Source organism: Hippocampus zosterae, chromosome 8 (genome assembly GCF_025434085.1).
Source record: "Hippocampus zosterae strain Florida chromosome 8, ASM2543408v3, whole genome shotgun sequence".
Classification (NCBI taxonomy): Eukaryota; Metazoa; Chordata; class Actinopteri; order Syngnathiformes; family Syngnathidae; genus Hippocampus; species Hippocampus zosterae.
This window is the reverse complement of record NC_067458.1, coordinates 3,338,433-3,410,521: the sequence shown is the minus strand read 5'-3', so window position 1 is coordinate 3,410,521 and position 72,089 is coordinate 3,338,433. Positions and strand designations below refer to the sequence as shown.

At 44.7% G+C, this 72,089-nt stretch overlaps 1 protein-coding gene across 2 annotated transcripts; it reads right to left on the bottom strand.

Annotated features, from left to right (window-relative positions):
• Nucleotides 1-32,850: 32,850 nt before the first annotated feature.
• pde4dip (phosphodiesterase 4D interacting protein) lies at nucleotides 32,851-65,198 on the bottom strand. 2 transcript variants are annotated; one of them, XM_052073476.1, is made up of 9 exons: nucleotides 65,008-65,198; nucleotides 51,450-51,565; nucleotides 51,107-51,273; nucleotides 50,641-50,941; nucleotides 47,873-47,989; nucleotides 42,939-43,404; nucleotides 39,474-39,709; nucleotides 35,810-35,855; nucleotides 32,851-33,133 (listed from the first exon to the last, which is right to left on the bottom strand). In XM_052073476.1, exons 5-9 carry the CDS (start codon nucleotides 47,934-47,936, stop codon nucleotides 32,866-32,868), a joined length of 1,080 nt encoding a protein of 359 aa, XP_051929436.1. In that variant the 5' UTR covers nucleotides 47,937-47,989; nucleotides 50,641-50,941; nucleotides 51,107-51,273; nucleotides 51,450-51,565; nucleotides 65,008-65,198; the 3' UTR covers nucleotides 32,851-32,865. The 2 variants fall into 2 exon arrangements, with proteins under 2 accessions (XP_051929436.1, XP_051929437.1); XM_052073477.1 differs by having other exon boundaries at nucleotides 51,450-51,562.
• Nucleotides 65,199-72,089: the final 6,891 nt, after the last annotated feature.

The window sequence follows — 72,089 nt, the reverse complement described above, 5'->3', positions numbered from 1 at the left end:
AATAGAGTGTGGAAAAAAGGTGAAGGAATGTCAGGTGTGATGTGCGATAGAAGAGTTTCAGCTAAAAAGAAAGGAAAGGTGTATAAAACTGTGGTGAGACCAGCGTGCTGTTTGGAGTGGAGAGAGTGCCACTGAAGAAAAGACAGGGGGCAGAGCTGGAGGTTGCAGAGATGAAGATGTTGAGGTTCTCTTTGAGAGTGACCAGGTTGGGTAGGATCAGGAATGAGTACATGAGAGGGACGACTCATGTCAGAGGTTTTGGAGAGAAAGTCAGAGAGGCCAGACTGTGATGGTTGGGACCTGTCCAGAGTAGAGAGAGTGAATATATTGGAATATTTATGCTGAGTCTTGAACTGCCAGGCAGGAGGTCATGAGGAAGACCAAAGAGGAGATTTATGGATGTAGTGAAAGAGGACATGAAGCTCGCTGGTGTGAGGGAAGAGTATGCACAAAATAGCATTAATTGGAGGCAACTGATTCGCTCTGGTGACCCCTGAAGGGAAAAGCCGAATGGAAAAGACCGTATTTTCCGCACGAGAAAGCACTTCCGACTACAAGGTGCACTTCATTGAAAGGCCTATTTTAAAACAGTTTTCTTATGAAGGGAATTCTAGGAGTGTTTTTTTTTTCTCACGTGCCCAGTGACATTCATTAGTTTTCTCTTGACAAATGTAGTTCCATATGTCAAAAGAATAGTAGGCATAGTTTATAGATCAATGACCATTCCAGTGTTGGGGAAGTTTGGAAAGGGGTTGTAAGAAGTAAGAAGGGTTGGAGAATCTGTTTGTTCACAGGGGCAGAGAACGAAGGCGGTGAGCCATGGAAGGCCCGCGGATCAGGAATAAGATGATGACGACCTGAATGATGCATTCGATAAGGAAAACCTTCCCGACAGATGACGTTCATCCGGTCTTCTTGTTTTGGGACACAATTGTTTTTGTGGGGATCAGCAGTGGCTTTTGCCTTGGAACTCTGACTTGGATGCTACATTTGCCCAGTCCCTTACTTTAGTGCTCAGTCATAAACACTCAGTGGCGTTCTGTCAGGGCCAGCAAGGCCTTCTCAGCTGGCCTAAACATTCTCAGAAAAGTAAATTTATTAAATTTACTCTTCTGAGAATTACATTATTTTACGTTATTTTATTTCCATAAATATGTCAACAAAATTATTCTCTGTATTCTTTACATCATATTATTTCCACTTAGTCGAGTGGCTTTCAATGTTATTTTAAATAACATTGAAAGCCACTCGATAAATAACTTATTTATTATGGTTATAGTTTTTAACCAATCATATTTCAGATAGCTTGTATTGTCAGGTAAATTAAACTTGCTCGGGGCCTTCAGATGAAACAGAGCAGGCCCCTGTGCGCTGTAAGTGAACAGGCACAGTCAGCTTGCAATAGCCAATCAGATCACGAGTCTGCGTACGAGACTGGACGTGCGCTGGTTGGATTAGCGCCTGCTAGAGGGAGCTATCACTGCATTTTAACCCAAAATGGCCGTAGAAGACGTTGATCTGGTTGCAGAACTACTTTCCACACAATTTTCAAGACAGACCTTCCACGAAAAGCTGGATATTGTGCAAAGAGGTCACCCAACTCCTGCGCTAACTAGCCTGTCCCAGCAAGGAAAAGTGTTTGTCCGTCATTTTCAGACGAGTAATTATGAATGGTACCCGTGGCTCACAGCCTGTGAAACGCTGCAAATTGTACTGATGGGAAGCCTATTGCTTGCAACTGACCGATTTGGTGTTTGGAGCCACACTGGATTTACCAATTTAAGTTGTTTTACCAAGGCAGCAAGGAAACATCAGAGCACGGCTGGGCACTTACATGCTACGGTGTGTTTAAAAACGTTTGGGGACACTCGTGTAGATCTGCAGCTCAGTGAACAGGCACTACATTGGTGAGTAATGAATTTTATTTTACATTTCTTCTTGTTATTGTATTTCGTTTGTATTAATGGTAACGAAATAAAATGACAAAGATACAAAAATGTATCAAATTAATCAGCTCACCTGCAATTTATAATGGCGCATTGTAGTCAGCTTCGTGCCCTAAAATTCGTTCCATCTCAGCTGCTCAACATTTTCAGTTATTTGCTGTTGTGTGGCCTCTTCTCAAAATGCAAATGATGTGTTAACTTTATTTTCAAAGAATAGTTTGTTTTGTTATTGTGTAGTTGGCGGCCTCGCGATGATTCTGCGCGAGGATTGGAAATTTGCACCTGTAAATGTGCCTGCTTTTTTATCTTTTGAAGCGACTGTTATACAGGTCTCTGGATCAACTCCCACACTGATTGCCACTATTTACCGTCCACCAAAACCAAACAAGAATTTTATCACTGACATTACTACACTCCTCACTCATCTGTATACACTATCACCAAATGTGATTCTCTTAGGAGATTTTAATATACACATGGACAATATCAATGACTCACTTACCAAAGACTTTACCTCCTGTCTGGACAGTTTTGGTTTTCAACAGTATGTCAACTTTCCCACACACAGTAAAGGACATATTCTGGACTTGATCTGCTGTATTGGATTATCACCAACAAACTGTAAAACCGATCTCCTCCCATACACAGATCATCTATTGCTTTCATTCAATGTCAACCTGTCATTTTTCAAATCCAACCCACAACGCATTATACATTTCCGTAAAATCAAGGACATTAACCCGGACAATTTAGAATCACTTATCAACAACCTCCCCAGTACTGATTGTCTTTCTACAACAGATGAGTTTTTGACACACTACAATACAAATCTCCATAACATTCTCAATATCCTGGCCCCACTCAAAACCCGAACTGTCTCCTTCAACCAAACAGCACCCTGGTTTACCCCTACCCTCAGACAACTTAAATCAAAAAGCCGTCAACTTGAAAGATTATATAGAAAAACTGGACTCGCCATTCATAAAGAAATGTACACTACCCACTTTCTCCATTACAAGGACTCAATATCCAAAGCCAAATCAATCTTCTACTCTGGATTAATCAGTTCCAATGAAGGCAACCCCAGATCACTCTTTTCACTCATTTCTAAACTCACTAAACCTGCTGACACTCTTCCCTCACATCTCTATTCCACTGATTTTTGTAATACTCTGGCCTCATTTTTTACATCCAAAATCCAACTTATCCACCAGCAACTCACCCCTTCAGCTGCTCCTAACCCTCCTTCTCCATTCTCCCCGGTTCCTACCCACCTATTCTCTGCATTCACATCCCCATCTGTCCACCAAATCTCCATCTTAATCCAGAAGTCCAAATCCTCTACTTGTCAGCTTGACCCTCTCCCTACTGTTTTAGTCAAAGCTTCTATCCCGGCCCTCTCCCCTCTCATCACTAACATTATTCAAACTTCCCTCTCTACTGGCATTGTACCATCTCATCTCAAAACTGCTGCTGTCACTCCCATACTGAAGAAACCTGGCTCTGATCCCTGCGACTTGAACAACTTTCGTCCCATATCAAACCTTCCGTTCATCTCCAAACTTCTAGAGAAAACAGTAGCTGCTCAACTTCACACCCATCTTTCCTCCAATAAGCTATACGAACAATTTCAATCTGGCTTCCGTCCCCTCCATAGTACTGAAACTGCCCTCCTCAAAATATGCAATGACCTTCTTCTCTCTGCTGACTCCGGTTCACTCGCCATCCTCCTCCTGCTTGACCTCAGTGCAGCCTTTGACACCATCTCTCACTCCATCCTCCTCGACAGACTCTCCTCCATTGGCATCACCAGCATCCCCCTCTCCTGGTTCCGCTCCTATCTTTCTGACCGCACCCAGTTTATCCAGCTCAAACGTTTTAGATCTCACCCCTTTCCCCTCACTTCAGGTGTTCCTCAGGGTTCTGTCCTTGGCCCATTGCTATTTCTAATCTATCTTCTTCCCGTGGGTAATATCTTCAGGAAACATCACATTCATTTTCATTGCTACGCGGATGACACCCAGCTCTACATCTCTACCAAACCTAATACCGTACTTCCACCATCCTCCCTAACCAACTGCCTGCAGGAATTAAAATCTTGGTTCACCTCAAATTTCCTCAAACTGAATAGCAATAAAACTGAATTCCTCCTTATAGGCACTAAATCCAATCTAAACAAAATAAACAACTTCTCCATTCCCTTCGAAAGCTCTTCCATCTCCCCCTCCCCTCAGGTCAAGAGTCTGGGTGTCATCCTTGATAGCACCCTCTCCTTCACCTCACATATCAACCACATCACTCGTTCTGCATATTATCATCTTCGAAACATCCACCGGCTCAGCTCTTCTCTCACTCCTCAGTCCACTGCTATACTTGTACACACCCTCGTCACCTCGCGACTCGATTACTGTAATTCCCTTCTGTTTGGTCTCCCTCAAAAAACCCTCCATAAGCTTCAGCTGGTCCAAAATTCAGCCGCCCGCATTATCACACTCACGCCATACATAAACCATATTACACCTGTCCTCCAACATCTCCACTGGCTTCCCATTTTACACCGCATTCAATATAAAATCCTGCTACTCACATTCAAATCCACTCATGACCTAGCCCCTCCATACCTATCTGACCTCATCCATATTCCTACGCCTGTCCGCTCTCTTCGTTCCTCCTCCTCTGTCCTCCTCTCTGTCCCCCCTGCTCGCCTCGTCACCATGGGAAATAGAGCCTTCAGTCGCTCTGCTCCCCAGCTATGGAACTCACTCCCCGCTGACCTTCGTAATACAGCCTCATTAACACATTTCAAATCCCGCCTCAAAACACATCTGTTTCGACAAGCCTATTCACTCAGACCATAAAGCCATTGTTTTATTTATTTATTTTGTTGTATTTTTTCTTATCTTATTTGATGTAGTTTTTTAACATTGTACTCGTGATTTTAACTGCTTGTTGTAAGGTGTCCTTGAGTTTCTAGAAAGGCGCCCACAAATAAAATGTATTATTATTATTATTATATGAAACTGCGACATTGCGCAATTTATTGGACAGACTTGTTTAAGATCACACAGCGTAATTTGGGTGGTATTTTATTTAGTATTTTTAAAAGCTTTTTATTCTTGACAATATCTGTAAATTTAGTTTCATGCTCTTTATTATGAATGCATACTTGATGGTTTTAAATGCTCCTGAAATTAAGTGCTGCTTGACGAGCCTATATTGTGTTAATGTACTGTATGTGGCGTCACTGAAGGCCTAAGGTTGAAATGCACAGCAAACTCAAGCAGCTTATCAGCGTGATTGGGGTGTAATGTCTTTAAGTGACGCCTTAATTTATTTGGATTCATGCTGTCCACGACCAAAACTTTTAGACAAAGTAAGCATAGATCTTCCCTTGTCTGCCACCGCAGGTACGTTCAAGCCAAGCTCTACATACGCCTCGTCATATTTCCTCCCTGTGCAAAATCTGCCAATGAGAGCACCACTGCCCCCTAACGTAATGGAGGTGCAACTGCAAGTTATTTTAGGACAGTAAAAAAATAATATAAGCATGTTCCCCGAGGTTAAACGCGTCACCCCTGATGGAGCCTCGCGCCACCTCATCATTTATTTGATCTTTTAAATGTTGACGTTGGAAAACTAAAAACAAACCAAAAAATAGGGCAAGTACTTTTTCACAGCACTGTAGATCTAAATGTAGTGAACTAGTCTTCTGAAAGTTTACAAATCATACAGTTTCATTAAGTGTGAAATATATGACTGAAATATAAGATCCGTTTTTTCTTTGAAAATTACCTTTTGTATTGTAACAGCTGTCAATCATTCTAATGCTCACAATGCAATACATTGGGGTATGTATGATCCCTTATTGTTCAAATTAGATGAAAATGTCCCTTAACCTCCTGACGACTAATAGTTCAAATTTGTCCTCTGTAGAGGACATTTGTGAAAATAAATATCTCTCACCCAGTGCATCCAATCGCATTAACTCCTTTTGTGCTCAAAAGAGGGCATTCAATGCTTTCCAATGATACCAAATTTGTAGAGTGTAGGACTTTATTACTTTGACTACTCGATAGAAGAAAATGGCTTCCCTCAGTGCAAGCACTTCATATGGGAAGTAATACTTTTTATCAAACAAATTTTATCTTGAAATGCTGTTGGCATTTTATTTACAAGACTCTTATGAACACGTAAAAGTGTTGTTTGAGTTGTTTTAAGTGTATTTGAGCCTAGTATTCAAGTGTTTAAAAAATGTCCGCTGTAGTGGAATTTCAAAAAATTCTTTTGGAGTAGTCCAATTACTTAGATTTTTTTTTCAAATTAAATGTGATTGGATAACACTTTTTTCCCCTGGTAGTCAGGAGGATAATATAAGAGCTAACCGGATGAATAGTGAGGTGTGTCTAGCTAGCTACACCATACAATCAGCCAAAGGCCGCCATCAGATTGATAACCTAAGTGTAGTGGAAGAGTGATTGAAGACTTTTTGACTGCAAAGAGCGTGAATATATATATATATATATATATATAATATTTTTTTTTTTGTGGCCTAATCTCAAGCCAAAAGAGCAGTTACCAGGTCAGCACGGCCCACAAAAAAGCTGAAACTGAAGGTGGTTGTGCAGAAGGTCTAGCAAAGTATTTTCATGAAGAAAACTCAAGACTCGTGTTGTTGGAATATTTCCAACTTTAATACAGTATAGGAGGGGGAGGGGCGCATTCATGTCCGTGGGCTCCAGACTTCACTTTGTCATCAATTGCACTGAATTGTCATTTAACTATGATTATTATTATAAATATAATTATGTTTAGGGCGGCCCGGTGGTCCAGTGGTTAGCGCGTTGACCTCACAGTGCAGAGGTCGTGGGTTCGATTCCGGCTCCGGCCTCCCTGTGTGGAGTTTGCATGTTCTCCCCGGGCCTGCGTGGGTTTTCTCCGGGTGCTCCGGTTTCCTCCCACATTCCAAAGACATGCACGGCAGGCTGATTGAACACTCTAAATTGTCCCTAGGTGTGAGTGTGAGCGCGGATGCTTGTTCGTCTCTGTGTGCCCTGCGATTGGCTGGCAACCGATTCAGGGTGTCCCCCGCCTACTGCCCGAAGACAGCTGGGATAGGCTCCAGCACCCCCGCGACCCTAGTGAGGATAAAAGCGGTTCGGAAAATGAATGAATGAATGAATAATTATGTTTATTGAGTGTGAGGGCAGTTGCTTGTTCATCTGAGTATGCCCTGCGAATGGCTGGCAACCAGTTCAGGGTGTCCCCCGGCTACTGCCCAAAGACAGCTGGGATAGGCTCCAGCAGGGCCGCAACCCTTGTGAGGATGAAGCGGATCATAAAATGGATGTATGGATGACTGTTTACATCCATGTCAATTGTCAAAATTGTGTACTATAGAGCACCTGCGATTCCATGTAGAGAACGTGCACTCTGCAGGAAACTGCTGTAATTCCTTTATGTAAAATTTCATATTTTTGGAAAGAGAAGTCTACACTCCAATCACAGTTGACTATTTTGTTTCAAATTGAAGTGTATAAATACATAACTATATTTATCAACTGTTCATGTCAAACGGTTTTGGACCTAACGTTTGGACTTAGATGCAAAGAATCAAATAGTTCATACTGTATCAGTTTAATCACTCAAGCTTGAATACCTGTGATGATGAGTGACATCTTTGTTGCAATTCCTGGGGGAGTATGGCTTTTGATTTAATTTCTATGGGGTGAAACATGGGAAGGCAAGTACATTGATTTAGTACTGTCAGGCACAAAGTAATGAACAAGACTTGAAATATAAATGACGTAACACAAATACCACTGAATCACTTTCACCATGTACAGTGTATCCTAATTGTTTGAAATTTGAACACATCAAGAATGAAAGGGAGAGTTGGCCTGTTTGAGTTGTTCGCTTTGTCAACAATCAAATGATTTTAGCTCAAAGGCGGGTGTCCACATCTGGACAACATTTTGTGGCCTCCCAGTATGACAGTTATTTGTTGCATAAAAAAATTCACTCCATCTCTCACAACTAAATGATTCAATCACAATAGTTGAACTCGCTCTAAAAGCAGCAATAGTGTGTTGTTTCTTCTGTTCATTAAGATATCCTTTATTCGTCCCACACTGGGGAAATGGACAATGCCTTGTAAATGATTTTCAGGTTTGCAAAACGAACTAAACAAAACATGACGATTAAGAAAAACTAATCTTGGTTTTGAAGAATACACAGTTGTCATCTCAAGACTGTATAAACAGGTCTGTCCGTCCACCTGAGCTGCTTCACACAAGGTTCCACAGGCGTGCCGGAGCCTATCCAAGCTGTCTTCGGGTGGTAGGCGGTACATACCCTAAACTCATAACCATCCAATCACAGGGCACAGACAAACAACCATCTGTGCTCACACTGACACTAAGGGACAATTTAGAGTGTTCCATTAACCTGCCATGCATGTTTTTGAAATGTGGGAGGAAATCGGAGTACCCGGAGAAAACCCACGCTGGTGCGAACATGCAAACTCCACACAGGAATCAAATCCTTGTACCTCTGCACTGTGTGGCCGGCGTGCTACCAAGTCGATCAGCATGCCGTCCCCAATTATATTTTTCTCACTGTTATTATTGTGATGACTATTGATTCATCTATTTGTGAATACGGGTGATTTCTGGCATCGGGTGGAATCCTCAGCCCTCCAAAATCATGACTTTTCAGGACCCCCCCCCCCTGCCAAATGCCTTCATCCATTAACATTGTCAAAAAGAGCAAGCCATTTTTACTACCTTAAATTGGAAAATAATTTCAAAAATTAACACACACACGCACATAAAGAAATTAATTATTGAATAATTACAGTGGGGCGAATAAGTATTTCGTCAAACACCAATTGTGCAAGTTCTCCTACTTCTAAACATTAGAGAGGCCTGTAGTTGTCAACATGGGTAAAGCTCAACCATGAGAGACAGAATGTTGGGGAAAAAAACTCAGAAAATTACATTGGTTTTTTGAAGAATTTATTTGCAAATTAGAGTGGAAAATAGGTATTTGGTCAGCTACAAAGAAGCAAGATTTCTGGCTGTCAAAGAGGTCTAACTTCTTCTAATGAGGTCAAACGAAGCTCCACTCGTTACCTGTGTTAATGGCGCCTGTTTTAACTCATTATTGGTATAAAAGACACCTGTCGAGAACCTCAGTCAGTCACACTCCAAACTCCACTATGGCCAAGACCAAAGAGCTGTCGAAGGACACCAGAGACAAAATTGTAGACCTGCACCAGTCTGGGAAGACTGAATCTGCAATAGGTAAAACGCTTGGTGTAAATAAATCAACTGTGGGAGCAATTATTAGAAAATGGAAGACATACAAGACCACTGATAATCTCCCTCGATCTGGGGCTCAATGCAAGATCTCTCACCCAGTGGCGTCAAAATGATAACAAGAACGGTGAGCAAAAATCCCAGAACCACACGGGGGGACCTAGTGAATGACCCTACAGAGAGCTGGGACCACAGTAACAAAGGCTACAATCAGTAACACAATGCGTCGCCAGGGACTTAAATCCTGCACTGCCAAACGTGTCCCCCTACTGAAGCCAGTACACGTCCAGGCCCGTCTGCGGTTCGCTAGAGAGCATTTGGATACTCCAGAAGAAAACTGGGAGAATGTGTTATGGTCAGATGAAACCAAAATAGTACTTTTTGGTCGAAACACAGGTTCTCATGTATGGAGGAGAAAGAATACTGAATTGCATCCGAAGAACACCATACCCACTGTGAAGCATGGGGGTGGAGACATCATGCTTTGGGGCTGTTTTTCTGCAAAGGGAGCAGGACAACTGATCTGTGTAAAGGAAAGAATGAATGGGGCCATGTATCGAGAGATTTTGAGTGAAAATCTCCTTCCATCAGCAAGGGAATTGAAGATGAGACGTGGCTGGGTCTTTCAGCATGACAATAATCCCAAACACACAGCCAGGGTAACAAAGGAGTGGCTTTGTAAAAAGCATTTCAAGGTCCTGGAGTGGCCTAGTCGGCTCCAGATCTCAACCCCATAGAAAATCTGTGGAGGAAATTGAAAGTCCATGTTGCCCAACGACATCGCCAAAACATCACTGCTCTAGAGGAGATCTGCATTGAGGAATGGGCCAAAATACCAGCAACGGTGTCTGAAAAGCTTGTGAAGAGTTACAGAAAACGTTTGGCCTCCGTTATTGCCAACTAAGAGTACCGTATTTTCACGACTATAAGGCGCCATTAAAAGTCTTAAATTTTCTCCAAAATGGACAGGACGCCTTATGGTGCGGAGCGTCCTTTATATGCGCCGAGTTCCAAAATCTGACTGACAGCCGACACGCTGTTTATGTAGAGAAAAGGCGGAAGTGACTGTGAAAGAAGTCGGCCAATCAGGGAAGGGTGGGCGTGTATATATACATATATGGAGAGGGAGAGAGAGAGAGAGAGGGAGAGAGAGGACAGACAAGTTAGTCCGCCAATGGTGAAGGGTGGGCGTGTAAGTGGACGCCTCAAGCCAGTACCAACACTTGTATAGCGTGTGGCAATGTGCATTGTTGCAAAACAACTCCGGTTTTGGTTTCTAAGAACCCCTGAAAATAAATTCGACAAAGAGACATGCCTACGAAGCTCAGTTAAAACTTAAAGCCACCGGTTATGCTTTTGGCATGCGTGACCATCTCACAGCAGCGGTGAAAAATCAAGTCAAGCAAATGAACTCTGAGCTTGCCGTTATTCCCGGAGGCTTGACTAAAGAACTCCAACCGCTGGACATTGGCATCAACCGGGCGTTCAAAGTAAAGTTGCGAACAGCATGGGAACAATGATCGATGGCAAACACAACTTTACAAAGAGTGAGAGGCAGCGCTGGGCGAGTTACGCCACAATACGCAACAACGAGAGGGAACGCGGCGTTTTTGATGGATTACGGTACTTGCACAATTGTTCAATTCTTTCTACACACACACGCGCTGCCACCATGTTTCGCTCTGTTCTTTACTTTCAAATGTGGGAAAGCTTCACACGAGAGAAATGTTGACTTTGCTGTTGCTACTCCTTCTTTCCGCTCGGCAATGCGTAGCAACTCACACTAGCATGTGATGCATTCAATGACAACTGAGATGTGCAGTCCTCTGCTTCTGATACAGAGGATGAGGACTTTGATGGATTTCTGGGTGATGATTGATCGAAAACGTGAGAACATTGTACGATGGCTAAATAAAATACTACAAGGTCACCAAGGTCACCCAACTCCTGCGCTAACTAGCCTGTCCCAGCAAGGAAAAGTGTTTGTCCGTCATTTTCAGACGAGTAATTATGAATGGTACCCGTGGCTCACAGCCTGTGAAACGCTGCAAATTGTACTGATGGGAAGCCTATTGCTTGCAACTGACCGATTTGGTGTTTGGAGCCACACTGGATTTACCAATTTAAGTTGTTTTACCAAGGCAGCAAGGAAACATCAGAGCACGGCTGGGCACTTACATGCTACGGTGTGTTTAAAAACGTTTGGGGACACTCGTGTAGATCTGCAGCTCAGTGAACAGGCACTACATTGGTGAGTAATGAATTTTATTTTACATTTCTTCTTGTTATTGTATTTCGTTTGTATTAATGGTAACGAAATAAAATGACAAAGATACAAAAATGTATCAAATTAATCAGCTCACCTGCAATTTATAATGGCGCATTGTAGTCAGCTTCGTGCCCTAAAATTCGTTCCATCTCAGCTGCTCAACATTTTCAGTTATTTGCTGTTGTGTGGCCTCTTCTCAAAATGCAAATGATGTGTTAACTTTATTTTCAAAGAATAGTTTGTTTTGTTATTGTGTAGTTGGCGGCCTCGCGATGATTCTGCGCGAGGATTGGAAATTTGCACCTGTAAATGTGCCTGCTTTTTTATCTTTTGAAGCGACTGTTATACAGGTCTCTGGATCAACTCCCACACTGATTGCCACTATTTACCGTCCACCAAAACCAAACAAGAATTTTATCACTGACATTACTACACTCCTCACTCATCTGTATACACTATCACCAAATGTGATTCTCTTAGGAGATTTTAATATACACATGGACAATATCAATGACTCACTTACCAAAGACTTTACCTCCTGTCTGGACAGTTTTGGTTTTCAACAGTATGTCAACTTTCCCACACACAGTAAAGGACATATTCTGGACTTGATCTGCTGTATTGGATTATCACCAACAAACTGTAAAACCGATCTCCTCCCATACACAGATCATCTATTGCTTTCATTCAATGTCAACCTGTCATTTTTCAAATCCAACCCACAACGCATTATACATTTCCGTAAAATCAAGGACATTAACCCGGACAATTTAGAATCACTTATCAACAACCTCCCCAGTACTGATTGTCTTTCTACAACAGATGAGTTTTTGACACACTACAATACAAATCTCCATAACATTCTCAATATCCTGGCCCCACTCAAAACCCGAACTGTCTCCTTCAACCAAACAGCACCCTGGTTTACCCCTACCCTCAGACAACTTAAATCAAAAAGCCGTCAACTTGAAAGATTATATAGAAAAACTGGACTCGCCATTCATAAAGAAATGTACACTACCCACTTTCTCCATTACAAGGACTCAATATCCAAAGCCAAATCAATCTTCTACTCTGGATTAATCAGTTCCAATGAAGGCAACCCCAGATCACTCTTTTCACTCATTTCTAAACTCACTAAACCTGCTGACACTCTTCCCTCACATCTCTATTCCACTGATTTTTGTAATACTCTGGCCTCATTTTTTACATCCAAAATCCAACTTATCCACCAGCAACTCACCCCTTCAGCTGCTCCTAACCCTCCTTCTCCATTCTCCCCGGTTCCTACCCACCTATTCTCTGCATTCACATCCCCATCTGTCCACCAAATCTCCATCTTAATCCAGAAGTCCAAATCCTCTACTTGTCAGCTTGACCCTCTCCCTACTGTTTTAGTCAAAGCTTCTATCCCGGCCCTCTCCCCTCTCATCACTAACATTATTCAAACTTCCCTCTCTACTGGCATTGTACCATCTCATCTCAAAACTGCTGCTGTCACTCCCATACTGAAGAAACCTGGCTCTGATCCCTGCGACTTGAACAACTTTCGTCCCATATCAAACCTTCCGTTCATCTCCAAACTTCTAGAGAAAACAGTAGCTGCTCAACTTCACACCCATCTTTCCTCCAATAAGCTATACGAACAATTTCAATCTGGCTTCCGTCCCCTCCATAGTACTGAAACTGCCCTCCTCAAAATATGCAATGACCTTCTTCTCTCTGCTGACTCCGGTTCACTCGCCATCCTCCTCCTGCTTGACCTCAGTGCAGCCTTTGACACCATCTCTCACTCCATCCTCCTCGACAGACTCTCCTCCATTGGCATCACCAGCATCCCCCTCTCCTGGTTCCGCTCCTATCTTTCTGACCGCACCCAGTTTATCCAGCTCAAACGTTTTAGATCTCACCCCTTTCCCCTCACTTCAGGTGTTCCTCAGGGTTCTGTCCTTGGCCCATTGCTATTTCTAATCTATCTTCTTCCCGTGGGTAATATCTTCAGGAAACATCACATTCATTTTCATTGCTACGCGGATGACACCCAGCTCTACATCTCTACCAAACCTAATACCGTACTTCCACCATCCTCCCTAACCAACTGCCTGCAGGAATTAAAATCTTGGTTCACCTCAAATTTCCTCAAACTGAATAGCAATAAAACTGAATTCCTCCTTATAGGCACTAAATCCAATCTAAACAAAATAAACAACTTCTCCATTCCCTTCGAAAGCTCTTCCATCTCCCCCTCCCCTCAGGTCAAGAGTCTGGGTGTCATCCTTGATAGCACCCTCTCCTTCACCTCACATATCAACCACATCACTCGTTCTGCATATTATCATCTTCGAAACATCCACCGGCTCAGCTCTTCTCTCACTCCTCAGTCCACTGCTATACTTGTACACACCCTCGTCACCTCGCGACTCGATTACTGTAATTCCCTTCTGTTTGGTCTCCCTCAAAAAACCCTCCATAAGCTTCAGCTGGTCCAAAATTCAGCCGCCCGCATTATCACACTCACGCCATACATAAACCATATTACACCTGTCCTCCAACATCTCCACTGGCTTCCCATTTTACACCGCATTCAATATAAAATCCTGCTACTCACATTCAAATCCACTCATGACCTAGCCCCTCCATACCTATCTGACCTCATCCATATTCCTACGCCTGTCCGCTCTCTTCGTTCCTCCTCCTCTGTCCTCCTCTCTGTCCCCCCTGCTCGCCTCGTCACCATGGGAAATAGAGCCTTCAGTCGCTCTGCTCCCCAGCTATGGAACTCACTCCCCGCTGACCTTCGTAATACAGCCTCATTAACACATTTCAAATCCCGCCTCAAAACACATCTGTTTCGACAAGCCTATTCACTCAGACCATAAAGCCATTGTTTTATTTATTTATTTTGTTGTATTTTTTCTTATCTTATTTGATGTAGTTTTTTAACATTGTACTCGTGATTTTAACTGCTTGTTGTAAGGTGTCCTTGAGTTTCTAGAAAGGCGCCCACAAATAAAATGTATTATTATTATTATTATATGAAACTGCGACATTGCGCAATTTATTGGACAGACTTGTTTAAGATCACACAGCGTAATTTGGGTGGTATTTTATTTAGTATTTTTAAAAGCTTTTTATTCTTGACAATATCTGTAAATTTAGTTTCATGCTCTTTATTATGAATGCATACTTGATGGTTTTAAATGCTCCTGAAATTAAGTGCTGCTTGACGAGCCTATATTGTGTTAATGTACTGTATGTGGCGTCACTGAAGGCCTAAGGTTGAAATGCACAGCAAACTCAAGCAGCTTATCAGCGTGATTGGGGTGTAATGTCTTTAAGTGACGCCTTAATTTATTTGGATTCATGCTGTCCACGACCAAAACTTTTAGACAAAGTAAGCATAGATCTTCCCTTGTCTGCCACCGCAGGTACGTTCAAGCCAAGCTCTACATACGCCTCGTCATATTTCCTCCCTGTGCAAAATCTGCCAATGAGAGCACCACTGCCCCCTAACGTAATGGAGGTGCAACTGCAAGTTATTTTAGGACAGTAAAAAAATAATATAAGCATGTTCCCCGAGGTTAAACGCGTCACCCCTGATGGAGCCTCGCGCCACCTCATCATTTATTTGATCTTTTAAATGTTGACGTTGGAAAACTAAAAACAAACCAAAAAATAGGGCAAGTACTTTTTCACAGCACTGTAGATCTAAATGTAGTGAACTAGTCTTCTGAAAGTTTACAAATCATACAGTTTCATTAAGTGTGAAATATATGACTGAAATATAAGATCCGTTTTTTCTTTGAAAATTACCTTTTGTATTGTAACAGCTGTCAATCATTCTAATGCTCACAATGCAATACATTGGGGTATGTATGATCCCTTATTGTTCAAATTAGATGAAAATGTCCCTTAACCTCCTGACGACTAATAGTTCAAATTTGTCCTCTGTAGAGGACATTTGTGAAAATAAATATCTCTCACCCAGTGCATCCAATCGCATTAACTCCTTTTGTGCTCAAAAGAGGGCATTCAATGCTTTCCAATGATACCAAATTTGTAGAGTGTAGGACTTTATTACTTTGACTACTCGATAGAAGAAAATGGCTTCCCTCAGTGCAAGCACTTCATATGGGAAGTAATACTTTTTATCAAACAAATTTTATCTTGAAATGCTGTTGGCATTTTATTTACAAGACTCTTATGAACACGTAAAAGTGTTGTTTGAGTTGTTTTAAGTGTATTTGAGCCTAGTATTCAAGTGTTTAAAAAATGTCCGCTGTAGTGGAATTTCAAAAAATTCTTTTGGAGTAGTCCAATTACTTAGATTTTTTTTTCAAATTAAATGTGATTGGATAACACTTTTTTCCCCTGGTAGTCAGGAGGATAATATAAGAGCTAACCGGATGAATAGTGAGGTGTGTCTAGCTAGCTACACCATACAATCAGCCAAAGGCCGCCATCAGATTGATAACCTAAGTGTAGTGGAAGAGTGATTGAAGACTTTTTGACTGCAAAGAGCGTGAATATATATATATATATATATATAATATTTTTTTTTTTGTGGCCTAATCTCAAGCCAAAAGAGCAGTTACCAGGTCAGCACGGCCCACAAAAAAGCTGAAACTGAAGGTGGTTGTGCAGAAGGTCTAGCAAAGTATTTTCATGAAGAAAACTCAAGACTCGTGTTGTTGGAATATTTCCAACTTTAATACAGTATAGGAGGGGGAGGGGCGCATTCATGTCCGTGGGCTCCAGACTTCACTTTGTCATCAATTGCACTGAATTGTCATTTAACTATGATTATTATTATAAATATAATTATGTTTAGGGCGGCCCGGTGGTCCAGTGGTTAGCGCGTTGACCTCACAGTGCAGAGGTCGTGGGTTCGATTCCGGCTCCGGCCTCCCTGTGTGGAGTTTGCATGTTCTCCCCGGGCCTGCGTGGGTTTTCTCCGGGTGCTCCGGTTTCCTCCCACATTCCAAAGACATGCACGGCAGGCTGATTGAACACTCTAAATTGTCCCTAGGTGTGAGTGTGAGCGCGGATGCTTGTTCGTCTCTGTGTGCCCTGCGATTGGCTGGCAACCGATTCAGGGTGTCCCCCGCCTACTGCCCGAAGACAGCTGGGATAGGCTCCAGCACCCCCGCGACCCTAGTGAGGATAAAAGCGGTTCGGAAAATGAATGAATGAATGAATAATTATGTTTATTGAGTGTGAGGGCAGTTGCTTGTTCATCTGAGTATGCCCTGCGAATGGCTGGCAACCAGTTCAGGGTGTCCCCCGGCTACTGCCCAAAGACAGCTGGGATAGGCTCCAGCAGGGCCGCAACCCTTGTGAGGATGAAGCGGATCATAAAATGGATGTATGGATGACTGTTTACATCCATGTCAATTGTCAAAATTGTGTACTATAGAGCACCTGCGATTCCATGTAGAGAACGTGCACTCTGCAGGAAACTGCTGTAATTCCTTTATGTAAAATTTCATATTTTTGGAAAGAGAAGTCTACACTCCAATCACAGTTGACTATTTTGTTTCAAATTGAAGTGTATAAATACATAACTATATTTATCAACTGTTCATGTCAAACGGTTTTGGACCTAACGTTTGGACTTAGATGCAAAGAATCAAATAGTTCATACTGTATCAGTTTAATCACTCAAGCTTGAATACCTGTGATGATGAGTGACATCTTTGTTGCAATTCCTGGGGGAGTATGGCTTTTGATTTAATTTCTATGGGGTGAAACATGGGAAGGCAAGTACATTGATTTAGTACTGTCAGGCACAAAGTAATGAACAAGACTTGAAATATAAATGACGTAACACAAATACCACTGAATCACTTTCACCATGTACAGTGTATCCTAATTGTTTGAAATTTGAACACATCAAGAATGAAAGGGAGAGTTGGCCTGTTTGAGTTGTTCGCTTTGTCAACAATCAAATGATTTTAGCTCAAAGGCGGGTGTCCACATCTGGACAACATTTTGTGGCCTCCCAGTATGACAGTTATTTGTTGCATAAAAAAATTCACTCCATCTCTCACAACTAAATGATTCAATCACAATAGTTGAACTCGCTCTAAAAGCAGCAATAGTGTGTTGTTTCTTCTGTTCATTAAGATATCCTTTATTCGTCCCACACTGGGGAAATGGACAATGCCTTGTAAATGATTTTCAGGTTTGCAAAACGAACTAAACAAAACATGACGATTAAGAAAAACTAATCTTGGTTTTGAAGAATACACAGTTGTCATCTCAAGACTGTATAAACAGGTCTGTCCGTCCACCTGAGCTGCTTCACACAAGGTTCCACAGGCGTGCCGGAGCCTATCCAAGCTGTCTTCGGGTGGTAGGCGGTACATACCCTAAACTCATAACCATCCAATCACAGGGCACAGACAAACAACCATCTGTGCTCACACTGACACTAAGGGACAATTTAGAGTGTTCCATTAACCTGCCATGCATGTTTTTGAAATGTGGGAGGAAATCGGAGTACCCGGAGAAAACCCACGCTGGTGCGAACATGCAAACTCCACACAGGAATCAAATCCTTGTACCTCTGCACTGTGTGGCCGGCGTGCTACCAAGTCGATCAGCATGCCGTCCCCAATTATATTTTTCTCACTGTTATTATTGTGATGACTATTGATTCATCTATTTGTGAATACGGGTGATTTCTGGCATCGGGTGGAATCCTCAGCCCTCCAAAATCATGACTTTTCAGGACCCCCCCCCCCTGCCAAATGCCTTCATCCATTAACATTGTCAAAAAGAGCAAGCCATTTTTACTACCTTAAATTGGAAAATAATTTCAAAAATTAACACACACACGCACATAAAGAAATTAATTATTGAATAATTACAGTGGGGCGAATAAGTATTTCGTCAAACACCAATTGTGCAAGTTCTCCTACTTCTAAACATTAGAGAGGCCTGTAGTTGTCAACATGGGTAAAGCTCAACCATGAGAGACAGAATGTTGGGGAAAAAAACTCAGAAAATTACATTGGTTTTTTGAAGAATTTATTTGCAAATTAGAGTGGAAAATAGGTATTTGGTCAGCTACAAAGAAGCAAGATTTCTGGCTGTCAAAGAGGTCTAACTTCTTCTAATGAGGTCAAACGAAGCTCCACTCGTTACCTGTGTTAATGGCGCCTGTTTTAACTCATTATTGGTATAAAAGACACCTGTCGAGAACCTCAGTCAGTCACACTCCAAACTCCACTATGGCCAAGACCAAAGAGCTGTCGAAGGACACCAGAGACAAAATTGTAGACCTGCACCAGTCTGGGAAGACTGAATCTGCAATAGGTAAAACGCTTGGTGTAAATAAATCAACTGTGGGAGCAATTATTAGAAAATGGAAGACATACAAGACCACTGATAATCTCCCTCGATCTGGGGCTCAATGCAAGATCTCTCACCCAGTGGCGTCAAAATGATAACAAGAACGGTGAGCAAAAATCCCAGAACCACACGGGGGGACCTAGTGAATGACCCTACAGAGAGCTGGGACCACAGTAACAAAGGCTACAATCAGTAACACAATGCGTCGCCAGGGACTTAAATCCTGCACTGCCAAACGTGTCCCCCTACTGAAGCCAGTACACGTCCAGGCCCGTCTGCGGTTCGCTAGAGAGCATTTGGATACTCCAGAAGAAAACTGGGAGAATGTGTTATGGTCAGATGAAACCAAAATAGTACTTTTTGGTCGAAACACAGGTTCTCATGTATGGAGGAGAAAGAATACTGAATTGCATCCGAAGAACACCATACCCACTGTGAAGCATGGGGGTGGAGACATCATGCTTTGGGGCTGTTTTTCTGCAAAGGGAGCAGGACAACTGATCTGTGTAAAGGAAAGAATGAATGGGGCCATGTATCGAGAGATTTTGAGTGAAAATCTCCTTCCATCAGCAAGGGAATTGAAGATGAGACGTGGCTGGGTCTTTCAGCATGACAATAATCCCAAACACACAGCCAGGGTAACAAAGGAGTGGCTTTGTAAAAAGCATTTCAAGGTCCTGGAGTGGCCTAGTCGGCTCCAGATCTCAACCCCATAGAAAATCTGTGGAGGAAATTGAAAGTCCATGTTGCCCAACGACATCGCCAAAACATCACTGCTCTAGAGGAGATCTGCATTGAGGAATGGGCCAAAATACCAGCAACGGTGTCTGAAAAGCTTGTGAAGAGTTACAGAAAACGTTTGGCCTCCGTTATTGCCAACTAAGAGTACCGTATTTTCACGACTATAAGGCGCCATTAAAAGTCTTAAATTTTCTCCAAAATGGACAGGACGCCTTATGGTGCGGAGCGTCCTTTATATGCGCCGAGTTCCAAAATCTGACTGACAGCCGACACGCTGTTTATGTAGAGAAAAGGCGGAAGTGACTGTGAAAGAAGTCGGCCAATCAGGGAAGGGTGGGCGTGTATATATACATATATGGAGAGGGAGAGAGAGAGAGAGAGGGAGAGAGAGGACAGACAAGTTAGTCCGCCAATGGTGAAGGGTGGGCGTGTAAGTGGACGCCTCAAGCCAGTACCAACACTTGTATAGCGTGTGGCAATGTGCATTGTTGCAAAACAACTCCGGTTTTGGTTTCTAAGAACCCCTGAAAATAAATTCGACAAAGAGACATGCCTACGAAGCTCAGTTAAAACTTAAAGCCACCGGTTATGCTTTTGGCATGCGTGACCATCTCACAGCAGCGGTGAAAAATCAAGTCAAGCAAATGAACTCTGAGCTTGCCGTTATTCCCGGAGGCTTGACTAAAGAACTCCAACCGCTGGACATTGGCATCAACCGGGCGTTCAAAGTAAAGTTGCGAACAGCATGGGAACAATGATCGATGGCAAACACAACTTTACAAAGAGTGAGAGGCAGCGCTGGGCGAGTTACGCCACAATACGCAACAACGAGAGGGAACGCGGCGTTTTTGATGGATTACGGTACTTGCACAATTGTTCAATTCTTTCTACACACACACGCGCTGCCACCATGTTTCGCTCTGTTCTTTACTTTCAAATGTGGGAAAGCTTCACACGAGAGAAATGTTGACTTTGCTGTTGCTACTCCTTCTTTCCGCTCGGCAATGCGTAGCAACTCACACTAGCATGTGATGCATTCAATGACAACTGAGATGTGCAGTCCTCTGCTTCTGATACAGAGGATGAGGACTTTGATGGATTTCTGGGTGATGATTGATCGAAAACGTGAGAACATTGTACGATGGCTAAATAAAATACACCCGAACTCAGTTCTGCTTTCGTTGCCTTTTTAAAAACGTGTTTTTATCTTATCTGTATGTCTTGGCATGCTACCGTATGCTTCAAGCTAACGTGTTAGAGTGCGCGCATGCATGCCGTATGTTTAAGTTGGCGTATGTTTTACCACTGTAAAACTGCGGCTATTCGTACGATGCGTCCTGTGTATGTGTAAAATACAGAAATGTCACGCATTAATGAGACTGCGGCCATTAGTACGATGCGTCGAATAGTCGTGAAAATACGGTACATAACAAAGTATTGAGATGAACTTTTGGTATTGACCAAATACTTATTTTCCACCATGATTTGCAAATAAATTCTTTGAAAATCAAACAATGTAATTTTCTGAGTTTTTTTTCCCACATTCTGTCTCTCACCCACAGAAACAATGAAATTCAACTGGTGACCTTACCATGAGTTGTGCATGATTCTCCATTCTTATGACAAAATTAACAAACACCAAATTACGCTATGTGCAGTTTCTGACATGACATCACAAAGGCTTTAATGCAACAAGTAAAAACATGAGATCACTATTGAAAACCTCTCCACAACATGAGATCACTATTGAAAACCTCTCCACAACACTGTATTAAACCATTGCATTTATCTGAGATAACAGGAGCACGTGGATTGTTTTTTCATATTTTTACGAATGTATTTCTCCCTGTGGTTACATTCACTTCACTTCAATTTCATTTATTTTTGTTAACTTTTATTATGATGGCGACGCGGACACCCGCAGCGGCTCCTCTTGTTTTATGTTGAGAGGGAAGAAATTCTGTGCTGTATGTTACACATACGTACAGCACATTTGACAATAACGTTGTATTCAATTAAAAAATTTCAATTACATTTATATTGTGCTAAATCATAACAGAAATTGTCTTGAAGCACTTTACATATGAAGGAGGGCTAAAGTCAACTCAAGTCAAGTCAAGTCAAGTCAACAGTATTTATAGAGCACTTTCAAACAGCCATCGCTGCATACAAAGTGCTGTAAAGCCACACTCCTCACACACAGAGACCAACTGGACCCTCCATGAGCAAGCATTGGATGACAAAGGCAAAGGAAAACCCATCCATCCATTTTCTGATCCGCTTATCCTCACAAGGGTCGCAGGGCATGCAGGAGCCTAACCCAGCTGTCTTCAGGCAGTAGGCCAGGGCTGGCCAACCAGTCAGAGACTAAGAGCCATTTTTTACTGTGTTACTGCAAAGAGCCACACCGCGCGTGGGAGCGCAGGCACACACACGCACGCACACATACGCACATACACACACACACACACACACATGCGAGCTGCAGTGGTTACTTACTACTTGGGTCAGCTTTCTACATATTTGACCGAAAATCGACTTTTAAAGCGACGAACCTCCCGCGATCGACCCGATCACACACGTGCAAGTATATACACAAGCACGCACGCAGGCCTCCAATCAAATCACGCACATATGCGCATACGCATGCACGCCGAGATGAGCGAAAGCCGGAACGTCACCGAACATGAACGAAATTGAAACACACAGACATACAAGGAAAAGGTTTGGGGACCACTGCTCTAAATTGTCCTTAGGTGTGAGCATGAGCATGGATGGCTTTTCGTCTAAATGTGCCCTTGTCTTGTCTGGTGTGGTATATCTGGGCCTCGATGGCTCTGGTGCTCAAGGCCTGCTCCTGAGCAGCCAGGATGAGTGCCTCTGTGCTGTCCTTCAGGCCAGCCCTCTCTAGCCACTGATAGGACTTCTTGAGATCGGCCACTTCAGTTATGGTCCGGTGGTACATCCCGTGTAGGGGCTTGTCCTCCCATGATGGTCCCACTTCCAGCGCCTCATCTACTGTTCCCCATTGTCTGAGACATTCTCTGTGTACGTCATCCGTTGGAGCCTTCTCCTTGATATATTCATGGAGCTTGGATGTTTCATCCTGGACAGTGGCTCTCACACTCACTAGTCCCCGGCCTCCTTCCTTTCGGCTTGCGTACAGTCTCAGGGTGCTGGATTTGGGATGGAACCCTCCATGCATGGTTAGGAGCTTTCGGGTCTTAACGTCCGTGGTCTGAATCTCTTCCTTTGGCCACCTTATTATTCCTGCAGGGTATCTGATCAATGGCAGGGCATAGCTGTTTATTGCCCGGGTCTTATTCTTGCCATTAAGCTGGCTTCTTAGGACTTGCCTGACTTGCTGGAGGTATTTGGCCGGAGCCGCTTTCCTTGTTGCCAGGTCGAGGTTGCGATTGGCTTGTGGTATACCGAGGTACTTGTAACTGTCCTCAATGTCTGCTATTGTTCCTTCAGGGAGTGAGAGCCGCTCTTAGCATACAGTTTTATGTCATCCATGTAGAAGAGGTGACAGATTCTAGCTCCATTTCTGAGGCGGTATCCATAGCCTGTCTTGGTGATTACTTGGCTTAGGGGGTTCAGTCCTATGCAGAACAGCAGTGGGGAGAGTGCATCACCTTGGTATATGCCACATTTGATGGACACTTGGGTAAGTGGGTTGCCATTGGCTTCAAGTGTGGTTTTCCACATCCTCATTGAGTCCGCAACGAAGGCTCTTAGGGTCCTGTTCACCTTATACAACTCCAAGCATTCAGTGATCCATGTATGTGGCATCGAGTCATAGGCTTTCTTGTAGTCAATCCAGACTGTGCACAGGTTGGTACGTCGGGACCTGCAGTCTTGTGCGACTGTTCTGTCAACCAATGCCCTTCTGTGCTTCGCTCATGTATTGATCAATGTGTCCACTTATCTTAGCCGCAATGATGCCTGACATGAGCTTCCATGTTGTGGAGAGAGAGGTTATTGGCCGATAGTTGGATGGGACCGCACCCCTTGAGGGATCCTTCATGATCAGGATCGTTCGCCCTTCGGTTAGCCATCCTGGGTGAGTCCCATCCCTCAGCAGCTGGTTCATTTGTGCTGATAGGCGCTCATGGATGCTGTGAGTTTCTTGAGCCAGTAGGTGTGGACCATCTCCGGGCCTGCTGCTGTCCAGTTCTTCATATCTGAGACTCTTTCCTGTATTTCTGCCACTGTTATGGTAACTGGGTTCTGTTCAGGGAGGTTGCTGTGATCCTCTCTCAGGGTCACCAGCCATTGTGCACTGCTGTTATGTACAACCTCCTTCTCCCATATGCTTTTCCAGTAACTTTGAGTTTCCAGTCTTGGTGGGTGAGCTCTGTTGTTAGGACCCTGCCACTGAGCGTACACTTTCGCATGTTGTGTTGCGAACAGCCTGTTTATTCGTCTGGCCTCATTCTCTATCGTGTACCGCTTTAGGCGGCTGTACAAGGCTTGGAGCCTTTGTTTGGCAGTTTCGAGTGCTTCAGGTATGGTCATCTGGATGTACCTCTCGGGTATCGGCCTTTTCATCACAACTCTCTGGGACTCCGTCAATTGACTCACATCTTTTCGGGCCGCCTTGATCTTAGCCTCCAACCGTCTTTTCCATGGTGGGTAACGTATCTGATGGCTTCCATGGTTGCTCCTATAGCCAAGCATCTCAAGGATCACCGATGCTGAAGCGTATATCAGCTCATTGGTTTCCGTGATCGTTACGGTAGGGATCGCCCTCAAAGCCGCATTCACACTTTCCACGAGACTTTCAGGTGGTACTTCACATAGCCGTTGTAATCGGTTTCTAGGTTGCCCAGCTTTCTTTCTCGCCATGATCTTAGCTTTCAGGTCAGTTGCTGCCTCGCTCAGCATTTCATTCATTGGGGCTGGCATCCCAATCTCATCATCTGCATTCATTGGGGCTTGCCTCCCAATCTCTGGTATGTCCTCCTCCTCTGATCTGGCAGCCTGGGGCCCTTCACCATGGAACCTGCGTCGTACCTCATCAATCTCAAGTTGTGACAGCAGTTTGTGGATGTTGGAACACTGAGTTACTAGATGTTTCGTGGTCAACCTTGACTGTGGGTTTCGAAGTAACCATTTAGACCACATTCTCTGCATGTAACCCCTCTGACTAGGGTTGCTTGAGTAGTAGCATTCCAACAGAGCCATGTTATCACATCTCGTCCATCTCCGCTTTGTTCCAGTAGCCCATTTTTCATCAAGGTCCTCTGGTTCCCCAGCACCTGACGCAGACCTTGTTTGGCCGGGCGACGTCTGAGCCGGCATTAATTTATTGTCTCTCATCATTGTATGAGGTAGGCATTAGCATGAAGGATCTTGCCCAAGGACCCACACTGGATGGTGTTATATGCTCATTTTTTTTTTGCCCAAAGCGGGATTCGAACCACCGTCTCCCGTATGCCAAACCGATGCCTGGGCAAATGGGCAAAAAGGTCAACATGTCAGAAATCAGGTCAACATGCCAATTTTCAGAGGCCTTTTATTTTGAAATGCGACATCAGATCTGAACTAGAGGGGTCTGGTTGGATACTTGGGGTGTTCCAGTTTGTACTCAGCCTTCTCGTTACCTCTGCAGCCCGAATCCTAGACACATAATTTTCCCACGGAACGCACAGTTCCAAATAATGTGCATTTGTGGGACGCAAAGAAATTTCTCTGTCAAAACAAAACAAAAAAAACTACGGCAGGGCTGAGGATTTCACGGTAACGATCGTTACCGTTAGCGTGTCGTTTCCATGCCGTCATTTGACGGTACTGAAAAATGGTCTATCCTGCGTGATCAATGCGATTTCACTGTGCCTGCATGCGTGTTTGTGGTGTGGTGTGTGAGTGTTACTTCTAATTTACTTTCGTTTTGTTTTGTTTTCAGTGTTGGCGGGGCGGAACACATAACATTATGTGCACATGCGGGTTGCTATTTTAGTCCACAAACTGAGGAATTGCGCGGATGACAGTTTGAGATGGCGGCAAAAAAAAACCCCCACACAAACGTCTACTAATTACGACATTTAAGAAATGGGAGTGTCACCCTGATTTTTTGTATGAATCGTCCAAAGGGCGTATCACAAAACTCACCTGTGACGTACGCACAGAACACGAGAGCGAGATACGACAAGATGCACGATTACGAGGCAAGTTGGTCATTAGATGTATAGGCTAATCGCTATGAAAAATATTATGAAACAGTATTGGTTATTCTGTAATTTACTGGTTGTAGCATGGTAACTTTATGAATAAAACATTCGTCACAAGGTGTAGTAATGCTAATGTTAACTGTCAGTAAAACTAACGATGATGTGTCAAGTCAAGTCAAGTCCACTGTATTTAAAGAGCACTTTCAAACAGCCGTCGCTGCATACAAAGTGTTGTACATGGAGCAATTCAACATATACATTCATTCATTCATTCATTCATTCATTCATCTTCCGAGCCGCTTGATCCTCATCAGGGTCGCGGGGGTGCTGGAGCCTATCCCAGCTGTCTTCGGGCAGTAGGCGGGGTACACCCTGAATCGGTTGCCAGCCAATCGCAGGGCACACAGAAACGAACAACCATTCGCACTCACACTCACACCTAGGGACAATTTAGAGCGTTCAATCAGCCTGCCATGCATGTTTTTGGAATGTGGGAGGAAACCGGAGCACCCGGAGAAAACCCACGCAGGCCCGGGGAGAAGATGCAAACTCCACACAGGGAGGCCGGAGCTGTCAACATATACAATAATCAGTAAAAGAAATAGGTAATAAAGACGATAGAAAGCACCAAACAGTAAAACCAAGAACAAATCTAAGTCCTGCTGAGTAGAATGCCAAGGAATACAAGTGATTGTGTGGTTGATTCTTTTCTTCAAACTGATAGATTGCACATGCATCGTCTTAGGAAGAGGATGTCAAGCCACATCAATACTTACCTGTATTAATGATTACCAGTAAATTAATCTTTGCAGTGTAAGACTAGAAAAAAATACTAAAATTGTGTGGTATGTTGTATTCATGATGCCATATGAGTACAACATATGTTGATCCATTTATTTTGTTGAATAAACCTGGAGCACACAGCTGCTGATTTTCATTGTTAATCTTCTATGCCTAAATTATTTATATTTTTGCAGCATTTGTCCATCCATCCATCATCTACCGCTTATCCGGGGCCGGGTTGCGGTGGCAACAGCTTTAGCAGGGAAGCCCAGACTTCCCTCTCCCTAGCTACTTCATCCAGCTCTCCCCGGGGGATCCAGAGTCATTCCCAGGCAAGCTGGGTGACATAGTCTCTCCAGCGTGTCCTGGGTCTTCCTCTGGGTCTCCTCCCGGTGGGGCATGACCGGAACACCTCACCGGGGAGGCGCTCAGGAGGCATCCGAATCAGATGCCCAAGCCACCTCATCTGGCTCCTCTCGATGTGGAGGAGAAGCGGCTCGATTCTGAGCCCCTCCCGGATGACCGAGCTTCTCACCTTATCTCTAAGGGAGAGCCCGGACACCCTGCGGAGAAAACTCATTTCGGCCGCTTATATCCGGGATCTCGTTCTTTCGGTCACGACCCATAGCTCGTGACCATAGATGAGGGTTGGGACGTAGATCGACCGGTAAATTCAGAGCTTCGCCCTTTGGCTCAGCTCCTTCTTCACCACGACAGACCGATACAACGTCCGCATCACAGCAGACGCTGCACCGATCCGCCTGTCGATCTCCCGCTCCCTGCTGCCCCCACTCGTGAACAAGACCCCAAGATACTTGAACTCCTCCACTTGGGGCAAGATCTCCTCCCCGACCCGCAGGGGGCACTCCACCCTTTTCCGACTGAGGACCATGGTTTCAGATTTGGAGGTGCTGATTTTCATCCCAGCCGCTTCACACTCGGCTGCGAAACGCTCCAGTGAGAGTTGGAGAGCCCCGTTTGAAGGAGCCAACAGCACCACATCATCTGCAAAAAGCAGGGATGCAATACTGAGGCCCCCAAAACGGACCCCCTCAACGCTTCGGCTGCGCCTAGAAATTCTGTCCATAAAAGTTATGAACAGAATCGGCGACAAAGGGCAGCCTTGGCGGAGTCTTACCCCCACTGGAAACGATTCCGACTTACTGCCGGCAATGCGAACCAAACTCTGACATCGGTGGTATAGTGACCGAACAGCCCGTATCAGGGGGTTCGGTACCCCATACCCACGAAGCACCCCCACAGAACTCCCCGAGGGACACGGTCAAACGCCTTCTCCAAGTCCACAAAACACATGTAGACTGGTTGGGCGAATTCCCACATACCCTCAAGGACCCTGCTAAGGGTGTAGAGCTGGTCCACTGTTCCACGGCCGGGACGAAAACCACACTGCTCCTCCTCAATCTGAGGCTCGACCCTCCTCTCCCCTGAATAGACCTTACCAGGGAGGCTGAGGAGTGTGATCCCTCTGTAGTTAGAACACACCCTCCGGTCCCCCTTTTTAAAAAGAGGGACTACCACCCCGGTCTGCCAATCCAGAGGCACTCTCCCTGTTGACCACGCGATGTTGCAGAGGCGTGTCAACCAGGACAGCCCCACAACATCCAGAGCCTTGAGGAACTCCGGGCGGATCTCATCCACCCCTGGGGCCTTGCCACCGAGGAGCTTGTTAACCACATCGGTGACTTCAACCACAGAGATAGGAGAGCCCACCTCAGAGTCCCCAAGCTCTGCTTCCTCTAAGGAAGGCGTGTTGGTGGAGTTGAGGAGGTCTTCGAAGTACTCTGTCCACCGGTTCACAACGTCTCGAGTCGAAGTCAGCAGCGCCCCATCCCCACTGTACACAGTGTTAGTGGTGCACTGCTTCCCCCTCGTGAGACGTCGTATGGTGGACCAGAATTTCCTCGAAGCCGTCCGGAAGTCGGCTTCCATAGCCTCACCGAACTCTTCCCACGCTCGGGTTTTTGCCTCGGCGACCACCGAAGCCGCGTTCCACTTGGCCAGTCGATACCCGTCAGCTGCCTCTGGGGTCCCACAGGCCATAAAGGCTCGATAGGACTCCTTCTTCAGCTTGACGGCATCCCTTACTGGTGGTGTCCACCAGTGAGTACGGGGGTTGCCGCCACGACAGGCACCAACCACCTTACGGCCACAACTCAGATTGGCCGCCTCAACAATAGAGGCACGGAACATGGTCCACTCGGGCTCAATGTCCCCCGCTTCCCCCGGAACATGGGAAAAGCTCTGTCGGAGGTGGGAGTTGAAACTCCTTCTGGCAGGGGATTCCGCCAGACGCTCCCAACAAACCCTCACAATACTTTTGGGTCTGCCAGGACGGACCGGCATCTTCCCCCACCATCGGAGCCTACTCACCACCAGGTGGTGATCAGTTGACAGCTCCGCCCCTCTTTTCACCCGAGTGTCCAGAACATGCGGCCGCAAATCCGATGACACAACTACAAAGTCGATCATTGTTCTACATACTTGGCCAATAAAGATGATTCTGATTGTTTATACTTCAGATCTCCTAAAATGCATTTGAGTAAACTTCAATCATACTGTGTGCCATCTCAGAAGACAGTTAGCCAGGAAATCCAGACTCAGCCATTGAGTCGGGTGGCTATTTGCATTAAGCACATTTCTGAGGCTTGCAAACCTGAGCAAACAGACAGCAAATTGGAAACAATCAGACAAGAGTGGACGTGACGTGAAAAAGGGAAAAAAGTCTTCTTTTGAAATAAATGCTTCCAATGTCGTCTGATGCGAGGAATTTATGACTGTGTGTTTCTGTTTATTTAACACTGAGTTTAATGCTGAATGAAACAAACTGTTGTAACTCCCATGCACCATTTTGAATGTTATGAGGCTGGACTTCTGCCACCCAAGAGTGATGTTGCTCACTCAGGATACCTCGCAGCATATAAACAAACGTGATTGGATGGTTTGTTTGGAAACGAGGCCTAGCTGCAGTGAAGGGCTTGGTCTCGAACCCACTATGAATGTGGGTGTGGCTTGCCAGCTTACAAAGCTTTACCGTTACTACGAAACAAAGATGGGAGCTTCATGGGAGTGGTTTGTTTTTGCTTACATTTTCAAATGCTAAATATAATCAACGTAGTGATTATATCACTCAACGATTAACAGTTCAATTACACAAATCACAAATTGTCAATGTTTTACTGCTCAATGAATATTTCTATCTATTATATCTATATACGAAATTCAGAAACGATTAAAATGAGTGAGTAATCATGATTATTTTTTAGTGAATTTGAGTTAATTGTGACAGTTGCATTTTTAATTGGATTAAATATTTTAATCGTTTGACAGCTCTAATATATATACAGTATACATATATATTGTATGTTTATAAAATTTAAAGAAAACAAGAGTTTAAGTCAGAGCATCTGTTTTGGGAAAGATGTTTTTTGTTTGTTTGCGGCAACAGAAGTTAAGGAAGGCAAGCCATTCGCGCCCCATTCAGAATGTGATGACGTCACCCAAAGTCATGATTGATAATGCAAAGAGAATGCACTGATCCAGTTGATAAGACTCTGCTCTTGAGATTGCTACTTTTGAATTCTTTCAAAACCTCACTACTTGCTGTTTGACTATTGGGTTGTTCATTTTTAGTCAGGGGTCACCAAAAGTTACTTGCATGATTTGTTTGGAGCATTTTTCACGCCGTAAGCACCTCCTGACACAACCCAACTACAAGAGTAGCTAGTAACTGCCATATCTTAGTTGTATTTTCATACTTTCATTTTAGATAATAAATCAAGGATGATGAATCCGAAATCTGACCAGGTGCCTGAATAATTATTTGACAAAACATTTCTTCTAATTTAGAGAACGTGTTACCCCCAGTATGTGGAGGCGAGAGATTTTAGATTCTTTTCCATTCTGGATTCTCTTTTCATTCTGGATTTGCCCCTGAGTGTCGTAACCTAGCTTTTGCGGATGGTGAGGTTCTGTTGGCTTTATCAAGCCGCGATCTCCAACTCTTCCTGGAGTGGTTCCAGAGTATGAAGCTGTTGTGGTGAGAATCATTTTCCACAAATCTGAGACCATGGTTATGTGTTGCAAAAGGGTAGAGTACCCTCTTCAGGTCAGGGATGAGGAAGAGTTTAAGTGTCTTCTTCATCAGTAAAGGAAGAATGGAGTGGGAGATGGACAAGTGGAATAAGGTGCATAAAGAACATGCTGAGCCAAAGGCAAAGCACTTAATTTACCAATTGATCTGTCCCCACCCTCATCAATGCCAGTGACCTAGTGGTCCTGACTGAAAGAACAACATCACAAACACGTGGCCATCAAAGGGTGTCCAGGTTATCCCTTAGAGCAGGCATGTCCAAAGTCCGGCCCGCGGGCCAAATCCGGCCCGCGGTCGAATTTCATCCGGCCCTCGGCCCCCGTCATAAAATCAGTGCCGTCTGGCCCGCAGGTTGGGCGCAATGGAACACGTGTTGCATTGACTGAGGTCTCGTAGACTGGTGAGTGATGTTTCATAGAGTACTGCTTCCCTCTAGTGGCTAAATGAGTAATAGCATTCACTAAATGAGTAATAGCATTTAGACACTAGAGGGCATCACTCACGAGTTAACAAGACATCACTCCGTGTTTATATTGACTGATATAATAATAATAAAACATTTTATTTATAAGATTTCAAATGATCCTTGCAGTTGTGGATACGTGTATTGCTTGTTCATTTCCCCGTTATTCGAGTCAAAGGTTTTGTGACTATTGAAAAGTCATGGTGATACATTTTATGTTTCAAATCAATCAATTTGCACTCAGGAGACTTCTGTTTAAGAAAAAGTCAAGTGAATAAGCAGTTGCATGTGATATACCTGTTTCAAATGAACCAAAAGAAATTCTTAAGATTGTTGAAATTCAAATAAAAATGGAAATGTGAAACAGACTGGCTTACTAAAATTTGTTGAACAATATTGTTGTTCAATGTAAAGAATGTCAGCCAAGGTCGGCCCCCCGACATTTTACCACATAAAATCTGGCCCCCTTGGCAAAAAGTTTGGACACCCCTGCCTTAGAGATATGAAGAGAAGCTTGGACTCAGACTACAGCCATTGCTCCTCTCCATCTAAAGGAGCCAGATGAGATGGCTCGTCTAGTTAGGAGGATTCCTCATGGTTGCCTCCCTGGTACAGTCCCAGGAAGGAAGCCCCAGAGAGGACCAAGGACACCCCGCTGCCTCCTGGAAGAACTGGATAAAGTGGCTGGGCTTCCCTGATAGAGCTGCTTTCCCCTGCCCTCGACTGACTAAATGGAAGAAATGGATGGATGAATGGATGGATGGAAACGTATGTGACACCTTGTATAATAAAACTAAAATATTATATACAGTAACTCAGTCAAGTAAAGGATCCCAGAAAAGCAGTTTGGAAGGCTTTGTCATGCGGAATGAAGAGGAAACATAAAAGGAACATCGTGCTTGGATAATGTCTCCATTGTCACCTCTTCTTACCAGTTTGACTTTGTGTGTCCTCAGTTTGGTGCGATGAGCTCGAGAATTGCAAGCTTGGAGTGCTTACACCAGAATGCATTTTGTCAAATGGTGAGAAGGACAGATTGTCTGACATGGTACTACTCTGAGAATGGAAATCTGTAAAATTCAAATGGAAAAAACAATAAGACTCCACTGCTTCCAAGCAGGGGGCCCGGTAGTTCAGTGGTTAGCACGTCGGCTTAACAGTGAAGAGGTACCGGGTTCGATTCCAGCTCCGGCCTACCTATGTGGAGTTTGCATGTTCTCCCCGGGCTTGCGTGGGTTTTCTCCGGGTGCTCCGGTTTCCTCCCACATTCAAAAAACATGCGCGGCAGGCTGATTGAACACTCTAAATTGTCCCTAGGTGTGAGTGTGAGTGCGAATGGTTGTTCGTTTCTGTGTGCCCTGCGATTGGCTGGCAACCGATTCAGGGTGTCCCCCGCCTACTGCCCAAAGACAGCTGGGATAGGCTCCTGCACCCCCCGCGACCCTAGTGAGTATCAAGCGGCTCGGAAGATGAATGAATGAATGCTTCCAAGCAAAACAATTACATCAACAATATCATAATTTCCTTCAATCATCCCTTCTTGACATGTTTTGCATTGAAAAGACTTGATACTTAAACTCTAAAATCAAGGAACGGTTTGTTCTTGCCTTCATGTCAGTGCCTTGAAGTCATAGCTTTTATAGCCACATTTACTGTCTGGAAAGCCAAGTTTGGTCGAAACACAAGTTATGCACTAATTGAGTCCTAACTAGTAGATGCATCACCTATTTTACTGACAGGTGTTGGATCACTTGGAGTGTCTGCATCGAAGCACAGCTCTGGATTATTTTCTGTGGATCCATCCCCATCAGACACAAAAAAGATTTGCTCCAACTCATCAGTGCTATCTGAGAGAGCATGACAGCTGCAAGGAGTGTTGGAGCGATGAAGTGGGTGGTTCTGGATGGGCTGGTTTAGTTGGGCATGAAGAGATTCAATGACCTTATCTTTCAGCTGCAGCTCATTACTCAGCCTGGTGAAACATCCCCATAGTTAATATGTGAATGAGTTGTCAATCTTTATAAACAACAGAAATCTTTTGGGGAAAAATTGTGACAGACTCTCCCTCATTTCAAGAAGCTTCTCAAGGGAAAACAAAAAATGTGCACAAGACATGTTGCTTCATAAAAATCAGTAAGAGAAAGATGTGGCAAAATCGCTCAAAAACTGAGCAAAGTTACTCAATTCTTACATTTTCAGCAGGCTTTCTACAGTAATGTAAAATTTATTTATGTGATTATGTCATTATACTTTGAAGGAATATATGAGTTCCACATCATTATATCATGTGTCATGAGGTAGAGAGTAAAAAGTTAAATTTACTTCTGTTAAATTACGCAAGAAAAATTTTAATGAATTGTAATTAATTGTCGTAGTAGTTTAAATGCAGCATACTTTTTACTTTCAAATATTATTTTTTTATGAGGAAATGCTACTTTTACATTAAGTTGAACTATGCTTTCATCATGCTTCTGTTTTGTTTTGTGTTTCAGTTTGCAGCGGGATCGGACGGTGTTCCTTCCAGTGCCGCACCTTTCATGCATTGTAATGATCTGGCTTTAATAGGGCTGCAACTCATATTACCCGCTGTCGGATTATTCAACCTTACTCACTATATGAACCAATTTTTTTCATTTTCGAGACGTTGAAGACCATGTTTCATAGTTCATGTTTCACATGCTCATTCAGCGTGTGTAAGTAGTTAATTATTTGTTTTGTTATTATCATTCATTTTGTTTCAACAGAATGGGATTTCCATGTTTTTTTCTGACACAATATTTTGTATTATTAATTATCCGTGCCAGTCGCAAGCACTATTTGTTTATTTAGTGTTAGCTCCTTGTTACTAGCGACCTTCATTGTACTTTGTCGGTATTGCGTTTTTCATCAATAAACTTTTGTTATGTATTATCCTTGTCGACATTTGTGGAATTACTTTTCTTTCCGGATAAAACCAAAAACTAACAGCTCTCTGCTTGTGTCTTTTTATCTGGAGGTATTTGTTATTTGTGCATTATTATTTTTATTTTCTATCCATCCATCCATCTTATTTCCGATCTACTTATCCTCAGAAGGGTCGCAGCGGGTGCTGGAACCTATTCCAGCTGTCTTCGGGCAGCAGGTGGCAGGCACCTTTAACCGGTCAGCAGCCAATCACAGGGCACACATAGACGAACAAGCATCTGCGCTGACACTCACACCTAGGGACAATTTAGAGTGTTCCATTAACTTGCCATGCATGTTTTTGGAATGTGGGAGGAAACCGGAGTACCCAGAGAAAACCCACGCAAGCCCGGGGAGAACATGCAAACTCCACACAGGGAGGCTGGAGCTGGAATCGAACTCTGGACCACTGCACTGTAAGGTTGACGCGCTAATCAGTCGACCACCGGGCCGCCCCTTCCTGTGTGGGGTTCGCATGTTCTCCCCAGGCCTACGTGGGTTTTCTCCCACATTCGAAAAACAGGCATGGCAGTGTGTTAATGGAACACTAGAAATTGTCCCTAGGTATGAGTGTGAACGTGGATGGTTGTTTGTCTCTGTGGGCCCTGGGATTTGCTGGCAACCGGTTCAGGCTGTGCCCCACCTACTACCCGAAGACAGCTGGGATAGGCTACAGCCCCCCCCCCCCCCCTACTTGGTTGGTCTGACAGCCTTGTGTAACATTCTTGGAGGCGGGGAGAGGGGGGGACCCCCCAAAGGGCCTGATTGGGGTAGATTTAGATTTGGAAATGTCGCTAATTGTGTACTGTATTTAAATATGCTGTGGCATTCTGAGGCCATTTGAGGCTACTTAACTACACTACTACAACACCTTGCTCTTTGACAAAATGTGATAAAAGGCTATGCAAATAAACTTGACTTGAAGAATTAAAATAACAAAAGTATTCTTAAGCTTTTGAATTTAATTTTGATATTAATGTACTTATCATGGCTAGGCATGTTTCATAATAGTTGCATGGCCATACGGCATCAAACAGATGCTTAGTGTTCAACTATACTGTATATCTATCCATCATGCCATCCATCGACCCACCGAGCGACGCATACCCACCCACAGTACCTATCACTGTCGCAAATAAAATTCTGTGCCGTGAAGTGGAATCAAATACTTTTCAAGTAAATAACAGACACAAATCTGAAAGTCCACTTGAAAAGTTTGCAATTTGGCAGCAACAAAAGGAAAGCATCAATATAAGGATTTACTCTATTCTACCCAAAGAGAGCAAGTGACCAGGATACCATCAGGTACTTGTCATTGACATTTTGCCAACAACTGACGAATGACGGGAGACTAAATAGATATAACAAGATGGGTGAATTACGGGTTCTCAGGCCGCTGACGAATGACGGATTGACAACACTTTGTAAATGTGCCACCTGTGGTCATTTATACAGTATATCATATAACGGCAATTACAATTATTTAAACACTTTTTCCAAAGACCATTTTTCATATCCAGCACATTAATTAGACAAAATGCATTTTATTTTAAACTTATATTCATTGATCTATGAATTGCCAATTGTGGTGACATCACTGTCAGGAGAACATCAGCGATTCGACCCCCGGTTAGACTCTGCTCTTATCATGTGCAAGTGTGCATATCGACATTATGTTCACACAAACAAATAAAGGAGCACATACCATACGGCCAGAGGATGTGGCTTCTCATCCGGATCCTCCCAATCGTCTGATGAAAAAGTGAAAAAACAGAGTATCAATATCACCCGCTGCAGCAATTTTTCATGTGAAAGGACATCTCAGAGTAATTCACCGATTCATTTTTTCATCTTTTATCCTCAGGAGGGTTGTGGGCATGCTGGAGCCTATCCCAGCTGACTTCGGGCAGTCGGTGTGGTACGCCCTAAACTTGTTGCCAGCCAATTCCAGGGCACACATAGACATACAACCATTCACAATCCCATCGAAGGACAATTTCGAATAAACAATTAACCTCCAATGCATGTTCTTGGAATGTGGGAAGAAACCACATGACCTGGAGAAAACCCAGGCAGGCAGATGGAGAACATGCTAACTCCACACAGGAAAGCCAAGGCTCAGAATCGAGCCCAACACCTCTGCTCAGTGTGGTAGCTGTGATAACCAGTCAACCACAGTGCCTCCCATATGAGAGTCAGTATTTTTATAATATTGCTTCATATAAGACCATTATTTAGCCTTTTCTGAGTGTAATTTGCTCACACCTGTACTCACTTAGTAAGCAAATCTGAATCACAATTCTCTCCAATGTGAAGTAGGCATGTTTTGACCGTGTTTGCATGGGTTTTCTCTGGGTACTCTAGCTTCCTATCACAATTGCAAAACATGCATTAGGTTAATTGAAGACTCACAATTGTGTAGAGGTGTGAATTAACGTGAGCCCGCATGGTTGTTTTTCTGTAGTTTACGTGCCCTGCAAAATGGTGGCAAACAGCGCAGGATTTCCCTCTTGCCCAATGTCAAATGGAATTGCCTCCATTTTACCCATAAATACAGTTTCTATAGACATATATATATAAAAAAAATCCTCATCTCACCCCTCGGGTGGTGTCCGTCCCTCATTCAGCTCGGGTCCTATACCAGAGGCCAGGAAGCTTGAGGCTTCTGCGCAGCATCCTTGCTGTTCCCAGCACTGCACATTTCTGGACTGAGATGTCCGATGTTGTTCCCGGGATCTGTTGCAACCACTCATCTAGTTTGGGGGTCACTGCCCCGAGTGCTCCGACCACCACAGGCACGACTGTCACCATTACCTTCCAGGCTCTCTCCAGCTCCTCTCTGAGCCCTTGGTATTTCTCGAGTTTCTCGTGTTCCTTCTTCCTGATGTTTCCATTACTTGGGACCGCTACATCCACTACAACGGCTTTCCTCTGCCCTTTATCTATGATCACGATATCTGGTTGGTTCGCCATTACCATCTTGTCAGTCTGGATCTGGAAGTCCCACAGGATCTTCGCTCTGTCATTCTCAGCCAGGATGAGTGCCTCTGTGCTGTCCTTCAGGCCAGCCCTCTCTAGCCACTGATAGGACTTCTTGAGATCAGCCACTTCAGTTATGGTCCGGTGGTACATCCCGTGTAGGGGCTTGTCCTCCCATGATGGTCCCTCTTCCAGCGCCTCATCTTCTGTTCCCCATTGTCTGAGACATTCTCTGAGTACGTCATCCGTTGGAGCCTTCTCCTTGATGTATTCATGGAGCTTGGATGTTTCATCCTGGACAGTGGCTCTCACACTCACTAGTCCCCGGCCTCCTTCCTTTCGGCTTGCGTACAGTCTCAGGGTGATGGATTTGGGATGGAACCCTCCATGCATGGTTAGGAGCTTTCGGGTCTTAACGTCCGTGGTATGAATCTCTTCCTTTGGCCACCTTATTATTCTTGCAGGGTATCTGATCACTGGCAGGGCATAGCTGTTTATTGCCCGGGTCTTATTCTTGCCATTGAGCAGGCTTCTTAGGACTTGCCTCACTCGCTGGAGGTATTTGGCCGTAGCCGCTTTTCCTTGTTGCCAGTTCGAGGTTGCCATTGGCCTTGTTGCCAGTTCGAGGTTGCCATTGGCTTGTGGTATACCGAGGTACTTGTAGCTGTCCTCAATGTCTGCTATTGTTCCTTCAGGTAATAAGACCCCTTCAGTTGCACAGGTTGGTACGTTGGGACCTGCAGTCTTGTGCGACTGTTCTGTCAACCAGGAGCTGATGTTTGGCTCCTCTGGTATCTCTACCAATGTCCTTCAGTGCTTCGCTCATGTATTGATCCATGTGTCCACTTATCTTAGCCGCAATGATGCCTTACATGAGATTGTTGTGGAGAGAGTTATTGGCCAATAGTTGGATGGGACTGCACCCTTTGAGGGATCCTTCATTGATCAGGATCATTCGCCCTTCGAGGTTAGCCATTCTGGGCGAGTCCCATTCCTCAGCAGCTGGTTCATTTGTGCTGCTAGGCGCTCATGGAGTGCTGTGAGTTTCTTTAGCCAGTAGGTGTGGACCATGTCCGGGCCTGGTGCTTCATATCTGAGATTCTTTCCTGTATGTCTGCCACTGTTATGGTAACTGGGTTCTGTTCAGGGAAGTTGTTGTGCTCTTCTCTCAGGGTCACCAGCCATTGTGCACTGCTGTTATGTGCAACCTCCTTCTCCCATATGCCTTTCCAGTACCTTTCAGTTTCCAGTCTTGGTGGGTCATCTCTGTTGTTAGGACCCTGCCACTGAGCGTACACTTTTGCAGGTTGTGTTGCGAACAGCCTGTTTATTCGTCTGGCCTCATTCTCTTTTGTGTACCATTTTAGGCGGCTGGACAAGGCTTGGAGCCTTTGTTTGGCAGTTTCGAGTGCTTCAGGTATGGTCATCTGGATGTACCTCTCGGGTGTCGGCCTTTTCCTCACACCTCTCTGGGCCTCCGTCAATTGACTCACATCTTTCCGGGCCGCCTTGATCTTAGCCTCCAACCGTCTTTTCCATGGTGGGTAACGTATCTCATGGCTTCCATCGTTGCTCTTCCAGCCAAGTTTCTCGAGGATCACTGATCCTGAAGCGTATATCAGCTCATTGGTTTCTGTGATTGTTACGAGAGGGATCACCCTTAGTGCTGTATTCACACTTTCCATGAGACTTTCAGGTGGTACTTCACATAGCCGTTGTAATTGGTTTCTAGGTTGCCCAGCTTTCATTCTCGCCATGATCTTAGCTTTCAGGTCAGTTGCTGCCTCGCTCAGCATTTCATTCATTGGGGCTGGCATCCCAATCTCATCATCTGCATTCATTGGAGCTTGCCTCCCAATCTCTGGTATGACGAAGTAACCATTTAGCCCACATTCTCTGCATGTAACCCCTCTGACTAGGGTTGCTTGAGTAGTAGCATTCCAACAGAGCCATGTTATCGCATCTCACCCATCTCTGCTTTGTGCCAGGAGCCCATTTTTCATCAAGGTGCTCTTGTTCCCCAGCACCTGACGCAGACCTTGTTTGGCCGGGGTACGTGTGAGCCGGCATGTCATTCGTTTAATTGTCTCTCATCATTGTATGAGGTAGGCATTAGTGTGAAGGATCTTGCACAAGGACCCACACTGGATGGTGTTTTTTGCTCATTTTTTTGCCCCAAGTGGGATTCGAACCACCGTCTCCTGTACGCCAAACCGATGCCTTACCAACTGAGCTATCCAGTCATCCCAATATTTTTATAAAATTACACAAATGTATACATTAACTACCATTCTAGCACAGTCTAGTCTCCCTTACCCCGTACATAATTAATATGTAAATGTGTATTACCTTGCTGTTTGCATGTATAGTGCCTTAAAAGTCTGACTCACATGTGCTGATCTTTTTGCTGATTTTCTGTGCCAGTGTGCTGCTCTGGGCCAGCTGGTCCCTGAAGCTCTGTCCCATGTAATAGTCAATGTCGTTGGCTCTCAACAGTTCTTCAAAGGCCTTGGTAGTGTCCCCCAGGTGTTGACTGAGAATGTGACACACACCACAACCTTCACGTAGGTGCTGGCGGAGGACAGACAGCTCTCTTTCTTGAGTCTGGATTAAAGTGTGAAATTTACTGGGGAAAGAGAGACATGCCAGTGTCAAATTTAACTAAAAATTACAATCACAGTTAAAATATTTTGCTTATCTGTGTGTTTTGGCAGGATTACCCAAAGACTCTTAGATCCATTCGTCAAAGTCATTATTTTTCATTGATTAGCTATTGGAAGCACGTTTTTAATGGGCATTGCCACTTACTGTAGGACTTGACATGAACAGGTTCCATGTCAGGCTTGCGCAGAGCTTACTGATGATCTGATCATTTGACTCAGGTGTGTTGCAACAGGGAGACTTGGAAAATATGCAGGACAGCGGCCCTCCAGGAACTGAGTTTGACATCCCTGGTCTAGAGAGTTCAGTGTAGGTTGTCCCAATGCATTGAAACGAGATAAATGCTGGTTTTGTCCAGCCCATCGGACGCTCAGCATCTCTCGGAGTCTATGGACATTTGGCGTTTATGGGCTCGCCCGGACGCAGAGTTTTTCTGCATGATGATTGGATGATCTGTCTGAGGCGGAATTTCTTTTTGATTGACAGCAAAATGAGCCAATCACTGATCTTTTGGTGTCGGCATCCATGGGAGCTTTTTTCAATTCTCATTCTGTTCTGAGTTGAACTAGAGACTTCTTCTAATCATTTTAGCGACACTCTCTTTGTTGAAAACGACTAGCGACACATTAATCTTTTATTTCTGGTAGGTTTTATTGTACACACATCATTTTCTTGAAAAGGAACAGAGAGTAGAATTCATGTATCAATAAACGGACACATTTTATGATGTTGGCCAAAATTGAGCTTCCCCTCCTTTATAGACCAGCATCCGCCACTGATGTATGGGTGCTGAAAATGAATGCTTGAGGGTAAGCTGGTAACATCTTCACGACGGTATTCAAATGTTATCACTATGGGTTTTGATGCTTACCTGAATGGAGGAGGATTTGTTTACTGTGTATTATCGGCAGGATGAGCCGTTCCCACGCGAAAATGATGAAAGAACATATATTGTGCCCTACTGCCATTTTATATGAGCTGTCTGAAATGGATTTGATCAAACAATAGTGGTTTGAATTTAAATGTTGTTTTATTAAATCTTGTGAGGCATGGGTACATTTCCCCACATTGTGTAGTGTTGGTATGACCACTCATAAGTGTTTATCTAAAAATATAGTGTTATTATTACTGCATTGTAAATACTGTAGTTTCTTGCTAATGGGTGTTGAACATTTTACATTTTGGTCAATGTTACTTTTACTTTAACACCTGGTGGTGTGGATGCGTAGAGACAGTTTTCAGTTAAAATTAACACCTTATGATGTTGAATTAACAGCAGATTTGTAGTGCTTTTTTTTTCCAAGATGGCGCCCAAGTAGGCAGCCTTCGGCAAGTGCTCTTCAAGAGCCTTGCTCTTTTGTTCTTTTTTGGTGTTTTTGCCTTTTGTTTTGTCAACATATTGTTTGTTGTTTCATCGTGTGGACCTGATATGGACTGTTTTCAGCGTTTTTTGGCCACGACATTCATCAAAGTATCTGTGCCTGGTGGTTGTGCCTTCTCGGCAGCACGCTTGTACCAGCACAGATTTTGATTGGGAGGAATGTCGGCGCCATTGACTGTCGGTGCTGGACAGACCTGGGGGGCTTGTGTTTTTTGCGCCTGTAATGGGCAGCATTTTTCACAACCCCGTTTTGTTCAGTGGATATGTCGGCGTTGTTGGACCATCAGCTGCTGAAGTTGAGCCACGACATTCATCAAAGTATCTGTGCTTGGTGGTTGTGCCTTCTCGGCAGCACGCTTGTACCAGCACAGATTTTGATTGGGAGGAATGTCGGCGCCATTGACTGTCGGTGCTGGACAGACCTGGGGGGCTTGTGTTTTTTGCGCCTGTAATGGGCAGCATTTTTCACAACCCCGTTTTGTTCAGTGGATATGTCGGCGTTGTTGGACCATCAGCTGCTGAAGTTGAGGATGAGGAGAGAGGAGCGTTGGCGCAGAGCGCCAATGCGTATTTGGAACCAAGAGTCACCACTTGGAATTGAAATGGATTTCCATGGGACAGGAGAAGTGAACCAATCTCTTTTTTCGTCAATAGATTCTACAGCTTCTTGTTGACTTTGAAACTTATCTTGTAGCCGACGTGTGCACCTTTTGAGCATGACGTCTCTGATCCACTCGTTAAAGGACACTTTGATTCTCTCCTCTTTCCTCTCAAACTGCTTCAAACAACAAAGCGTGTGACGGAAAAGTGGTTTGGACAGCACGACTGTCCGTGTTTTATGTTATGTGTTGTGTTTATTATTTTACTTTGTTAACTGTTTTGTTAAGCGCTTTGTTACAGCTGCCGCTGTTGTGAAAGCGCTATATAAATCAGCATGTATTGTATTGTATTGTATTGTATTGTATTGTATTGTATTGTATTGTATTGTATTGTGTGAAAATGTAGGATCACGTTTGATTTTGTTTTCTGTGACCCAAAAGCCTTGACAGATGTCACTACAAACACCGCTAAACATGGCATTTCAATTCTGAAGGTAATTGTTAAGAAATTATTCCGCTAGAAGTAGTAGTAGAACACTGTTGGGGAATTTCACCTTGCTATGAGAACTATTGGTACCGGTCTCTGTCCTGAACATCCGCTACTTAAAACAAAGAATGTAGGGTGAAGTTGGAGTCCTATTTCCCCTTGAGTCATTAACAGCCCCCAAGTGTCTTCTTTTGCGTCCCCCACCTCGGGAAAGTCCTTGAAGGCTGTCAAGTTCCCACGAGGAGGAACTCTTGTCTCGAGATTTGTGCACTACAGACGTGGTCTGTACTTAGTCAAAATGCCAAGATCGAACTTTGCTTGACTTTCTTTGTTTCTGATTTTTACATAAGGGGAAGGACTGCCCACCCCTAATTAACATAATTAACATACTACGCCTATATGTACGTGTGACTGTAGTTGCTCGGACCTTCCTGATGAAATCTGAGACTCACAGGAGCCCGAATTGATTCGTGTTGCGTTGTGATAAACTGAAGAAACGATGACGTGGTGTTGGGTCTTCTTACACCTTATAGAGAGACAAAAGAACCCTTTGTCCAAGGAGGGCCAAGAGCAAATTGACAGCTCCCATTCCTCAACAGTAATCAAAATAAAACTGAACAACGTCTGTATGGCAACAGTGGTTGAAAGTGGATGAATCTATAATATGTATGTTTTTTTTTTTTTTTTTTTTGTAGGATACAATTTATTACAGAATGCTCTTGCTTACCTTCGCCAGGTTAAAGAATTTCCATCCTCATCTGCACATGTCTTTGCTCTTTTCTTTATCTGGTCATCTAGTGTGTCTAAGTCTGACATCAGTTCTTTGAGACTCTTGTTTGGGTGAAGAGATGAGACTATGGGACCACCATCAGATGACTGCCAACCTTCATCGTCGTCTCCCATGCTGACGGAGGGAGGAGCATCGGAAAACCAGCTAACCTTCTGAGGCATTTGGGGTCGATTTTCACCAGAGGTGGAGACAGAATGTAGGCAACTCTGAAGACTGTGGATAACACTTCGAGAATGTGAAAGTTGGGCACGAAGATCCTCAATCAGGCGCTGGGGAGATGAGACCTCGTCTTTGTAGCAAGAACTGTGGGTTGTGGTTTTATCGAAGATCGTGTTGTTTCTGCATGCGGGCCACCATTGAGAAGGGCAGTCCAAAGATGTGCACATTTCCAGGTCATCAAATTCTGTCACAGAAAATAAAGAAAGTCATGTTCTGAATAACTTTCCAAGCTTACTTGTGTTACGTTTTCAATTCTTGCTTGGCTCTCGACCAAGGCGTACGCTTTTGCTTTCTGCTCTTGTCCCCCCCGCCCCACCCTTCCCTGCTCGTCACTCAGTCCATGTGCTGTCTTTGTCTGACTTTTCCGAGCCTCCTGTCATATTTTCATCCTAAAAACAAACTGGAATTGGTTGGCTGGTCTCTTGATGCCATTGACAAATTTTTCTCGACAAGAAGAGCAGGCAGTAGAGAGCCTACTTGCCCTTCGGGGACTTTTGCTGCTGGGTACACCCTAGATCCTTGGAGGGAGCGGAGAATGGTGTGCCTGTCAACAGTGTCCGTTGAGGATGTGGATGACATCTACATTATTGGCCTTCCAATAACAGGTATGCTGCTGTTTGGTGTTAGCAGTTTCCTGATCTATCGCAAAATTCAACCGATGGGAGCGGCTCTATTGGAAGTGAAGAGGCTGCCGGTCTAAAGATGGCATTGTGCGGATGTCCAACACTCAGACTCAGACTGTGCTCAATCACAAACTGTTGCGGTTTTGGAGTGTCTCTGCAAGATGGTCAATAACTTGGAGAAACTGGAATCCATGCTCAAATATTGACAGAAATCACGGATTTGGCTGATCGACGCCACTAATGAGATATAAGACACGGACTCAAGGGTGTCTTTTTTTTTGGGCCTTCCCCTAATAAAAGTATGCACGGAAGCTAGTTCCCCACCATCACCCCGTCCTTCATACACTCCCTTGTATCACAATCTTCATTGTTTATGTCTTGTGACCTGTTGTAACTGTCATATGCTTGTGCAGGAGTTTTTTGCCGAACTCAAATTATCCTCAAAATGAGGATAGTTCGAGCGTGTTTTTTTTTTTCTCCCCCTCTCAGTCCCTTGTGGTTTCTTTCTGACTTCCGGGTTGAGTGAACGCTGGCGCATTTGGCTGCCACTGCTCAACCCGTATTGTTTTGTTTTTTGTTATTGTAAAGTGTCCTTGGGTGTCTTGAAAGACGCTTACAAATAAAATTTATTGTTATTATTATTATTAATCTCAATCAAAAACTGCCAATTGTATACACTGTCTGGAAATTGTATGTTGAATATAAATTTATGGTAATCAAATGCATAGTATGGATCAAATTTGCCCAAATAAAGTATTGCTTTTTCTTCTGTTTGTATCTTCGCATACTCTGTCACTTTGAGCATGCAAAAATTGAGCAGAGTCCTGTGACTGAGTGTACTTATAACTTTACTATCTATCGATCGATCGATTTACCGACCTCTACACAAACACAAGTGTGTGTGTGTGTGTGTGCGTGCGTGCGTGTGTGTGTGTTTTTGGGTACTTTATTCGGCTGCGTCTGCTTATTCATTTGCATGCGTGTGACATTCTATGTCTATGACGTTTTCGACGCCGATGCGAAGCGGCCAAAAGTTTATTTCAACACCAACAAAATGGACTCAGGACAAAAATTGCATAGGAGCACTTCAAACGCACCACTGGTCACCCAACCGCACATATTATTAAAACATGACAGCCGAGCGCAGGGAGGCGTGGGTGGACTTATTTATTAAATGCACTCTCAAGCTCGGCTGCTGTGGAGAGGGTTTTTACAACAGCCGGTGACATCCTGCGGCCAAAGAGGACCACCCTGGCCATTGCCAACTTTGATAAGCTAGTCTTCCTCAAGTGGAACCTGTCGCTCTTTGCATACCCCGCCTACAAAGCGCAGTTTGAGGAGGACAAGCAGCACGGGGCCAAACTAGGCAAGAGGAAAACTGGTGAAATGTCAGGACGAAAGCACTTTAAAAGGATGAGAACGGAGTCAGAGGACAATATTTTATGAAATAGTCTGGAGGAACGATGAAGGAAGGGTGCCCAGGTTGCGGGCGCAAGAGTGTTCTTCATCAGCAAGCTCTGCAGAAGCTGGATAACGGTCCTGATCAATTGAATCAAGTGTGTTGGCAAGACATAAAACATCCGGGATACCAGCCCTCGAGGAACAGAATGGGCCATCCCTGTTGTAGAATCAGGTGTGTGGCGAGACAGACTGTGTCAGAGGTTGGCATTATTCGCTCCAGCTTCCTCTAGCTTCACCAAGGAAGTGAAGAGTGAGTTATCACAGAGTTTCTCACTGGTTGACGCAATTTTATCTTCTCCAAAATGGCAGGGGCGCCTTTTTATGAACTTGACCTCTCCCTTAGGAGCATTCTGAAATACCTTAGAGTGCCACCCAAAATAACCACATTGTTCCAGCAACTCCATAACAACTCAGAGAGCTGTGTTTGTGTGAATGAGAATGACTCAGAGTGGTTCCCCATTAACAGCAGGGTCAGACAGGGCTGCATGGCCGCTCCTGACTTTTTTAACATTTTAACGTGTCATTGACCACCTTATGATCAGAGCCAAGGAGCAAGTCTCAGGCGTGTCGTTTGGCAACTTCCACCTGACCGATTTGAATACGCTGATGACACCACCCTGTTCAGTAACTCCCTCCAAGCTCTCAGCAGTGCTCTCTCCATATACCAAACAGAAGCAGCAAAGCTAGGCCTCCAAGTAAGCTGGCAGAAAACCAAACGTATGTATATCGGTTACGCCCCCCCCCCTCCCCCCTGTTCTTTGGCACAGACGAAGTGCAATTTGTCAATTCCATCATCTACCTGGGCATTTTTTATTATTATTATTATTATTAACGTGGTCCATCTTGGTGCTTTCGTTTTGTGAAACTGTGCCATCTATCCATCCTGGTCCATGTTTATAATGCGGTTGGGATGGATGTATTTGTTGGCAATCTTTTTACTGCAGTAGGAGCAGAAGATGACAATCTTTTCTTTGTATGTAATCAGCTGGATGTTGCTGCGGCACGGTCATCCATGTCTGGATGGATAAATGGCAGCGTTTCATAAAACAAAAGCACCAAACACCATGGATCAGTTGATCTTGAATTCTCTTGCAGCTTCTCGATTCCCATGGTCCTCCACGCAACTGATAGTTTGCATTTAACTATTCTTCATAAGTGTGTCGATTTGTCTGTGCCATTTACGGGATGTTGTTTTGCACAATGCATGTACTGGCACTATTTATACTTACTAGGGGCGTGCCTTTAGCCTCCACTTTCATGCCCACCCTTCCCAATTTAACATAAAAATCCTGTCCTCAGTTACGTCCACAATCCCTTGAGGTCCCTTGGGACCCTTGCTACATCACTGACAACAATATAGGAAAGGGCAATACCCGTTAAGAAAATCTATTTTCATATTAATACTGTCCCATTTCAGATCTTTAATATGCTACCTTGGTTTATGCAGGGATGGCAATTTTCCGCAGATATGCGGAAATGCGTCGTTTGATTTCCGAAATTGATCATTTTTTGTGAATCGTCTAAATCCGTTGAGAAAATGTTAGGAGGGGTCAAGTACCTTATCATCGAGTTGCTAAAGTGCATCAGATAGATGCAGATCTGAAAAACACGTTTAGATGGGACTGGTTGGATAGAAAGCTGACGGTGTCCCCAGTAGGAAACAGTAAAGAGGAACCATTGTGCTTGTGTCGGATTTTGTGAAAAAGCTCGATCTCGCCGGTAAAGCTCTGTGTACAGTGTGTGACGATGTCATTCTATACGGATCGAGAGGTTGGAAAGCTTTACAGAGTCACACAACGTCTGTGAAACACCGAAAACAGACATTTCTACTGAAAAGTAACTAATCGATCTCAAGTGCTTTTCGACAGCCTGGAGCATGTGTAAAAACCAGAGGAGTTGGCTAAAAAGAGAGTGGAAAAAGACGGAGAGGACCCATAAGCTTTGAGTGCTTGCTAAAAAGCTTAAAACGAAGAGAAAATAAAGTATTCTACCTCACGAAACGGTATAGTGTTGTGTATACTGTAAATAGACATCCACTTTATAAAATAAAATACATTCATAACCCATAAACTGTATGGTAATCAGTGTGGGACTTCACTATCACTATATGAGATAAGAATCAATAGCTTTTTATCACATCTACACAACACTTTATGAATACAAGTAATGAACAAATCTTAAATATGAGGGAATTTGTTTCCTTTTTTAGTTTTGATTTTGAGCAGTAAATTTGAAGTTACACATTGGTGCTCACCAGGAATGCATAAGCAAAATTGCACAAATTTTCACTTGACAGAATAGTTAACAATCATGGGATTTTTTTCTGTTCACGTTTCAAATAGTGTGTAAATTGAGTACACTTCATCTTCAGCATGTTTTGTGCCACTTCTGTAAGTGACCACTCCTCCATCCTGCCACGCCCAGTCCAGGCCACACCCCTTTCCGTTTTTTTTTTCCATCACTAATCATTGCCATCCCTGTTTATGTCATAAATACAGCAGCCTGATCGCATTTAAACAAATACCTTGAATTACTGATGTTGTGTACAAAAGAGGTCTTGAATGGTACCTGGACTGCTGGTATCTTCCCTTTCCGCTTCATTCTCACTCCGTCCACAAGTCTCATAACCCATGTCCTGTAGGTCTACCTGGATTTGCTTATTATCCTGCTGCACAGTGGTTTCTGCTGCAGCGATGCAAAGGAAGAACACACAGTTGGTATTCAGGGCAGTTTTAAATTGTATGAACAGAATATGTCCAGGGTTCAAACAGTTGTTAAGCACTTCTTCAATTACATTCCAAGATACATTTTAAAGCATTTTACACAAGAGTACAGCTTTGGTTTATCATAAACCTGAATTCATCTCAGTAGCAGAGAGAATAGCAAATTCAAATTTAAGATTATTTGTGCACAGTAAATCAAAGAAAAGTATAGGTACCTCAACTATTATTAACTTAACTACACTATTGTTAAGGAAATAAAAATTCATTCATCCATCCATTTTCTTCCACTTATACGAGGTCGGGTCACGGGGGCCCCGGTGCAGCGTCTGCTGTGTTGCAGACTTTGTATCGGTCTGGCGTGGTAAAGAAGGAGCTGAGACAAAGGGCCAAGCTCTCAATTTACTGGTCGATCTACGTTCCAACCCTCATCCATTGTCACGAGCTACGGGTCGTGACCGAAAGAACGAGATCCCGGATACAAGAGGCAGAAATGAGTTTTCTCCACAGGGTGTCCGGGCTCTCCCTTAGAGATAAGGTGAGAAGCTCGATCATCCGGGAGGGGCTCAGAGTTGAGACGCCTCTCCTCCACATCGAGAGGAGCCAGATGAGGTGGCTCGGGCATATGATAAGGATGCCTCCTGAACGCCTCCCTGGTGAGGTGTTCCAGGCATATCTCACCGCGAGGAGACCCCGGGTATGACCCAGGACACGCTGGAGAGACTGTGTCACCCAGCTGGCCTGGGAATGCCTCGGGATCCCCTGGGGAGACCTGGAAGAAGTGGCTAGGGAGAGGGAAGTCTGAGCTTCCCTGCTAAAGCTACTGCCCCCGCGACCCTACCCCGGATAAGCGGTAGAAGATTGATGGATGGATGGATGGATGGATGGAAGGAAGGGTCATGGAAGCAGCACCTTAAGCAAGGAACCCCAAACTTCCCTCTTGTTAAGGAATTTATTCCTTACTGTGATTTTATTTAGCCCCACTCTGGTGTTGGTTCTGTTTTAACATGAAAACAAAGAATGTAGAATGTTGTTTAAGGTATTTACTGCTCACTGGGATTATAATCACCTTTAGTGCCCCTCGACCCCCACCACTTTTAGGACCTCTCCAGAGGACATACTTGACATCAAAAGAGGAACTATTATCTCAAGCATCTGTGTTCCTGCCATCACATCAAAGCTGTTTCTATATATTCTCATGACTGCATTATTTCTACGCTTCCTGGCGAGATCTGAGACTCTCAGGAGCCCAAATCGATTCCTGTTGCGTTGTGATAAACTAAAGACGATGTGGTGTTGGCTCTTCTTCCACCTTATAGAGAAATAAAAGAACCTGTGTCCAAGGAGGGCCATAAGGAAATGGACAGATCCCCTCCTCTACACTCTCCACACCCACATCATCCAGCACCTCCTGGGGGATTCTGAGGTGTTCTCAAGCCTGCTGGGGGTCATAGTCGCAACAGCGAGTTCTGGGTCGTCCTTAGAGCCTCCTCCAAGTGGGACATTCTCGGAACACCTTACCAGCGAGGGGTCCAAGTGTTGTCCTGACAATATGCCTCAGCCACCTCATCTGGCTCCCTTCAATGATGAGGAGCAGTTGCTCGACTCTAAGCCCCTCCTGGATGACCACGGTTCTCACCTTATCTCAGCAAAACGATGTTAAGCGTTTCAGATAATGGATGTATGTATGATTACTTATATTATTATTGTTATTAAATATATTTTTGTTGCTGACTTCTGATCCACACTTCAGTCCATTTATCAGAAAATAGTGAAAATGAATGCAGTAAATTGATTTATAATTTACCCCCCAAAAGTATGTACTTTTGCCCCTAAAATGTCAAAATACAGCCCTGTGCTGCACTCTACTAGGTTTTAAACTTAGTCAACTTGTCCTATCTTGTGTGGTGTGTTTACCTTTGTTATAAAAGTTTCACAATCCCAAGCTACACAACCGACAAGTTGTTTTTTTTCGTCAGTGTGTACTGCAAAGATTTGTTAATGTATCCATCCATTATCCAAGCCGCGAGCGGCTCGGTAGTCGAGTGGTTAGCACGTCGACTTCACAGTGCAGGGTAACCGGGTTTAATTCCAGCTCTGGCCTTCCTGTGTGGAGTTTGCATGTTCTCTCTGTGCATGAGTGGGTTTTCTCCGGGTCCTCCTGTTTGCTCACACATTCCAAAAACATGCAAGGGAAGCTGATTGAACACTCCAAACTGTCCCTGGGTGTGAGTGTGAGCGCGAATGGTTGTTTGTGTCTGTGTGCTCTGCGATTGGCTGGCAAACGGGTTCAGGGTGTCCCCTGCCGACTGCCCGAAGGCAGCTGGGATAGGCTCAAGCACCCCCCTGCCACCCTAGTGAGGATAAAGCGGTTCGTAAAATGAATGAATATCCAAACCGCTTATCCTCACGAGGGTTGCGGGCATGCTGGAGCTTATCCCAGCTGTCTTTGGGCAGGAGGCAGAGTTCACTCTGAACTGGTTGCCAGCCAATCACAGCATTTATTGATTGATTGCAATGTGATCGCAACACATCATGTTTTGCTCCCAAAAGCCAAACAATGGGCCCACACATATAACACACACTCTGGATACTGACACGGTTATAGTCGCATACCTTTGATCAGTTGGTGACTTGATAAAGGCCATCAGACCTATTGACTTCTGTCATCTTTTCTTGATCATCGGTTTGGAATTTGATGGTTGAATGTTTACCCTCAGACAGAGAATGTTGTTCATCCCAAGTGTCCCAAAATTCATAGCTGTCCTCTTCTTCTTCCATGTTGACATCTATCTCCACTTCGTCCTTGTCATCCAACAGTCTCCCCTCATCATTATGTCCACTGTCATGCTGCCACATCTCATTTTGTGGTTTCTTTAAATCTTTGTTTTCAACATAAAGGGTCACCAGCGCTTTCCTTGAAAACAGATAGCTACAGTAAACACTTAACAATAATAATTAGTCTCCGGTCTCCCCAAAACACTAAATTCACCAAAAACACATTTTAATGTAATTTTAGTTTCAAAATACAGAATATAGAAACTAATCAGGCTTCCCAATGCATGCTTTAAGTTTTTTATACCTGATCTGTGACAGTGAAGAGAAGCCCATCTTGTTCAAATGATCCTTTAACTCTCCCAGCTCTTTTTCCGTCACTCGTTTCTGCTCCACCAGTTGTTTGATCTCTGTGAGGCTTTGTGTGGCACTCCAATTGTTGTGGAGTGCAACTTTGAGTCGACCCTGAGAAGCCTGACCACAAAGATTCTGATTTATCATGACAGAATCATATCATTGTTACCACTCAAATTGGAAGAATGATTACCCAGATGAAAAAAGAAACAGGTTTTCACATGCATATTTTGACTAAGAAATTAAATGAATATTTCAAATGTGCTTCACACAATCAAGAGTATATCTGCGGATACCTTGGTGTTGACCAGCGGCTGAAACATTAGTTTAGACTTCTCTTGATGAATACTCCCACAGCCCTTAGTATTTGGATCCTCATCAGCATCACCTTCACCATTTGAACTGAGTTCTACTGGAATCAGAAAGTTTAGAAGCATTATGACTCAAAATAAATAAATAAGAGAACGATATTTAAAATGAAACCCTGATGCTCCTCCAAGCTTACTTATGTTGACAGCCTGTCTCATTATCATTCAGCCCATATTCTAGTTCAGTTGATATTAAGATATCCTTTATTTGTCCCGCAATAAGGAAATTTACAGTCAGAGTTCAGAAAGGAAAACACTGGGTGGGGAGAGGGAAAAAAACACGCTCGAACTATCCTCTTCAGAGGATAATTTAAGTCCAGGATAAAAAAAGACCCAAGCACATAAATAAGCATATGACAGTTACAACAAGTCACAAGACATAACATGTAATAAGAGGGCGGATGGATGGGAAGGAGGAGGGGTGTCGACCGTGACGCAGCTTAACTGACCAGCTACACGGTCCCCGATGCGCTCTGCAGATAATACTACGTCACGGGGGAAAAGATTCGGAGCGATGAAGACGGTGATAATAAGGATATGTATGCACGTGTGATTGTCCAGGTGTGTATGTGTATGCGTGTACAGGTCATAGCTGCTTCGTCGAGGTCTGCTCATCATGAAGACAGTCCTGGCTTATCAGTCCATGGGTGAGAAGGAGGGGGCGATGGTGGGGGCCCTAGATTCCATGCCTACTTCCATCCAGCGGAAAGGGCCAGATAGCGTTGTTTGTTTTGGAGGGACGGCTGCCAACAATTTCAGACAGCCTTGAGTCCGTGACCTGTATCTCTTCACTGGCGCCGGATCAGCCGAATCCGAAAACTCTTTCCGCAGCGCGAATTCCAACTTCTCCATCATGTTGGCGATCGCATGGAGTCGCTCCAAAACCGCATCAATATTGCGGTTGGGCTCAGTCACCGCTTGAGTCTGAGTGTTGGACATTCGCGCCAAACCATCCAGAATGACCGGCAGCTTCTTCACTTCCAATAAAGCCGCTCCTGTCGGTTGAATTTTGCGAGAGAACAGAAAGCTGCCAACATGATATACATATCATTATAGTCATATCATTGATTATATTACCATTTTATGTTGATTTGCACTGTATTTACTGCACACATAGTATCACTAGATGATTGCACTGTAATGAAGTAGTTGGACATGGAAATGTTTTGTTGTTGCACAATGCTATCGTTTTAAGGGATCTTATGTGATAAATTGGCATGACACTTTACTATCAAAATAGTATAAAACTCTTTTAGATTTCCTAAATAACATAATCCGTTAACCAAGACAGAAATATCTATTTGTTCAAAAATACGTCATTAACCCCCTTTTAAATAGCTGGGGGGGGGGGGGGGGTTATAATTATTTTGCTGTTTAGGGACCAATTTATTTTAATATCTTCTTTGAGACTGAAATCACATTCCTTATTAACACCACTAAATTGTGTGCAGTAAACCAAAAAAGACCTATCATTAGTGTAGAAGTAAAGCACAAGACAGGTGAAGACCAGGGGTAGTCTGATCCGATCCACGGTATCGGCATCGAGTTCAATGCATGCCAAAATGACTGGATCATTTCCATCCGTTATCCACCATTTATCCGAGGTTGGTCACGGAGCCAGGGGCTTCAACAGGAAAGCCCAAAAATCCCTTTATCCACCCACTTCTTCCAACTCTCCTGGAGGGATACCAAGGTGTTCTCAGTCTAGCTGGGAGAAATTGTCACTCCAGGGTGTCATAGGTCATCCCTGGGGCCTCCTGCCGATGGGACATGCCCGGAACACCTCACCGGGGAGATGTCCATTAGGCATCAATGAGCAGGAGCAACGGTTCAACTCTGAGTCCTTACTGGATGACGAAGCTTCTCACCCTATCTCTAAGCGAGATTACTGACACCCTGCAGAGAGAACTTATTTTGGCCGCTTGTCTCCGGGATGTTTCAGTCACGATCACATCTCTTGACCATAGGTGAGTAGCTCTCCCTAGCTACTTCTTCCAGCTCTCCCCGGGGGATCCCGAGTCGTTCCCAGGCAAGCTGGGTGACATAGTCTCTCCAGCGTGTCCTGGGTCTTCCTCGGGGTCTCCTCCCGGTGGGACATGACCGGAACACCTCACCGGGGAGGCGCTCAGGAGGCATCCGAATCATATGCCCAAGCCACCTCATCTGGCTCCTCTTGATGTGGAGGAGAAGCGGCTCGACTCTGAGCCCCTCCCGGATGACCGAGCTCCTCACCTTATCTCTAAGGGAGAGCCCGGACACCCTGCGGAGAAAGCTCATTTCGGCCGCTTGTATCCGGGATCTCGTTCTTTCGGTCACGACCCATAGTTCGTGACCATAGATGAGGGTTGGGACGTAGATCGACCGGTAAATTGAGAGCTTCGCCCTTTGGCTCAGCTCATTCTTCACCACGACAGACCGATACAGCATCCACATCACAGCAGACGCTGCACCGATCCGCCTGTCGATCTCCCGCTCCCTCCTGCCCCCACTCGTGAACAAGACCCCAAGATACTTGAACTCCTCCACTTGGGGCAAGATCTCCTCCCTGACCCGGAGTGGGCACTCCACCCTTTTCCGACTGAGGACCATGGTTTCAGATTTGGAGGTGCTGATCTTCATCCCAACCGCTTCACACCCGGCTGCGAAACGCTCCAGTGAGAGTTGGAGAGTTTGAAGGAGCCAACAGCACCACATCTCCTGCAAAAAGCAGGGATGCAATATTGAGGCCCCCAAAACAGACCCCCTCAACGCTTCGGCTGCGCCTAGAAATTCTGTCCATAAAGGTTATGAACAGAATCGGCGACAAAGGGCAGCCTTGGCGGAGTCCTACCCCCACTGGAAACGATTCCGACTTACTGCCGGCAATGCGAACCAAACTCTGACATCGGTGGTTAAGTGACCGAACAGCAGTCAGGGGGTTCGGTACCCCATACCCTCGAAGCACCCCCCACAGAACTCCCCGAGGCACACGGTCAAATGTCTTCTCCAAGTCCACAAAACACAGCGAATTCCCACATACCCTCGAGAACCCTGCTAAGGGTGTTGAGCTGGCCCACTTTTCCACGGCCGGGATGAAAACCACACTGCTCCACCTCAATCTGAGGCTCGACTTTCCGAAGGATCCTTCTCTCCAGCACCCCTGAATAGACCTTATTAGGGAGGCTGAGGAGTGTGATCCCTCTGTAGTTGAAACACACCCTCCGGTCCCCCTTTTTAAAAAGAGGGACTACCACCCAGGTCTGCCAATCCAGAGGCACTCTCCCTGTTGACCACGCGATGTTGCAGAGGCGTGTCAACCAGGACAGCACCACAACATCCAGAGCCTTGAGAAACTCCGGGCGGATCTCATCCACCCCTGGGGCCTTGCCACCGAGGAGCTTGTTTACCACATCGGTGACTTCAGCCACAGAGATAGGAGAGCCCACCTCAGAGTCCCCAGGTTCTGCTTCTTCCAAGGAAGACGTGTTGGTGCAGTTGAGGAGGTCTTCGAAGTACACTGCCCACCGGTTCACCACGTCCCAAGTCGAAGTCAGCAGCGCCCCATCCCCACTGTACACAGTGTTAGTGGTGCACTGTTTCCCCTCCTGAGACGTCGAATGGTGGACCAGAATTTCCTCGAAGCCGTCCGGAAGTCGGCTTCCATGGCCTCACCAAACTCTTCCCATGCTCGGGTTTTTACCTCGGCGACCACCGAAGCTGCGTTCCGCTTGGCCAGTCGGTACCTGTCAGCTGCCTCTGGGGTCCCACAGGCCATAAAGGCTCGATAGGACTCCTTCTTCAGCTTGACGGCATCTCTTACTGCTGGTGTCCACCAGCGAGTACGGGGGTTGCCGCCACGACAGGCACCAACCACCTTACGGCCCCAACTCAGACTGGCCGCCTCAACAATAGAGGCACGGAACATGGTCCACTCGGGTTCAATGTCCCCCGCCTCCCCCGGAACATGGGAAAAGCTCTGTCGAAGGTGGGAGTTGAAACTCCTTCTGACAGGGGATTCCGCCAGACGCTCCCAACAAACCCTCACAATACGTTTGGGTCTGCCAGGACGGACCGGCATCTTCCCCCACCATCGGAGCCTACTCACCACCAGGTGGTGATCAGTTGACAGCTCTGCCCCTCTCTTCACTCGAGTGTCCAGAACATGCGGCCGCAAATCCGATAATGCAACTACAAAGTTGATCATCGAACTGCGGCCTAGGGTGTCCTGGTGCCAAGTGCACATATGGACACCCTTATGTTTGAACAAGGTGTTCGTTATGGACAATCCGTGACGAGCACAGAAGTCCAATAACAAAACACCACTCGGGTTCTGATCGGGGGGGGCCGTTCCTCCCAATCACGCCCCTCCAGGTATCACTGTCATTGCCCACGTGAGCATTGAAGTCCCCCAGCAGAACAAGGGAGTCCCCAGAAGGAGTACCTTCCATCACACCCTCCAAGGACTCCAAAAAGGGTGGGTATGCTGAGCTGCTGTTTGGTGCATATGCACAAACAACAGTCAGGACCCGTCCACCCACCCGAAGGCGGAGGGAGGCAACCCTCTCATCTACCGGTGTGAACCCCAATGTACAGACACTGAGCCGGGGGTTAATGAGCATGCCCACACCTGCTCTGCGCCTCTCACCGTGAGCAACTCCAGAGTGGAAGAGAGTCCAGCCCCTCTCGAGAGAACTGCTACCAGAACCCAGGCTGTGTGTGGAGGCAAGTCCGACTATATCCAGTCGGAAATTCTCTGCCTCACACACCAGCTCGGGCTCCTTCCCTGCCAGAGAGGTGACATTCCATGTCCCAAGAGCTAGCTCTGCAGCCAAGGATCGGACCGCCAGGGTATACGCCTTTGGCTGCCGCCCAGCTCACATTGCACCCGACCCCTTTGGCCCCTCTCATGGGTGTTGAGCCCATGGGAAATTGTGGTCAACCAGTTCTCTAAAATGGCCCACTTCTCTCCAAGCTCCCGTCGGAACTAGAAAGTGCTCAACTGCTCATCAAGCAGATCTTCCGCTTCCGTAGTATTTCCGTGGACTTGGTCTCTGAGGTCCACAGTTTGTATCCCAGGTCTGGAGGAAGTTCTGTCGGATACTGGGAGCGGCTATTTTCGTCATTTCTTTCCTTGCCTTCTGCAAGATCAGTTTGTTTGTCATGTTTTTCCTGGCTTTTTTGACCAGCGATCTAATTTGTAGTTTGTCGGTTTCACGTTTTTTCTGTAATAATGTTTTTTCAATAAGATTATTGTGTCTCAGTCAACATCTGCATCCATTCCGGATTACTCCAGAATATTAGAGGCATAAGAGTATCATTAAAAAAAAAGCAAAAATATCAACAAACAAAAATACGTGAAGTGCTGCAGTTAAAATATACCAGCTTCTATCCAGTAAAGCGCTTTGTGCATTCAGTTAGATAGTCACAGTTGGGACAGGGAGGGGTAAAAGTTGTCCTCCTCCGCTGTGTTCTACAATGGAGATGTAGCAGCCTGCAACCTGATGGAAACCACATTGAATGTAGTGTTTGTGAGGGGGTCATGCAAGATTCTGTGAGCAGAGTGGAAGGTTTGACGCCTGCACAAGCAGATAGAGCTCTAGGACGGTTCCAATATTTTTTTCTTTAGCGGCACTAAGTAGGTGAGTGATAGTGTACCTAATAATGTTGCACCAAATGGTCTGTAAAATACAGTAGACAGGACCTCTATGTGATTGATTTCCTCCTTCCTTTAGGGGACCAGAAGAGTTGTTGGAAAGCTTAATGTGGTGTTTTTAGATGTCAGTATCAAGTATACAACATCCAAATATTATTGACAACTTTTACAGAGACAAAATAAATCAGATTGGTCACAGATTGGTGTTGGTTAATGCTAGAAGCAGCAACATTGGTGTCGGATCTGAAAAGTACTACATCTATCTCAATTTCTTCCAGTGATGGTGCAGGAAACATTGAAATGTGAAAATGAGTTTCAAATTCAGAGTATTTAATCTGATGTTTTTAATGTGTTTCAATTTGTGAAACTTCAAAATCTCCTCCTGGATTGTCCTTATTTATTTATTTTTAGTATAGCTTTCCTTTGTCAGACACAAGGCGGTGAAGGGACATATGGAACAGTGCTCATCTGGGGTAACTAACTACATGTCTTAAAACAGGCTTTAGTGTGCTTATGTGTTCAATGCTTTAAATGTGCTTTAGTACCTAACAGTACAAAGACGTTTAGTGAACTAATCATTTCTATTTTAATATCCAACAGATAATTCTGAGTTTTAGGTAAGCAACTAAGTGTCATGTTCCGTATTCGGCAGCAGGTGGCACGCGTTCACATTTGCCGGCTACACACCTGCTGCCTATTTTCCAGTGATTGCACCTGCTATATCTAGGCGCTCCGGCGTTTGACCCATTGCCGGAGTATTAAATGCCGTGCCACTGCTATTGCCCATATCCCAAGACTTATTGTTCGCTACCATTTCGCAGTTGGCTATGTTATCGTCCTCCCACAGGAGTCAGTGTCTTAAACGTACGCGTAGTAATACTCGTTTAAACATACTTTCCTTGCCGTTGTTTTGCAAGCGTTTTCTGTTGTCGCATTTCCTTATTTCCTGGTGCTCGGTTTTACCAGCGCTTTCTGTTGTCGCGTTCCTTATTTCCTGGTGCTCGTTTTGACCAGCGTTTTCTGTTATTTATTAGGCGGGATTTTTGTTTATAATAAATATTATTGTTTTGACATGGTCCTTGTCGGTGTCTGCTATTTTCGGGGATCCGCTTACTTTCGTTTTCTGTTACGTACGAAGCAGTTCCCTTTCCCTGCTTCGTGCGTAACGTGACAGAATACTCCGGCCACCATGGATCCCGCGGACATCGTTAAGGTTTTGTCGGCTTTGTCCCGCCAAGAGCAACTTAGGAGTCAGCAGAGCCAAACTATATCCGAGCTCCGCCTGTTGGCTCACAGGCTCGAGGAGTACGAACCTCGCGTAAATCTTTTAGAAGGGCGGAGAGCACCTACCCCGGAGGTTCCCGTCCCGTCTCCTACTTTTTGTAGGGAACCGAGGCTTCCACATCCTCCACGCTATGGAGGCGAGTATGGTCAGTGCGGGCACTTCCTCCACCAGTGCTCGCTCGTTTTTGACCAGCAGCAGTCCATTTATGTCAGTGATGACGCGAAGGTCGCCTACGTCATGAGCTTATTGACTGGTCGGGCGGCGTCATGGGCAATTGCAGTGCGCGAAGCAAAACCGAACCTTTGATCTTCCTTCCCCTGACTTTGTGGCGGCGTTTCGTCGGGTGTTCCACCATCCTGTGCGGGGTCCGTCATTTTCACCTTTGTGGACCGTTTCTCTAAATCGGCCCACTTCATCCCTGTGTCCAAATTGCCGTCGGCGTTGGAGACCGCCGACCTCCTCGTCAGGCATGTCTTCCGCCTCCATGGCATCCCTCAGGACATTGTATCCGACCAGGGGCCCCAGTTCGTGTCCAAAGTGTGGAAGCGGTTCTGCCAGTCACTGAGGGCCACGGCGAGTTTGACGTCGGGATACCACCCGCAGTCCAATGGGCAGGCGGAGCGTGCTAACCAGGATCTGGGGGCGGCCCTCCGTTGCGTGTGTCTCCACCGTCCCTTGTCCTGGGCTGACCACTTACCTTGGTACGCTCACAACACCCTCGTCTCTTCAGCTACTGGGCGGTCCCCTTTCATTACGGCCTACGGGTACCAACCACCGCTGTTCCCGTCCCAGGAGGGTCAGGTGGAGGTTCCGTCGGTGCAGTTCCACCTCAACTGGGCTCATCGCGTGTGGAAGGAGGCCAGGGCCGTATTGTCCCGCACCGCGTCCAGAAACTGGCAGATCGCGGACCGTCGGCGACGCCCGGCGCCGACCTACGTGGTGGGGCAAGAGGTGTGGCTGGCTATGAGGGACCTACGCCTGGCCGGCACCTCTGCCAAGTTGGGGCCCCGGTTCACCGGACCGTTTGTGGTGGACTCCGTCATCAGCCCCGTCACAGTCAAGCTCCGGTTGCCGGCCTCAATGAAGGTTCACCCCGTGTTCCACGTCTCGCTGATCAAGCCGGTGGCGACCAGTCCCTTGGCTCCGTCTTCCACCCCGCCTCCTCCTCCGCGGGTCGTCGACGGTGACCCCGTGTACACTGTGCTGGCCATCCTGGACTCTCGGCGCAGTGGTAAGGGGTTCCAGTATCTGGTCGACTGGGAGGGCTATGGGGCGGAGGATCGGCAATGGGTCCCCCGCTCCTGGATCTTAGACCCGTCCCTGATTCGGGACTTGCACGCTTCTCACCCGTCCAAACCGGGTGGGCCGCCGGGAGGCGTCTGTTGAAGGGGGGGTACTGTCATGTTCCGTATTCGGCAGGAGGTGGCACGTGTTCACTTCTGCCGGCTGCACAATTGCTGCCTATTTTCCATTGATTGCACCTGCTATATCTAGGCGCCCCGGCGTTTGACCCATTGCCGGAGTATTAAATGCCGTGCCACTGCTATTGCCCATATCCCAAGACTTATTGTTCGCTACCATTTCGCGGTTGGCTATGTTATCGTCCTCTCACAAGAGTCAGTGTCTTAAACGTACGCGTAGTAATACTTGTTTAAACATACTTTCCTTGCCGTTGTTTTGCAAGCGTTTTCTGTTGTCGCATTTCCTTATTTCCTGGTGCTCGTTTTGACCAGCGTTTTCTGTTATTTATTAGGCGGGATTTTTGTTTACAATAAATATTGTTTTGACAGAGTCCTTGTCGCTGTCTGCTATTTTTGGGGATCCGCTTCGTTTTCTCTGTTACGTACGAAGCAGTTCCCTTTCCCTGCTTCGTGCGTAACGTGACACTAAGTAAGTGATGTAGGAATGACTGTAAAGCAAAAACGTAGGGACATGTGTTTCAATATTTTTTTTTTATTTCAACAATTTACAATTTACATTAATTTGTTCAAAGATAACAGATAAATCCAAATAACAGCACAAATGAGTATGTCTCACTTGCTTCATCAGCTGTTGGCCATTTCCATATTCATTTAACCAAGCTAAAACACCAAAACACAAACGGCTGTAAACTGAATATTTTGTTCAGTTATCTCACAGGTCTTCAATCCTGTCATTCACAGGATGCTCTCCTGCCTGTTTTCCATCTCCCCCTGCTGCGGCACACCTCATTCAAATGATAAGATAATCAGCAAGGTCTGCAAAAGCTGGATAACCTGATCATTTGAATCAGGTGTGTTGCTGCAGGGAGAGATGGAAACAGGTAGGGCAGTTGCCCTTGAGGGACAGCGGCTCATGAGGAACAGTATGAAAGATCCTTGAATTATCGGAATGAGAAATGCAAAATTTCACATCGAAGCTCACCCACCCTACACACAAGTACAAACCCAATTCCAATGTAGTTGGGGTGTCGTGTTAACGACAGGCCCAAATCCAACATCGAATGCAAGTGACCTTCAATCCCTCAGGTGGCATTGCATCAAAAAACAATATCAATGTTGAAAGGATATGGGCTCAGGAACACTTCAGAACACTAATGTCAGTAAATAAAGTTCACCGCCACATCCGTAATTGCAACGCTACAATTCAAGCAAAAGCCATTTACCAACAACACACCAAAACACCACTGGCTTCTCTGTGCCCAAGCTCATCAAAGACGGTTGGAATACTAGGTAGCAAAGTGTTCACTGGTCTAATGAGTTCACATTTTTAATTGCTTTTAGATACTGTGATGCAATGTTCTCAGGGCCAAAGAGGAAAAGAACGGTCCAGATTGTTATGGACGCAGAGTTGAAAAGGCATTTTTATCATGGGTAACGTTCACATCTGTGAAGGTACCATTAAAGGTGAAATGTCCATACAGGTTTCTGCAACAAATGCACGACACAAATGGTTAACATGCGTAGAATTCCACACACATCATCTTTCGTGCTTGGTCCATTTTGTTAGTTTGAATGAACTTTTATGCTAATTAACGTCCTTCCGAATTTACTTCAAACGAACACACCGTCCGAGGTACAGGGTCTTCTAAAATCACTATTTTGATTACCAAGACAAAAAAGTTTTTTTGTCACATATTCATTGTAACAACACTGTCGCCTCCCCCACTTTGATCTTGCACCGCACACTCCAGCCATGACCAGTCGCAACTCTTTACAGCAATTTTAGCATATTTATAGATGAAGGTAAGACTTGGTGTACGAACAAATACAGCTACGTTTTAAGTCGCCAGTTATGCCAAAGACAGGGAGATGTTTTCACTGCTGATTGATTGTCTAATGTTTTGGGCAAATGCCATTCATTCATTGTCTGCTGGACCAATAACAGTGACATGTACAAGTCCGTGGTCGTGCATCAATCCAATGTGAATGTATCGAGAGATTGGCGCTCCGGAAGAACACACTGGACATTTATTCACATTATCCACATCTTCACAAACCCATGTATATAGTCATGCAGGTGAGACTGACGACACCAAGTGGACAACAAAGATACATGCAACTCAAACGAAAAGGAACAAAGCAGTGGGGCTCACATTTTCTTACACCAAGTACCACCTTTCTTCATGTACCATAATCATGACGAAAAATATAATACAGTGTGGACAAGACCTAAGTGTTCATTCAAAAAAGACACAAAGCTTTCGTTCCTAAAACAGTCATGTAAGATTCAACACATTGTGCTTGAGCTGTGATTCTATCATAGGGAGCCCCAAGGGTGGCATGGAAGAAGAAAAAAAATGTGCTCCTCGCAATCATTGCGAGATAAAGCAAAGGCTTTTTTGAAAGAACAATTTATTTTAATGGGCTTTTGGGTTTATCTTATTTTCAAAATTAATCTAAAACTAATCTTTCCAAGTCCTCCTCCATGACTGTTCGTCTTCAACGCACTGCCGTGCGTGAAAAGGATGTCCATTGGAGGGTACAGTCGCCACACTGACCTGGAAGTACATATTTGCTCATCCAAAAAAAATGCCTTCCTTCACAAAGATTTGCGTTCCTTGCAGCAATAATTGCGAATGAATCAGAGGCAATTGCTCTAAGACCACAAGGGAAGAAGATCAGCTTCCCCAAAAATGTCAACAACAAAAAAATAAGTGATCAAATATGTGTGTACGTACAATTGTGTGTACATGTCACTGACTAAATATGCACTACAACGTGCTCAACTTTTGTTCCGAATCAGCTCCTTATTAGTGGTTACGACTTGACTCTCTTCTCATTCATTCCCTCAGCTTCACTGTGCTTTAAACTGTCTGGACGCTGGGCGTCTCGAGAGTTCAGAGCCCGTTGTCCCAATACATTGAAACCAGACGAGTCATTGGATAAAAGCTGGTTATGTCCCGCCCATAGGACGCTCAGCGTCTCTGGGAGTCTATGGACAGTGGGCATTTATGGGCTGCCCTGGACACTCAGCTTTTCTGCATGATGATTGGATGATCTGTCTCAGGCTCAATCTCTTTTTGATTGACAGCGAAATGAGCCAATTCGTGGGAGCATTTTTCAATTCTCATTCTGTTCTGAGTTGTACTGGAGACTTCTAATAATCTTAGCGACACTCTCTTTGTTGAAAACGACTAGCGACAGATTTTTTTTTCTGGTGGGTTTTATTGTACACAGATCATTTTCTTGAAATGGATTGGAGAGTAGAATTCGCGTTCTATTATCGTTGCTTGTGTTCCCAGACTGACTTAAATCACCACAGTTAAAACCCTGGAAAAGACCCCTTGTTGGTATGACAGGGTCACAGATCAGTTTCTTGAAAAGGAACAGAGAGTAGAATTCACGTATAAATAAACTGACACATTTTGTGGTGTAGGCCGAAGTTGAGCTTCCCCTCCTCGACAGACCAGCATCCGCCACTGTAATGAACGCATTTATGGTTTTCTTTTTTCTGGGGATAGAATGCATTGTTGTTTTTCCTTCCTTGTCACGTTAGGAACTCTGTAATACTACATACTACTAGATCGAGTCTGAGAATACCAATTAATTTTAGGGCATTTTTTAAAACTTGATGTGATTTGTTTTTATTATTTATTTATTTATTTTTAACCCAATAGTAAAACACATGACTAATTGCCAATCAGACAATGTTTGGGTTTAGTTCATAACATACTTTTGTGAGAACAACATTTTAATGAAAAAGAAAAACCACTATTGGGCAGATTTGAAGTTAACTTGAACTTCAGACAGGCTATCATTGAACTCAAAACATCTTGGGAAATGACCAAACCTGGAAAACAGGTGAGCCATGATTGGTCATTACCTGAGCCCTGAGGTAATACAAAGGTATCATTTTCAGTTGATAGCAACTGGCAAAACGACTGCCCCCTGAGGTGGATAAAAACGTGGATTTTACTGTTTAATTCATATTACACAGATGCAATATTAACCAGAATACCATGTTTAGACAAGTGGGGGCTTAATTCATATTACACAGATGCAATAATAACCAGAATGCCTTATTTAGACAAGTGGGGGCTTAATTCATATTACACAGATGCAATAATAACCAGAATACCATGTTTAGACAAGTGGGGGCAAACAGAACACATGATAAAAAACATGGTAAAGAACATGTTTTACTTGACTTCCCCTTTAATTTGTATGTGTGTCCCCCTCCACCAATTTGATAAAAAAAATTGCCAGATGTAATGGTTTTAAGTATCACATTTATTGAAAATGTGAACAATTGTACAGTTGAATAATTTTGATGTAGCAGTTTCAGTTCGGAAAAGCAATGCATTTGTGAATACTAAGAAAAAGACACCAAAATAGCCACAGCAGTCCATGCGGGTGAATTACACTCAACTCAACTGTATTTTCAGAGCACTTTAAAACAACCATTACTGTATACAAAGTGCTGTACATGGAGCAAATATCATATATACAACAACAAACAATAAAATAAATTAATAAGACAGTACAAAGGGCGAAAAAAACCCCAATAAAACTAAAAATCAAGTCTGAGTCATGCTAAGTCAAAGCCAAAAAATATAAATTAGTTTTGAGACACGTTTTAAAGATAGGCAGTGAGGGGGCTTGCCGAATCTTCAGTGGAAGGTCATTCCAAAGAGAGGAACCAGCAACGGAAAAGGCTCGGTCCCTTCTGAGCCTCGGCTTTGTTCTTGATACGTGTAATAATGTCCTGTCTGCAGACCTGAGGCACTGCGCAGGAGTGTAGGGGTGGAGGAGCTCTAAGAGGTATGGGGCGAGGCCATTTAAAGATTTGAAAACATTTTTTTTTCCCAATCAGTGTTTTGTGTTATGTAGAGAAAGGAGTATTGCCTTTATACTGAGACCAATGTAAAGTATTGACGAATAGTGCTTTCATTTAAAATCAGGCGAGTTCCCCAAATTCTTGCTGTGAAAACAATGTTATTAACCACTCAATTTGTTGCTCATTGTTAGTAAATCACAGGGAAAAAAACATTTCATTATTGAAATTAGTACAAAGATTCACCACTATCAAAGCTGCCAGCTGCTGGAGTAGTTGCCACTACAAAACCAGTCCCATGCTCTGATGCCCACCTCCAAACTTGAGCTGTCTGCTGCTGGGGCTTTCCCTCTCCACTTGAGTCTAATCAGAAAGATTTTCCACAAGTGGGAGGTCAGAAGGAGGATCTACAATTTCCTGTTGGATGTCCTGGAATCAACCCAAATGAAGACAAATCATATGTCAAGTCATAGACAAACATATCTCCCTCTCTCTCTCTCTCTCTCTCTCTCTCTCTCTCTCTCTCTCTCTCTCTCTGCAGTAATTCACCCATTTAGATGGTTCATAATTGTTTTGCAGAACCATGATGTGACGTATCCATGAAATGAGGAGCTGGCTCACGTCCCCAAAATATTTCAACATCTTCCCTCCTTGCTCTTCTTGAGCCCTGATATGCGGGACCATATTTACTTCTGTAAACGCTGCATCATGTGACGTCGTGCTTTGTGCACATGTGTGTCATTTCACGGATGCATTCCGTTCACGTTAGACGTCACATTTGTTTCTATAAATATAAATTTAAATAATTTAAATTAAATAATATTTACATAATATTTGATTTAAAGTGTGCCTGGTGTTGTCAGAAGAAAAAAAATGGTTTATCAAGAAAAAAAATGGCCTCAAATGCTTTTTGGTTACACTGCTTGTATGAACGCAAGCCTAGAATAGCTTGTGAGTCCTTTCTGTCCAAGATGTGATAGCAGCTCCTTCTTGGCACCTGGGAGCGAAGCTGTAATTGAGCGTCTCAGCTGTTCTTTTTTTGGGGATATATATATTTTTTTCTTTTGGGGGGACGTCACTTGAGCTGCTGTCCTGCCGTCTGTCACAAGGCCCTGAAACAGGATCGCAGGAGCTGCAATTTGAACTAATCGATCTTCAGTTCAAGTTTGGTTAAAGTCCTTTAGACTGAATGACTATTATGCTTCACTTAACGAAGCTATATTTTCAAACCTCTGAAGGATGGCAAGGAAGATGCTGATGTTGTATGGCTCGACCTACGTGTGTGAGCAGACATTCAGCCTCATGAACATCAACAAAGGACTGTCACAAATCCAACAAGATCAACACTTCAGAGCTGTCTGCTGGCGCCACAAGAAAGGTCGGGCTGAGGGCATGGGGAACTAGTTTTCTGTCTCCCCACACATCCCAACTTTTATGATCACACTGATTCATACTGGATTTTGTCTACTTTCTGTTTTACATGGGGTGAGACTGTCCGCCTCTCATTTACATATTGCCTTAACCGATTCAGTGATAATTTTACAGTTTACCACCAGCGAGTCCCTGGGACTCGTTGATCAGAAAAGAGTCCCATTATGCATTTCGAGAGTGCCAAATTTTGAATTCTGAAATGGTCTACTTATTCAATTCATATTGTATGATAATAACACAAACAATAACATATACATACAATTATAAATAAATACTGCAAAAATGTAAATAATTCAGGAGCGGGCCTGAGGATTTCGGAAATTCACGGTAACCGTTTTTCAGTTGCGTCGGATTACCCAATGGGAAACCATGAACGTCATCAGGCGCCGACAGCTATGGCAGCCTCGGTCACACGCTCCCTAGTATTATCCCTGTTTTTGTCATTTTCGTTTGTTTTTGGCGACCCTGAGCGGCTTACTTACACGAGGGAAAAGTTGCTGCGCATTGGGGAATCTACGCTCGGTCTTTTTTCACCAGCACACGAAAATCCACAAGGTTTTTCGGAGCTAATCGCGAGCGGAGCGGCTGCGCTGTACGGAGCATGGAAACGCCGCCGGAGGAGGGGGAAGCGAGCCGGCGTGCACGTCAATTTCGAACCCCGCTCCCATCCCGCACGTCAATTTCGAACTCCGCTCCCATCGATCCATCTTGCTAAACTACGATCTCTGCCAAACAAGATTGATGAACTTCTTCTCCTCACAAAGACCAACAAAACATTTGCACGTTCTGCTGCGCTCTGCTTCACTGAAACCTGGCTCAGTGACCGCCATCCAGATCCCGCGCTACATCTACCCGGCTTCCGCCTTCTCCGAGCCGACCGCGACACGGAGCTATCAGGGAAATCGAAAGGTGGTGGGATTTGCTTCTATATCAACGAAGAATGGTGCACTGATGTCACGAAGCTCGACGCACACTGCAGCCCGGACCTGGAGTCGCTGTCTTTAAACTGCAAGCCATTCTACTCGCCACGTGAGTTCACCTCCTTTTTACTAGTCGGTGTTTACATTGCGCCACAAGCTAACGCTAACACGGCGATACAAAAGCTAGCCGAACAAGTAAACAAACTCGAACTAAAATACCCAGAGTCACCCCTGATCATTTTGGCGATTTTAATAGAGCACATCTTAACCGTGAACTTCCCAGATATAAGCAGCACATCGACTGTTTCACCAGAGAAGGCAATATTCTAGATCACTGCACAACAATCAAAAATGCATACCGATCGGTCGCCCGTGCAGCATTGGGTCTTTCTGACCACAATTTAATCCACTTAATACCTACATACAGACAGAAACTCAAATGTGTTAAACCGGTTGTTAAGACTGTGAAAAAATGGACAGATTAAGCAAAGCTAGCTCTACAAGAATGCTTAGACTGCACTGATTGGGGCGTCTTTGAAACTTCAACGGGCACACTGGATGAATACACAGACACTGTAACATCATACATCAGTTTCTGTGAGGACATGTGTGTACCAACGAAGTCCTTCCGCTCTTTCAACAATAACAAGCCATGGTTTACTCCCAAACTCAGGCAACTCAGGAAAAAGAAAGAGGCCGCATTTAGAAGTGGAGATCGGGCACTGTACAAACATGCCCGAAACCAATTGACAAAGGAAATTAACATCGCAAAGAGAAGCTATGCAGAGAGGCTGAAAAACCAGTTCTCTGCTAACGACTCTGCATCTGTATGGAATGGCCTGAAAGCAATCACTAACTATAGAATGCCATCCCCCCAAACAGTGAACAATAAGGGTCTTGCTATTGAACTAAACATGTTTTTCTGCCGATTTCAAAAGGACACCCCCATTTCCCACTCACACCCATCTCTACCAGAAACCACTCTACCTACCCCCCCACCCTCTTTTTCTCCACTACAGATCCACGAACAGGACGTGAGACGGCTCTTCAAGCAGCAAAAGATCAAGAAAGCTCCGGGGCCCGACAAAGTGTCCCCCTCCTGCCTGAAAGTCTGCGCTGACCAGCTGGCTCCGGTCTTCACACAGATCTTCAACAGATCCCTGGAGCTGTGTGAGGTCCCATCCTGCTTCAAACAGTCTACCATCATCCCAGTTCCCAAGAAATCGGCAACATTGGAACTGAACGACTATAGGCCTGTCGCCCTGACGTCTGTGGTCATGAAGTCCTTTGAACGCCTTGTGCTGAACCACCTAAAGAACGTCACTGGACCCCTGCTGGACCCTCTCCAGTTTTCCTACCGGGCAAACAGGTCTGTGGAAGACGCAGTCAACATAGGTCTGCACTACATCCTCAAGCACCTCGACAGCACAGGGACCTACGCAAGGATTCTGTTTGTGGATTTCAGCTCTGCGTTCAACACCATCATCCCGGAACTCCTCACCCCCAAACTACTCCACCTCGGTGTGTCCCCTGCGATCTGCCAGTGGATCCTCAGCTTCCTGACGGGACGGACACAACAGGTGAGACTGGGAGCAACAACATCATCAATACGCACTACCAGCACTGGAGCCCCACAGGGATGTGTCCTCTCGCCACTGCTCTTCTCTCTCTCCACAAACGATTGCACCTCTACAGATCCAGCTGTCAAACTCATAAAGTTTGCAGACGACACCACGGTCATCGGTCTCATCAAAGACGGCGACGAATCTGCGTACCGCCAACAAGTGGAGCAGCTGGATCTCTGGTGCGGCCGACACAACCTCGGGCTGAACACGCTCAAGACTGTAGAGATGATCGTGGACTTCAGGAAACATTCTTCTCCTCAGTTGCCCCTCACACTATCCAACTGCCCTGTGTCAACCGTCGAGACCTTCAAGTTCCTGGGAATCACAGTCTCCCAGGACATGAAGTGGGAAGTCAACACCATCTCCATCCTGAAAAGGGCCCGGCAGCGGATGTACTTCCTGAGGCTGCTGAGGAAGCATGGCCTGCCACAGGAGGTGCTACGACAGTTCTACACGGCAGTCATCGAATCAATCCTGTGTTCTTCCATCACGGTTTGGTTTGGGGCCGCCACAAAAAAGGACAAAATCCGACTTCAACGGACAGTTAGAACGGCAGAAAAAAATCCTTGGCACCGCCCTACCCACTCTTGAGGACTTGCACACTGCAAGAATCAAGACAAGGGCACGGAAAATCCTCCTGGATCCCCCGCACCCTGCCCACCACCTTTTTCAACCACTCCCCTCAGGCAGACGCTACAGATCCATGCGCACCAAATCCAGTAGACACTTAAACAGCTTCTTCCCTCTAGCCATTAACTCTTTAAACAGTCACTGACATAGTCACTCTTCTTGCACCACAAAATGGTACTACAAAACTACTGGTATACTCTAAAATGGTTCAATGATTTTGTTGTTTACGATGATACTAGTGCAGTGTGTTATACCGGAGACAAATTCCTTGTGTGTTCTACATACTTGGCCAATAAAGATGATTCTGAATCTGATTCTGATGAAAACTAATTTTGGGTTCCATTAACGTTCATCATGGGAACCCATTTTTCTATTTTGACTGATATTAATAATCAAAAATTCAGAAACTCAAAAGTATAATGTGTCAAGGGTAAATGTTTGAAAACTATCCATTGAAAATGAACATTCCATCAGTAGCTGTGTACTCCAGGTTTATTTAATAAAATAAATGGATATATATAAAATATGTTTTACTCATATGGCATCATGAATAAAATCTGAGTCTTTTTTTGCCAATCTCACACTGCAAAGATCATTTTACTGGTAATCATTAATACAGGTAAGGTACTGATGTGGCTTGACATCCTCTTCCCAAAACGATGCATGTGGAAGCTACAGTAAAACTCCTCTGGAACGAAACCTACATGGGCGAAAGTACCCCTTATGTGAAAAAATCTTCATGCATGAACGCAATTCCCATTCTCCTGCCCCCCATACGACGAACCCCCCCCTGTTGCGTTATACGAAATCATTTTCTCTGCTCCAGCCTCGCGAAGACATCCACTACAACGAAGCCTTATCCAACAGCGACCTCTACTGCTTCGTTCGAAAAAAGGCAACAGCAACCACCACACTGGTTTACATAGTGAACGATGTTTATTTCGGTCACAGTTGCGAGTTTCCTGGACTCAACATACTCATAGCTGCTCTGCCATTGGCTTACCGAGCATCATCCTAGCGTCCGATTGGCCAAGAGGGACCTCACTGTCTGGGTGTCTATAATCGAACGTTTCCTCGAATGCTTTACTTGTTATCATGCTAAAAACACCCACGGAATGCTTCGTAGTCCTCGATGGCCATAGTTAGCTCTCGAAGGCTAAAAACCTTACGCTAACTGGAGCGCTTTACTTGTTATCATGCTAAAAACAGCCACGGGACTTTGTACGCTTTTTTCAAACATATTCATTAAAAAATATATATGATATATATATAAATATATATATACATAAATATCAAGTCAACAGTACTTATAGAGCACTTTCAAACAGCCATCGCTGCATACAAAGTGCTGTACATGGAGCGATTTAACATACACAATAAACAGTAAGACGAAATTGTAATAAAGGCGGTAGAAAGCACCAAGCAGTAAAATCATGCTGAGTCGAACGCCAAAGAATACAAGTGGGTTTTGAGGAGGGCTTTAAAGATGGCCAGCGAGGAGGCTTGCCGAATGTTCAGTGGGAGGTCATTCCAGAGAGAGGGACCAGCAACAGAAAAGGCTCGATCCCCTCTGAGCCTCAGTTTAGTTCTTGGTACTTCTAACAAAGACTGGTCCACAGACCTGAGGCGCCGGGCAGGTGTGTAGGGGCGGATGAGCTCAGAGAGGTAAGGTGGCGCGAGATTATTTAGAGATTTAGAGAGGAGGATCTTGAAAATAACTCTAAAATGAATGGGGAGCCAATGAAGGGATGCCAGAGTAGGAGTTATATGCTCCCAGTCAAGAGGCGAGCAGCGGCATTCTGGACCAGCTGAAGGCGCTTAATGGAGGACTGGCTGACTCCAAAGTACAGGGCATTACAGTAATCGAACCGGGATGTGACAAAGGCATGGATTACTGTCTCAAAGTGTTCATGTGAGAGGAAAGGTTTTATTTTGGCCAGCTGTCTAAGGTGAAAGAAGCTGGATTTAACAACGGCACCAATTTGCCGATCGAGTTTGAAATCACTGTCCAGTTTAAGGCTCAAGTTTGAGACCGTTGATTTCAAATAAGGAGACAGGGGGCCCAGGTCTACAGGATGGAATGGGCCACTGGGACCAAACAATATCACCTCTGTCTTCTTTTCGTTGAATTTCAACAAATTTTGTGCCATCCAGGTTTTGATTTCTTCCAGACAGGATAGGAGTGGCCTTAATGAGAAGGCGTCTTTCTCGCTCAGTGGGACATAGATCTGGCAGTCATCTGCATAGCAGCGGAAGGGAATACCATGTTTCCTTAAGATGGAACCCAATGGGAGAAGATACAGCGAGAATAGTAGAGGCCCCAGAATTGAGCCCTGTGGAACACCACATGACAGGGGAGAAGTGCGTGACTCAGAGCAGCCAAGGCTGACACAAAAGGTCCTGTCAGCTGGATAGGACCTAAACCACTCAAGAGCACTGCCGCCAATGCCCACAAAGTGCTGCAAACGAGTCAGCAGAATACTGTGATCCACTGTATCAAATGCTGCAGTTAAGTCCAATAAGACCAGACACATGTGGTCTCCAGAGTCATTTGCCAGGAGGATGTCATTAGAAACGCGTAACAGGGCTGACTCCGTGCTATGCATCGTCTCGAAACCTGACTGGAAGACCTCCAAGATTTTATGTTCATCCAAGAAAAGTTTCAACTGCATGTGCACCATTTTTTCCAGAATTTTGGAAATGAAAGGCAGTTTTGAAATGAGCCTGTAACTTGACAGCACATCTGGATCAAGACCAGGTTTCTTGATCAAGGGTTGGACCACAGCATGT

Coding starts and splice junctions, on each gene's coding strand:
- pde4dip (XM_052073476.1), bottom strand. CDS start 47,936: ATGGGTTATGAGACTTGTGGACGGAGTGAGAATGAAGCGGAAAGGGAA. Junction 35,856..39,473: donor CAGCAAAAAGATCAGCACAT/GTGAGTCAGACT, acceptor CTTTTTCATCAG/ACGATTGGGAGGATCCGGAT. Junction 33,134..35,809: donor CCACATCCTCTGGCCGTATG/GTATGTGCTCCT, acceptor ATGTTTCACCAG/GCTGAGTAATGAGCTGCAGC.